The 72,089-nt window shown below is 38.4% G+C and overlaps 4 protein-coding genes and 3 long non-coding RNA genes across 7 annotated transcripts; 3 read left to right on the top strand and 4 right to left on the bottom strand.

The window, feature by feature from the left end:
* The first annotated feature begins 15,999 nt into the window (after window positions 1-15,999).
* On the top strand, window positions 16,000-19,230 carry LOC110920728 (FT-interacting protein 7). Its single transcript, XM_022164928.2, has one exon. The coding sequence runs from the start codon at window positions 16,115-16,117 to the stop codon at window positions 19,121-19,123; it is 3,009 nt and encodes a 1,002-aa protein (XP_022020620.1). The 5' UTR covers window positions 16,000-16,114; the 3' UTR covers window positions 19,124-19,230.
* A 39-nt stretch (window positions 19,231-19,269) lies between these two features.
* On the bottom strand, window positions 19,270-22,572 carry LOC110920729 (alkaline/neutral invertase A, mitochondrial). The gene is made up of 6 exons (XM_022164929.2): window positions 21,829-22,572; window positions 21,284-21,443; window positions 20,981-21,192; window positions 20,414-20,907; window positions 19,980-20,028; window positions 19,270-19,888 (listed from the first exon to the last, which is right to left on the bottom strand). The coding sequence occupies exons 1-6, from the start codon at window positions 22,432-22,434 to the stop codon at window positions 19,562-19,564; spliced, it is 1,848 nt and encodes a 615-aa protein (XP_022020621.1). The 5' UTR covers window positions 22,435-22,572; the 3' UTR covers window positions 19,270-19,561.
* Window positions 22,573-29,819: 7,247 nt separating this feature from the next.
* Window positions 29,820-30,601, top strand: LOC110923949. Its single transcript, XM_035986182.1, has 2 exons — window positions 29,820-30,513; window positions 30,573-30,601. The coding sequence occupies exons 1-2, from the start codon at window positions 29,820-29,822 to the stop codon at window positions 30,599-30,601; spliced, it is 723 nt and encodes a 240-aa protein (XP_035842075.1).
* Window positions 30,602-31,236: 635 nt separating this feature from the next.
* Window positions 31,237-32,235, bottom strand: LOC118489151. Its single transcript, XR_004886510.1, has 2 exons — window positions 32,034-32,235; window positions 31,237-31,418 (listed from the first exon to the last, which is right to left on the bottom strand). It is a non-coding gene; the product is annotated as an uncharacterized LOC118489151 (long non-coding RNA).
* Window positions 32,236-40,630: 8,395 nt separating this feature from the next.
* On the top strand, window positions 40,631-40,903 carry LOC110923950 (auxin-responsive protein SAUR21). The gene has a single exon (XM_022168003.1). It carries the CDS (start codon window positions 40,631-40,633, stop codon window positions 40,901-40,903), a length of 273 nt encoding a protein of 90 aa, XP_022023695.1.
* Window positions 40,904-45,083: 4,180 nt separating this feature from the next.
* Window positions 45,084-45,782, bottom strand: LOC110922193. Its single transcript, XR_002582950.2, has 3 exons — window positions 45,679-45,782; window positions 45,242-45,391; window positions 45,084-45,135 (listed from the first exon to the last, which is right to left on the bottom strand). It is a non-coding gene; the product is annotated as an uncharacterized LOC110922193 (long non-coding RNA).
* A 12,558-nt stretch (window positions 45,783-58,340) lies between these two features.
* LOC110921176 lies at window positions 58,341-60,225 on the bottom strand. Its single transcript, XR_002582238.2, has 3 exons — window positions 60,123-60,225; window positions 59,552-59,618; window positions 58,341-58,511 (listed from the first exon to the last, which is right to left on the bottom strand). It is a non-coding gene; the product is annotated as an uncharacterized LOC110921176 (long non-coding RNA).
* Window positions 60,226-72,089: the final 11,864 nt, after the last annotated feature.

Here is a 72,089-nt window from a genome sequence, read left to right on the forward strand (position 1 = left end):
CAACCCACAACCTTCCTTCATACCTCTACAACGTTCGGTTTCGCACCGAAACTACGACGACCCTAGTCCATACTACGTAGCTCAGTTTAATCCGGCTGACTACATACAGGAACCTTCAGGATTTGTTCCGCTAGGTCCACAAGACCATTTTTCTGAAGATCCCATGGAGGAAGATGAGGATCCAACTGAACCAGCTCGTGGTACGCCCACGCATCCGATAGAAGTATCTGATGGATCTTCATATCATGGTCCGCAGTATCAGGGCCCAGACAGCTTTATGGCCTTGTTTGACCGACATGAGTGGTACAACACACCATCTCATCAGACATCGCAACCGAGACATCCACAGGATCCCTCTGAGGATTCACGCTTTGAGGCAGTTACGCCACCACCTCCGCCACCGGCACAACCAGTAATACCTGATCCGCCGAGGCGTAGGAGGACCAATGCTCGTATGTCTACACGAGGAGGAGGGGGTAACCACTTCAGCACTCCTCGACATTCTAGTAGTAGCCACTATCCGCCACTACATGAAGAAGGACCTTCAAGTCCTATACAAGAAGCGAACTCCGCACCTACTGCACGAAATTCGCCACCATTTGGGTATGACCAACCCATACCAGCTTACACAGGTCCAACGGCTTACAACCCGTTCGAGCCATCACAAGCACAATACAACTACGGCTATGAGCGCGACCCATATGTGGTGTCGGCTAGATATAATGCGCGCTACCCTGACGGAGCACATGGAAACATGGGACCACCGGATTACTCAGCTCATGGGTATCCAATACCTCCCAGACCTCCAGTTCCGCATCAAGCGCCACAACCACGATTCTCTCCTCCTGAACAGGAAGAAATACTCCATCGACTAGATCGTGTGGAGAGAGAGTTCGAGGAAGAGAAGAAAAGCCACCGAGGATTTCTCAAGGGCTTGGCTAACCTACTAAAGGGCAAAAAGAAGAAACGTGACCACTAGCCCTTAATAGTAGTACTACTGTAATTTCTACTTTGAAATAAGTCCCTGCGTGGACAACTTATCGTATTTCAGTCCCTACGTGGACTTATATTTAGTCCTTGCATGGACACCTATCTTACATTAGTCCCTGCGTGGACTTGTCACTTATTTTTAAAACCTCTATGGAGGTATGTATTATTTGAAAGACCCGTTTAGGGCAATATGTAATTGTATTTGAAATTTTGGAATGTATGTTATGAGTTTTGTTTTAATAGATATAAAAATAAATCAAAACCATTCCTTTTATATTGATCTGCCTAATAAAGAATCTTAAGGGGGTGAAACCTAGCTTGGGGTCTTTTAAGATCAGTCAAGATGGTACGACCTAGCTAAAAAGATTCTGATTCCCTGTTAACCTCTGTACGCATGTTAACATTCAAGGCAGATGTGATTCGTTATAATCACGCACGTCATTTCTATACAATAATCCTTTAAGGATTTCAAAACCCAACTAAATGATTTATAAAATCGCGGGTTAAATCACCAATAAAGGTGATCGATACTATAAAGACATCCATTTAGCGATGCAACGCCTACGGGCCAGTATTATAAAGACATCCATTTAGCGATGCAATGCCTACGGGCCAGTATTATAAAGACATCCATTTAGCGATGCAATGCCTACGGGCCAGTATTATAAAGACATCCATTAGTGATGCAGTGCCTACGGGCCAGTATTATTAAAACATCCATTAGTGATGTAGTGCCTACGGGCCAATATTATCAAAACATCCATTAGTGATATAGTGCCTACGGGCCAACCATATTAAGACATCCATTAGAGGTGTAGTGCCTATGGGCCATAATAATTGTCTTATAAGACAAAAGGCAGTAGTAGTCTATGACTCTCTGTCAGAAAGAGATAAAAGAACTACGGTTCAACTCTCTATGCCTTTGATTCTCTGGAATCTCGGCTAATATTATAAAACATCATCGTGATTAGGCTTTATGCCGCCCATACTATTTATATAGTTGAAATAGGAGATACTCAAATCCTAATGTATAATGAAATAATAAGTTAACCAGATATGGTCTCTGTACCATGGTTGACAAATCGTCATAAAAGACAATTTTATAATAATCTCCTAAATTAAAATTTTGTTATCTTCTGTAACAGATTCAAGTTACAATGGCGGATCCCAATGGAGAGAACAGCCACACAAACGAAGATGACTACGACAATGCGTCAGTACATTTGACAGGCGCACAGCTAAAGGCTCTGATCAACAATGCTGTCCAGGCAGCTATTGATCGTCAAAATACTGAGTCTCAAGGCAGATCTGTGTCAAAACCACCCTCTAAACCAAAGACACACTCCAAACCACCCTCTGAACCCAAGAAAGATGACGACAAGCATTCGTCTACTGAGCACAGCGTTCACCGCGATAGAGAATATACTGATGCGTCCAGTGCTAAGGGTTGCACCTACAAATACTTTGTATCATGCAAGCCCCGTGAATTTACAGGGGAGAAAGGTGCGGTTGATTGTATCACCTGGCTGGACGAGATGGACACGATTGTGGACATCAGCGGGTGCGCTGAGAGGGACGTGGTTAAGTTTGTGTCCCAGTCATTCAAGGGCGAGGCCCTGGCATGGTGGAGAGCTCTGGTGCAGGCTTCAGGTAAGTCTGCCTTGTACAAAATGTCATGGGGGGAGTTTATTACCCTCATAAAGGAAAACTACTGCCCTCAACACGAGGTTGAAAAGATTGAGGCAGATTTTGTCTCACTGGTGATGACAAACCTGGATTGTCAAGCTTATCTGACAAGCTTTAACACTATGTCACGCCTGGTGCCATATCTTGTGACACCAGAACCACGAAGGATTGCCCGATTCATTGGGGGCTTAGAGCCGGCGATCAAGGCCAGCGTAAAAGCCTCTAGGCCAACGACCTTCAGGTCAGTTACTGACCTCTCCTTGTCTCTTACACTTGATGCTGTCCGTCTGAGGGCACAAAGGAGCAAGGAGGCTGAGAAGCGAAAGCGTGAGGATGATACCTCACGAAAGTCCGGTAAAAAGCACCGTGGAAACGGTGAGGGCAAGAAAGGGTCGGAGGCAAGGAAGGAGGGGCAAGCTGATGGAAGACCTTACTGCAAGGTCTGCAAGAAACCTCACTCCGGGAAGTGTAGGTTTGCGTCTGGTTCACAGTCGCAACAAAGGACTCCACCCTGTGGGCTATGCAAGTCCAAGGAGCATAAGACAGTGGAGTGCAAAAAGATAAAGGATGCAACCTGCTTTAATTGTAACGAAAAGGGGCACATAAAGAGTAATTGCCCGAAGTATGCCAAGAAGGCGGAAGAGACGAAGAAGTCGAATGCGAGAGTTTTTCGCTTGGATGCAAAGGAAGCGGTTAAGGACGACACTGTGCTTACAGGTACTTTTCTCGTAAATAATATATTTGCAAGAGTACTGTTCGATTCTGGCGCTGATAAGTCCTTTGTAGACCAGAAATTTTCCCAACTGCTAAATATGCCAATCAAAACCCTTGACGTGAAATACGAAGTAGAGTTAGCAGACGGCACAATAGAAACCGTCTCTACTGTTTTAGAAGGATGTGAAATGTCCATTAGGAACCATTCTTTTCCTTTATCTCTACTTCCTTTCAAACTTGCGGGTTTTGACATCGTGCTAGGCATGGACTGGTTATCCCATAACCAGGCCCAAATCATTTGCGGCAAGCGGCAAATAGTTTTAAAGACTCCGAGTGGTGAACCTCTTACCATTCGAGGGGATACGCATTACGGATTGCCCGAAGACGTATCTATGCTGAAAGCTTCAAGGTGTTTGAACAGAGGCTGTGTAATTTACATGGCTCAAGTGATAATTGAAGAACCAAAACCGAAGATCGAGGATCTTCCTGTCATTTCTGAATACCCCGAGGTTTTTCCTGAAGAACTACCTGGTTTGCCACCAGATAGACAAGTGGAGTTCAGAATTGACATCATTCCTGGAGCAGCTCCAATAGCAAGAGCACCTTACAGATTAGCGCCAACAGAAATGAAAGAACTGAGGACCCAGTTGGATGAACTGCTGGCGAAAGGTTTTATCAAACCTAGTTCATCCCCCTGGGGAGCTCCTGTCCTATTTGTAAAGAAGAAGGACGGATCGATGCGGTTGTGCATCGACTATAGAGAACTGAATAAAGTTACCATAAAGAACAGATATCCTTTACCAAGGATCGATGATCTGTTCGATCAGCTGCAAGGAGCAAGCTACTTCTCCAAGATCGACTTAAGGTCGGGTTATCATCAACTAAGGGTCAGAGATGAAGATGTACACAAGACTGCATTTAGGACTCGCTATGGTCATTACGAGTTCCTAGTGATGCCTTTTGGGCTCACAAATGCACCGGCTGCGTTCATGGATCTCATGAATCGCGTTTGCAAGCCGTACTTGGACAAATTCGTCATAGTCTTCATTGACGATATCCTTATATATTCCAAGAATCAAGCTGACCACGAGAATCATCTCCGTTGCATTCTCGAATTACTACAGCGTGAGAAACTCTACGCCAAATTCTCGAAATGTGAATTCTGGCTACGAGAGGTTCAGTTTTTAGGACACGTTGTGAGTGAGCGTGGTATCCAAGTGGATCCCGCTAAAGTGGAGGCAGTCATGAACTGGCAAGAGCCAAAGACGCCTACCGAAATACGTAGTTTCCTGGGGTTAGCAGGATACTACCGGAGATTTATTGAAAATTTTTCGAGGATTGCTGCGCCCTTGACTTCCTTGACCAAGAAGAAAGAAAAGTACATTTGGGGCCCGAAGCAGCAAGAGTCCTTTGAAATACTGAAGCAAAAGCTAAGCAACGCACCTGTGTTAACCTTACCGGAAGGTACAGATGAATTCGTGGTTTACTGCGATGCATCACATACAGGCATGGGTGATGCGTTTCGGCAAGAAGGGCAAGCTGAGTCCGAGATATATAGGGCCTTTTGAGGTCATTGAACGAGTCGGATCAGTTGCCTATAAACTGAACTTGCCTGAAGAGCTCAATGGAATTCACAATGTGTTCCACATCTGCAATCTCAAAAAGTGCTTCGCCGACGAATCGTTGGTGATTCCACACACAGATGTGCATATAGATGAGAGCTTAAAGTTTATAGAAAAACCCTTGTCGATTGAGGATCGACAGGTAAAGAAGCTTCGCAGAAAGCACGTACCGATTGTAAAAGTCAAATGGGATGCTCGTAGAGGTCCCGAATATACGTGGGAAGTCGAAGAAACAATGAAAGAAAAATACCCCTATTTATTTGAGTAAATCTCGGGTCGAGATTTATTTTAAGGGGGTGAGGATGTAACACCTCGAAATTTTGTGTCCAATAATGTGTTAACACGTGTCATTAGTTTACACGTGGCATCTATAATAAATAAAGGACTAATTTTGACAAACCTTGAAAGTATATAAATTCGAGAGTTATAAATGTCAACAAGGGTAAATATACTGTATAGTATCCCTAAATAATGCTTAAACCTTCAAACGAATAAATTATAGATCGTACAAATATAAAACGCGGAAGAAAGTGAGAGATTACAAACTACAGGGGTTAACTGTGTCAACATGTTTAATAATACCTCTGAGTGACCCTTTAACGTTCCCAAGATTTTGTAACGGTATTATACCCTCACTAAAATAATATATATGAATTTCGCGAAGTTTCGATATGAAACGAGAAAGTTACGATCGAATTCGTAGAAGGAGGGTTAAAAGCGTCAACAGTGAAAGTTAAGGCTTTCCAAAATAATTAATAAATAAACCGGGGACTAAATAATGCGGGTAATTAACACGAGGCCCCTATCGGTAAATAACCGAGGGCCAAGCCGCAAAGTTACCCCTTCAGAACCGAAAGGCCAGGTGAATCATTATGAAAGATTTCGTTATTAATGGCCCGATTCTGTAATGATTATAAAAGATTTGAAAAATCCTGAAAATATAACCTTAGGCGACCCGCATGAAGTTTCGACATAAGTCGAGGCGGGCCGCGAGCGTCCCCTATTACGCGTCTGATTTGTTGATCCCAGGCGACCCGCGTACAAGTAGCATGGATTGTCCATGCGGGTCGCGTACGACGCCCAGATGCAGAAACCTTGTAACTACTTGGCTTTTGGCACCTTTGAACGATCATGCACATAATTATGGGGCATGGGCACCCTACAAATGACCCATATCACTTAGGGGACATCTACCATTACCTCTGGTCAGCTGGTAGTGCTTGCAATGATCAAACAAAGCTTGGCATTGGCTATAAATAGCATGCCTTAAGCATAACAATTCACACAACTCAAAAACACTTATATCTGATCATTCAAGAGCTCTCTAGCTTTCCCTTCTGTTCTCTCATCAAGAGTTAACTTCTGTAAGTCGTTCATAACCATTTTGGTTTCACATTTCCATAGTTATAGCTCATAAACGCAACCGTCGTAACTAACGGTTGTCATTGCAATATCTTGCAAATGATTCAGTCTTATGACGAATCAAAAATGGTTATGAGTTGGTATTTATGTGGGTATTAAACCTCTAAAAGGGTTCCCCCTGATCACCACTCTAACTATGTCAAATATCGAGTCAAACGTGCGGTTAAAAAGTCAACAGAAAGCTATTTTAGCAATTTATGCATAATCTGTAATATATATATTATGGAATCTGTTTTGACAATCATAATTCATGGTAATAAGTATATAAACTTGTTTGCGCTCGTTTGAATCGATCATTTGCTATATAGAACCGGTTCGGAGCCGAAAGTCGCAAAAGTTTGACTTTTGCTTTGACTTCAGTTCTGACCCGTTTTAGTGAGGTATAAATATACCTTAGGACCCTCTTAGGACCAGGTCACATGTTGGTATAAGCCTCTGTGGTCGGTTCATGAGTTATCCGAGTCTTTTGCGCAATTCCGTCATTCGCCTAAAAGTTGACCGTAACGGCCTTTTAAAATTAAAACGAGTATTTCGGACACGTGAACGGACCAAAACCTTGTTTATTAAATTATAAGCATGTCCCTGAAGTTTCACGTCAATCCGAGCCCTAGAAGGAGAGTTATGCTAAAAGGCGCACTTTTAAGAAAGTTTTGTAATTAACGGCGCAATTAGCATAACGCTCATCTAACCCAAGTTTTCGGCACCAAAACTTTTACCCACTGTGGTAAAATAATATTTTGGGAATTTTAAAGATTTTTAATAATTTTTACCTTGCTCATAACCTGCGGTTATGGCTACGGTTCGGTTAATACCGAATATGCCCTTTTGGCCAAAACGGGAGTTCTACAAGGTCTTTTGACCCGATTCCAGTTGCTACTGGTTTTAAATAATAAATAAAGTATTTTAAGCTTTATAAGCTGTTCGGGAAACTCAGATTTCCTGTAGAACTCGAAAAATCCCTTTTAAAGTCTTTAAAATGACCGAAAAGCCCCTAAGGGGCGTAATACTAACTTAAACTCGTTACGGGCATTACGGAAGGTATCCTACTGATACCAAAATACTTTTGAGGCATATTGACTTAGGAAATAAGCGTACGACTCTTATGGTTAACCGTTTCGCCTATTCGCGCACACGGTACGGCCCACGGAACTAGTTTTCGTGCAATAGCCGATATGGGTCAAATTATATTATTTGAACCCCAAAATCCAGAGTATGAACCATAAACCCATATAAAACAAGTCTCTGAACTTGTTGGGTCCAAATCATACTCCATTCTCGGTTTTCGCTTTTTCGTGCGAATTAACCATATCTATATATCGGAATCAACCGGTCTAAGCTACGGCTAATACAAGGACCGTTAGGATTCTAAGAGGTTAATTAAAACCTTCGTTCCAGATTAGGAGCCCCAGTAAAAGCTATCGGTGACTTGATCTAAATTAAGGATTAATACTTGCAAAGGTAAATACTTTTGACTTATTTCCCCTATATGGGCTTGGGTTACGGTATATTAATACCGCTTGATTGAGCATTATATTCGTCCATCGCTTAGGTGGATAACTAAATAATATGATTGGCTCATTTAAACAGTTTTGTTGCTTATAAGCCTTTGGGGGGTTTAATGACCGTTGTCCCGGATATCCTTGGCATCATTTTACGAAATGGCCACGACCATCGACATCCCGGTGTAGGCGTACACCCGGTATAAAGTGTCGACATTAAAACTAAAAGACGTAGCCGTTGGTTTCTGTACTACGGTTTTACGCAAACGTGGTGTGTCTATAAATCTTTAACCCGGCACGACCCGGGCTACTGAACGCATAAAAGAACATGTAAAACGTTCACAAGATCATTATGAATTTTCCCAAGTTATAAAAGAGTTTGTGCCTTGTGCATTCAAATCAATTTTAATAAACATTTTCAAATGTGTCAGTTGAATGTATTTACCAGTGTAAACTGACGTATTTTCCCCAAAAAGATTAAGTGCAGGTACCTAAACGTAATTGGCTGGTATTAGCTCCCTAGCGTCGGGATAAGCCTCGCAAGCTTGATTGCAGTATCTAATGGAACAATACCTTACTTTTATTTCCGATCCACTGTGGATATTCAACTCTGTAATACATTGATATCATGATCAGAGGTTGAAATTTATATATTTATCTTATGCTTCCGCTGTGCATTATATAATTGTGTGGTTTGACTATATTGTTGCCAACATCGTCACGGTAATCCCCCACCGGGCCCACCGGTGAGACACGTGGAAATCGGGGTGTGACAGCATCCACCTTCACCGTAAAACCACCACCATAAACCCACCACAACCACTGTCACAAGCACCCCCACCGCCGTCACCTTCGACCCACCGCCTCTACCTCCACCGTATACCCCACCTCCTCCACCTCCACCGTAAACCCACCACTACCACCATCAATCTGCGACAACTGTTCGAGTAATCGATCGAATCCGGATTCAATTAACAGCTCCGACATGTTGGGTTGAATCAAGGTCCTCCGGTGGGTTGAATCAAGGTTGGTGTGGTGGGCTGAATTAATGTGGGAGTTGAATCATGAATCATCGGAGTCAGAGATCCGTTTGTCCAGTGACGTCCTCCGGTGGGGCTGGTGTGGTGGCCTGCCCGGTGGTGGATGTGGGTTTCGGGGTTTTGGTGTTCGGGTATGCCCGGTGGAGGTGAGAAGTGGCGGAGGTGAGATGGTGGTGGTGGGTGAGATGGTGGCGGAGGTGAGTGGATTTTGTATGGTGGCGGAGGTGATCCAAATTGCAGAAGTAGGTCTGCAATTGGTGTTTTGAGAAGTGACCTGTGAAGACTAGTGGGTTTTGTTAATAAGCAAGGGTATTTGGGTCATTTAACATGGACTTAACTGAAAAACTTAACAGATGTTAGTGATAAGGACCAAGCGAGTGCATTTTTGACAAGTCTTGGGACCACGCATGTAATTATTAAACCACTGGGACCAAGTCTGCAATTTTTGCAAACCACAGGGACCAACCAAGCATTTAACTCTAAACAGAATGTATAATCTTATAAAATGTGTTTTGACACCTTGTATTTGTCATAAGACCCAACTGACCTTCCGAACCCGCTTTTTCGCGCATAACTAGTTATACGACCTAGTCCGTATAATTTAGGCGTAACGAGTCTAAATACTTCAAAACAGAATGATTGGTTAAATGACCTTTATCCAAAGAGTCATTGTACTCGGATAGGCATAAACCACATTTATTCCGGTCTACGCTTAATCTAGTGAATATATTCTTAAGTAACGGGTCATGTCTAGAGGAACTAACCTTTGACCCGTATGCATTCTTACAGATAATTAATTCTGTTTATTCCAGACTATAAAACCGTCCAGATAATTGTCACACCCCTTTCTAAGGCGGGAGCACGAGGTGTGATCCTGAAAGGTTCTCATTGCATATGAATGGTAAACATACTACATGCTCGTAAAATAACTCCAAATGCCATTAACATTACATAATTAAAAACATAAGATAAGTTAAGTGTTTACATCACTAGATAACATTTTGTCTAAAAGGTTACAACTTTATTTAAAGACTAACATCAAGGTCTTGATTCTTATATCCCACACAAGATGGAACATAATAACCAATTCCCACAAAAACAGGCATCGGAGTCTTGACACGACATGACTAAAACAAAAGCGACATCCTGGAGCAAGAGTAAAACCAGGCGTACATCCACTTTAGTTACCTGAAATACATGTGAGTTTTGGAAAATCGTCAACATAATGTTGGTGTGAATTCATGCAGATTTGTGAAAAACATTTAAGCATTCGTTATGGAAAACATGGTATGTAATTTTATGAAATAAGTATAAACGTAAATATAAGGAATACGAGATCGCTAATGGTTCGCGGGGCCACTAACATATCTAACGACATAGGAAGCATCCAAACTATAGGCATTTTTACTTGTCGATCCACGCCTGTCGATTTACGACTAGAGACACAAAAGCACTGCTTGGTAAAAGAGTGGTCAAGAGTGTGACTGCCTGAAACCCATTAGATCTAACCTTTTGTTCTACGGTCTTGGTATGTAACTGATTAATGGTGCTTATGGCACCCTATACGTCACATGATCTATAGTATCATTCCTTAGTTTTTGTATTCAACATACCATAGCACATATATTTTCCCCAAATTTAGAAAACAAGTAAAAGTTTAAAAGTGGGGAAATGAACTCACATAAACGTTTGTAAATAGTTTGTAACATGTACTTCACCCCCAAAGTTATAAAATCGAAAACAGTTAAAGAAAAAGGGGGGAGCATGAACTCACAACTTTGCGTTTCCTGCGTCATAAACTTCACCGGTAGCGTCGTGACCTATACGTGTCCTATTAATGTTAGTCACTAGACTTGTATTACACAAGTACAAGTCACCATCATTTGTTTATGTATATATTTTCTGTTAAAAATTAATTTATATTTTTAACTATGCATGTTACTTACATTATTTTCCCAAAATTAAATATAAGTATTTTGTGAAATAATATTTTCAATATTATTTTTGTACAAGTATACTTAGGAAAGTATACTTGGTATTTTATGTAAATACTTGTGTATTTTGTATTTTTCACCAAAAATCATTACTTTGATTTTTATTACTTTCCGGAATTATTTTCCTTAAAAATAATGTATTTTTAAGATTTGTAAGAAATATATATATTTTGTCATGTTATAAAATATATATGGTTATTCTTGATATTCACCCGTCTTTTACATAAATCCCAATACGTGGTATAGGTTATATATTTTTCCAAAAATATATATTTAAGTCTATAAATGTCCAAGTTCAAAAATATGTTAAGGAATATATTTTTGTAAATGTATTTTCTTGTATTAGTCCGTGTGCTTCTTACGTATTCTCATGTATTTTGTATGTGTATTCTTGTATTTTTACTCCTTAGGAGTATTTAGTGTATTTTCAAATGCTAAACACTACTACATTTAATACATATAATATACACTTAGCACAAAGTTTGGTGATTAATAAATATATATATTTTTCCCTAAAAATATACATACTTAATATTCATTTTAACCTGAAGAAATCATCATTTCTTAACTTGTAATTTTACACAAAAATTAAGGAAACCTTGGTAAATATTTTTAGGTGAATTTTTAGTGAAAAAATAAGTTTCACCAAAACTTATATTTTTCTAAGTGTCAAAATTTTATAAAAATTTTGACATAGTTTCCCCTAAAAATAGAGGTTTCCCATGTTTTCAAAACATGTGTTTATTTTCTTTTCAACATCAAAAAAAATTTTCAACAACAATCATCAACAACATATACTAATTTCTTCATATGAAACATCATGGTGAACTTGTTTCTTGTTAAAAATGTGTAGTCCTTTAGATCTATACTTTACATATGGTGATCTTTCCAAAAATAAGTGTTCTTGAGTATTTTAAACAAACTTTCATAAGACTTTATTTTACTAACCAACTCATCCATGAGTTTAATGGTTTCAAAGTTTGTAAATCATGTTTCTAAAATCACTTTTATGTTTATTAGAAGATCATCATTTTTAACATCATGTTTAACCATGGATCTTTCAAGATCCATGCTTAATATCTTTAGATCTTTGAAAAACAAGCTTTATGTTATATTTTTAACAAACTTTCCATGAGTTTTAGTTTCAAAAATTAGTTCTACACATACTTTATCACTTCAAAATTACAAGTTTATGCACAAAAATTCATATTTCAAGTTCACATTATGCTTCATATGTTCACCTTCAAGTTTAATCGTGGATCCTTCAAGATCCATGCTTAAACTTGGTAGATCCAAGCTTTAACATCCTCAATCTAATCATAAACACAAGATACAACATCAACAACTTCATTACATACACTAAAATTTCATGTAATCACTTATTTTCTTCATGAATATGTTAGATCTTCTTATTTTTAGCATTAAAAGTTAAGTTGTTTAGATGGTGAATCTTGTACATAACATAAACATGACTTAAATTAGTGATCAAGAAGCTTACTACTAGCTCTAATGGCTAGGGAAGTGGCACAAAAATGAAGGTGATGAACAAGGAAGAAATCAAGAGGTTAAAAGCTTTACAAGGTGGTCCTTCAAGTTCTAGCACCATAGACCTTCCTAAATGGCCTCCATACACCTTCTAGCAAGCTTGGATTGTGAGGAAATGAAGTGAAAATGGTGATGTTAAGTGGGGGTGTTTGAGCCGAGAGTAGGGAGGAAGAAAGGGGGGAAGAAGATGAGTTTAGTGAATGATGGACAATGAGGACTACTCTTGGTCTTATAAAGGAAATATCCACCAACATGATCTTTTATTAAGATTTTATGTCATTTAGTTAGGGAACCAAGTTACATAAAGTAAATATAGTTATGTGGGACCATTAGGGCCGGTTACAACATGAGGGGGGGGGGTAAAGTGTAAATTTTAGGAAGTTGAAGGTTTAAAGTGCAAACGAGGGGGTTTGAGTATGTTTAAGTGTGTTTAGGTGTTTTTATGATTTCTAAGGTGTTCTAACATAAATACTAGTTTAATATCATAAAAACATTACTTCTAGTCAAATTTTGATGTCCCAGTTATTGTCCGGTTGTTCGGTTCGTTACGGTTCGTTAAAGTGCTGAATTGCGCAGTTTCACTAGGTATAAAGTACTTTTTATGGTAGTTTCAATTCCTGACACTTTGTAAGTTATATCAAACAATAAAACATAAATTATACATGATATTAAGATGTTTACAAGCTGATTATAACTGAATTAGTGCTGATTTATGCAGATTTCTGTATTTATAGTGCGTTTCGGGTATCTTTTAGTGCATAGTTTAGTTTCCGGAGAGTTTATATGTTAACCCTTATATCCACACTTGGGTTTCAATGTATTTTAGACGTTGGACATATTCCTAAGCCCTAATCCTATATCTGGCTGCTTTCTGCAGACATACTGACACAGTATGTCTTACCGGTGAGTTTACTAGTCTTTCTGACGCAACGCTTAAAGTAATACATAAAGGAATATTTGAAGTATAAAACGTGCATGAATTCACATATATAGCATGAAATCAGACAATGTTGACACTTAAGCACATAATTGCAGATAATAAATAATATTTAGACTGTACGAAAATTACCTGTTTTGTGCCAGTTGTCACAATAATCGGACTTGGGTCAATAATACTTTTACTTGCGGCTTTTGCTAAATTATAATCGTATTTGATTGCAAGCTAACAAAAGGTAAATACTCTTAACTTATTTTGTTTTTAAACTTGGGGTATGACGAATACGTCACTTGGAGCGGTTATTATATAAATGGGCCGCCTATGATTGCTCATAAATAAAAGAACTCGGTTTAATCCATTTTACTTGATAATTGAAACAATTGGGGGTTATTGGGACCGTGTCCGGGCGTCCCGACTCATTAACTATTATGGCCATACGTAATAACGTGCAGGGGTAGGCATACCGATTGTAAGACACATTTATTCAACTATGGTGTGTACCCTTAATCATTATAGCATTGAACATGACCGGCTCTGATCTCTGATTCCCATTGTATGACAAGTATGTAAATCTGGTGACAAGAAAGAATCCCACGAAATATTAAATGGTTACCTACGAGTTTTCTATATGTATAAAACTCTTTTAAAAAAATTGTTTTCAAAACGAGTCAGTTAATTGTATTTACCAGCGAAAGCTGACGTATTTTCAAAAGATTGAACCACAGGTACCAAACCTTATAATAGGCTGGGAATCCGGGTGGCTAGAATGAAGGCTATGGAATTTGCAACTCCTCAGCTTAAGGTCTATGATGTCTAAATCTCTTTTTATTTGATCCCGCCTGTGGGCTTGTACTCGAATACTTGTATAAACTTTTATATATATTCAAGACTTTCATGGAATAAATATTTTTACTTCAATACTTTTGCTACATTATTATTTGTGATACTGTTATCCAATCATCACGACCCATCCGGGTCCACTGGAATTCGGGCTGTGACATTTAATGATCCATTTAAGTTTGAAAATGATAAGAGACCGAATATAAAATTTGTGTTGCAACTTCTATTTCACTGTTAAACAATCAAAGATAGATGCACTTAAGTCAAAACAATGTAAGGCAAACAAAAGTGTACACTGAATAATTTATATTTTCCAAAATCAGGGTTAATATTATAAGCTACATTCATCTCATTCAAGGATCTTAATATATTTCATATTTAGTTATTATTATCAGCCAAAATATTAAAAACACATTTTTTTGATGTTTTTAAGAATATTAATATATTCTTAAAACATACTTATAATAATTAAAATGATATTAGAAAACATACCAATGCTAACATATTGAGAGATAAAATCATCTAAAATACACTGAAAGTTTAAAAGTCAATTACATATCTATTATTTTAATGATTTAAAACATATATGGTAACAACCAATAAATGTTTTTAAAAAGATTGTTGAATAATTTGAATTTAGTTAGTTATATAGAAACTAATAATTGTTGATTATAGGTTATTAAAAATTAGGATAATTAGCAATTATAAAAAATGAATATAGTCAAATTCTATTTCAAGTAACTTTATTTAAAAATAAGTTAAATATAATTTAAATTTAAAATTACTTGGAAGAATTTAATCAAAAGTTATATATAAAATTTAAATTTTAAACCACTAACATGTCTAGATACATTGAACCCACTAAAAAAGACAATCCAATTAAGGTTATTAACTCCAAATCGTTCACTTCCATATTATCATCCAAATCAAATTTTGAATTTAAAATCAAGTTATTATATATCCTCTAAATAAGGAAATAATAATTAACAACAATAATTTTGTAACAAATAGATGGACAGTATCGAACCATTACCATGATCTGAAATTCAATTGTCAAACACTAAGGATCAAACCATTAAACTCCAAGAACACATATGATATTCAACCAATTTTCAAACAAAACAATAGAAAGGTGGAGCAAAGATTCGACAACATAATGAAATAAAAAAAACAACGAAACACTTTTAAATTTCCACAAATTTATCTAGCCTAACAACAAATTACAAACACAACAATCATAATCCGATGATCAATCACAATATTAAATCCTTAAGCTAAAAAACAACATTAACACGAAAAATCAATTATCACGAAAGTATTTATTTTTTTGGGTATCCAACTATTCCATTTCCAAACGTAAGGCTTCGTCTCCTGTTTTGCGTCAAGCATATATTTTTTCATCGATGCTACCGTAAATACCCCGTATCGTCTCATCAATTTCCAACGATCCTTTAAAATGTATATTTTCTATTTAAAATATTTTCTATTTAAAAGCTTTGTATGTTATTGGATACCATTAAGAACATACAATTTTGGTCCACGGATCAAAATGCAAAATGCATGGACTTTGAAAATATTATTATGATAATTAGATTAACACAAGAATCAAATCAAAGCATAACGGTCACATTTCCAGTCATTTTCACATGACCCCTTGTACTTTATTACTTTGTAGTTTTCTTCTCTCCACCCTTCTTAAACCCTTCACACCTTTTCCCTCTCCTTCACAGTCCCTCCCCATCTCCATCTTCCTCAACCACTCCATTTCCAATTCACCAATTTATTCATTTTTTAATTCCATTCAATTCACTGAAACTTTGCAAAAATGAGTAATCGAAAGCTAATGGTGGAGATATGTAACGCCAAGAACCTGATGCCTAAAGACGGTCAAGGAACAGCGAGTGCATACGTAATCGTTGATTTCGACGGCCAGCGGAGGCGAACGAAGACGATTTCCAGAGATCTGAACCCTCAGTGGGATGAAAAGATCGAGTTTCTGGTTCATGACGTTGCGTCAATGGCAACGGAGATTCTAGAACTCAATGTTTATAACGATAATAAAAAAACCGGTAAACGAAGCACGTTTCTCGGAAAAGTTAAAATAACCGGTAGCACTTTTCCACAGTCCGGTTCAGAGGCATTGGTTTATTATCCGTTGGAGAAGAGAAGTGTTTTCTCGCAGATTAAAGGCGAAATCGGGATCAAAATTTGTTATGTAGATGAAGAACCACCGGCTGATCCAGCGGCGGAGGAGAAGAAGCCGGAGGCGGCTGAAACTCCAACAGCGGAAACAGAGGAAAAGCCGCCGGAGGAGAAAAAACCAGAGGAAGAAACAAAAGCTGAAGAGAAACCGGCGGAAGAAGAAAAAAAAGAGGAGAAAACAACAGAGGATCAGAAGAAAGAAGATGCTCCAGCGCCAGCTCCGGCGGCAGAGGCAGCGGCTCCGGCGACTCCACCACCGCCGCCTCCGGTGGAGAATGCTGCTATAGCTCAGTCACCGAAACCGAAGCAGGTGGATGAGAGTCTTCAATTGGCTAGAAAACATTCAAATCTGGATCCTGATGTGGTTTCGCTATCGAATCATCACCGTGGAAGCAGCGCATTCGATTTAGTCGATCGGATGCCGTTTCTGTATGTTCGGGTTGTGAAGGCGAAAAGGGAAGACAAGGAAACCGACGATTCGACAATTTACTACGCAAAACTGGCGATCGGAACACATAGTATCACCACCAAAGAGCAATCTGCAACCAAACCTTGGGATCAAGTATTCGCATTCGACAAAGAAGGTTTAAATTCGACATCTCTAGAAGTTTCGGTTTTCGACAGAAAGAAAAAGGTTACAGAAGACAACAAAGAGGAAGTTACAGAAGCTTGTTTAGGAACGGTGTCGTTTGAGTTAACTGAAGTGCCTAAAAGAGTGCCTCCGGATAGTCCGTTAGCTCCACAATGGTACACACTCGAAAACTCACCGGAGAATTCACCGGTGACAGATGTCATGTTAGCCGTCTGGTTAGGTACGCAGGCGGATGAGACGTTTCAGGAGGCGTGGCAATCGGATTCCGGTGGGTTGATTCCGGAGACCCGAGCCAAAGTTTATTTGTCTCCGAAGCTGTGGTATTTGAGGTTAACGGTTATACAAACCCAAGACTTGCAGCTAGGTTCGGGACCCGAGCCTAGAGTGAAAAACCCGGAGTTGTTTGTTAAGGGTCAGCTCGGGCCGCAGCTGTTTAAAACGAACCGGACAACGGTTGGGTCGTCTAGTACTAGTTCTAATCCTACGTGGAATGAGGATTTGGTTTTTGTTGCGGCTGAACCGTTTGAGCCGTTTTTGGTGATTAGTGTTGAAGATGCATCTAACGGTCAGACTGTTGGGCATGCTAAGGTGCAGGTTGCTAGCATAGACAAGCGGACAGACGATCGGTCAACGCTTGGGTCAAGGTGGTTTAATTTGGTTGGCGATGAGAGTCGTCCCTACGCAGGTAGAATTCATGTTGGAGTTTGTTTGGAGGGTGGGTATCACGTGCTTGATGAGGCGGCTCACGTGACCAGCGACGTCCGCCCCACCGCGAAGCAGCTGTCTAAACCGGCAATCGGGGTGCTTGAAGTCGGCATACGTGGGGCCACTAATTTACTGCCAGTGAAAACGAAGGATGGGACACGTGGCACGACCGATTCCTACGTGGTGGCTAAGTACGGGCCGAAATGGGTTCGGACACGAACGATACTTGATCGGTTTAATCCACGGTGGAACGAGCAGTACACGTGGGATGTGTATGATCCGTGCACGGTGCTCACTATTGGTGTGTTCGATAACGGGAGGTACAGGATCGGGGAAGATGATAAGCCTAGTAAAGATGTTCGACTCGGGAAGCTTAGGATACGACTCTCGACGCTAGACACGAATCGGGTGTACATGGGTTCGTATTCACTAATCGTGTTGCTACCAAACGGAGCCAAGAAAATGGGAGAGATTGAGATCGCGGTGAGGTTCTCTTGTTCATCATGGATTAGTCTACTCCAAGCTTACTCGACCCCGATGCTACCGCGGATGCATTATGTGCATCCTTTGGGCCCGATACAACAAGATATGTTGAGACATAATGCTATGAAGATTGTGACTGCAAGGTTGGGTCGATCGGAGCCAGCATTGGGTCAAGAAGTGGTTCAGTTTATGTTGGATTCGGATACTCACACTTGGAGCATGAGGAGAAGCAAGTCGAACTGGTTTCGGATAATTAACGGCTTGTCAAAAGCAGCCACTTTGGCAAGATGGCTCGATTCGATTTGCACCTGGGCTCACCCACCAACGACGGTCTTGGTTCATGTGCTCCTCCTGGCTATTGTCTTGTGCCCACATTTAATCCTACCGACAATCTGCTTATACGCCTTCTTGATTGTAGCATTGAGATACCGTTACCGAATGCAGGCCCCGGTTACAATGGATCCAAGGCTCTCCCAAGTTGATTCTGTAGGACCTGATGAGCTTGATGAAGAATTCGACGGGTTTCCAAGTTCAAGAACACCAGACCAAGTCCGTATCCGGTATGACCGACTACGAGCCCTAGCGGGCCGGGCTCAGACACTGCTCGGTGACGTGGCAGCTCAGGGAGAGAGGCTAGAGGCGTTATGCAACTGGAGAGACCCGAGAGCAACCGGAATATTTGTGGTGATTTGTCTGTTGGCGTCGCTAGTGTTCTACATTGTGCCGTTTAAGGCGTTTCTCCTAGGGTGGGGATTCTTCTACATGCGCCACCCCCGTTTCCGTGGCGACATGCCATCACTGCCGGTCAACTTTTTCAGGCGACTCCCACCGCTCTCAGATCAGATCCTATGAACCATGGTTATTTTGATTTAAATGTTTTGATTGTTTGTTTTAGTAGCACCTTCAGTGCACTTCTGTTGGATAAAGTGGGATTCTTAATTTATTTTTTCTTTCTGTAACCATGTTATTGGATCCAAATTAAAAAAAAAAAAAAAATAGATGACTCAGAAATTTTTAATTAACAGTAACTTACAGAGCAACAAGTACAATCGTAAACCAAATCGTGTACCAAACAAGTTAGTCGCATGTGGTTCATATTATGATTCATATTACTCGATCAACTTGATCGAACAACAAAACAATATTGCGTATAAATAATCTCAGACCCCCTCCAGAAAAAAAGAGAGTAAAAGAACAGCCGTATTTTGATTTTCTTTATACTGCTGCTATCTGTAACTTCCTGCAGTTTTGATATGGTATATTTACTGTACACAACTACCGCTGAAATCATCACACGAGAATCTGCGATTTGGCAGCCCCACGACGACATAGCTTCCTGCCAGTTTTGCTCAAACCACAAACACATATTTCTAGAAGATCGTAGTCTTCTTCCCAAAATAAAAGCGACGCTTTTTCAGGGTTTTCCAAGAGCATTTTGGATGTCAAAAATCCAGCAATTGTCCATGTTTGGTAAAGTCTAGATTGTTTCCCTATGAATCTCCCGCTTCTAGTGTCGTAATATTCAGGCCAGTGATCAGCATGTAGTCGAGTTTCGGCAACTTCGACTGCCTTTCTTGCTAATTCTGTTCTTCCCATCTTGATGCAAGCTAATGTAAACTAAAATTACACAAGTGACAAGGCACAAAAAAACATCAACTTTTTGATCAAAAATCACTTGCAAAAAACAAAAACAATGTGAAAAATTTACCTGCCATAGAAGGGTTGGCCATGAACCACCATTGTGATAAGACCATGGTCTGTAACAAACGGAAAACTTGTCATGGTTTAATAGAACATAAATCGATTAGAGGTGACGAGGTCAAAACGGGTTCAAGTTGAAACAAGTCATTTCGGTAGCACTCTCTTGTCTAACTTTTGAATTTCTCATGAGTGGTTAATTTGTTCATAATTATGACTACAATAACATGAAACTTTGAATAACAATGAACTTAGAGGTTGCGTTCTTCTTTTCAACGTAGACTTTGACCAACTTTCAACCCAAGTGATGTGTTTCCCCTTTAGCTATTTGACCCGTTTGGATATAACACAATTCAATTTGACCCATTTATAAGTAATAGGTCATTAGATCAATATAGCCCTTTACACACACTAGTTTACAGAACATAAGAAAAAGAAACTTACGTGTTCTTCGGGTCACTACCAGTGATTATGCGCCACTCTTCTAACTCCAAAGCAGGGTAGACGATCTTAAGAGGCATATGGCCCACAAGATCATCCCATTTAGATTCTATCAGATTTAACATTGAATTGCTTTGTTTCGGAGTGCTCAAAGAAGAAACAATCGACCATACATTACCGAGCGTAAAAAACCTGAAATCCATATGTGCGGGCTGAAGATTTCCAATCATATAACCTCCTCCTTCCGGAATCCAATCCATTAACCAATGAGGAATCTGTTCTGGGTAAATGTTGAATTTGTTTGTTGCCTCTGTTGAATACTCTTCGGTTTTATATCGATAAATTTCGTTAATTTTCTTCATATCAATCCAATAATATTCCCTGATATGAAAAGATAACGCACTAAGTCTATTGTTGATTGTCCTCACTAAATTCTTGGAGCCTTCGTCGAATGCAAGCATCTCACGAGCACACCTTAAAGCCGAGTAAAATAACGACTGCAAATTGAAATATAGATAAGTCAAAATTGAAAAGTCAACCGTTAAAAAAATTAGTCAAAAAAGAACTCACTTGGATTTCCAAAGGGTGGCCATGGATACCCATTCTTCTATCAATCATACACGAGCCATCGGTGACTAAAAGAGAAGGGAACATATCGAACCCATCAGATAAGCACAAGTTTAAAATAAGTTTAATGCCCGTTTGAACATCGACCCTTTCTTGCATTGCGAAATCACCAGTGATCTTGGTATAAGCTCTCAACATGATAATCCACCATAATCCTGCATTGAAATCAATATGCAAACAAATGAACAAAAGCTACAAGAATCATAATCATCAGCATACTTCATGAGTGAAAAAAATTGACTTTACCAGAGTCAACTGGTGCAACACGGCCTATAGCCGATTCTCCAAAATCTGGGTCTAAAACCTCTTCTACTTTTGTATCATCAAGGGGCACGGTTCTTATTTTGAAACTTGCAGGCATTAGCCCCTGTCCTGGACTGTAGCAGTCAACGGTTTTCTCCCAACTCTTCAAAAACAACAAAGGAACATCAATTAAATCAAAAAATCGTTATATGATTTCGACAATTTCACAAAGGGCTTTCCTGAACATACCCCCTCCAGTTTTGACGTACCCCTTTCAAGTTGTTAAATCACTAATATTCCCCCGTTTCACACTAAAAACAAAAAAAGATCCCTTAATTTGACGTTTTCAAGGGGGTACAATAAACTTATAGGGGCGGGGTACGTTTAGCCAAACCCATTCATAAATGTGACAATTAGATCTCAACTATTTTCTTAACTTAATTAGTGATCATAATCCAATCCCGAAACCGATAAGGCAATAACATACATAACTTCACCCTAAAAGTAAATCAAAACTCAATCTTGATACCAATGATTAACAACATTACCTGCAACTGCAAAGTATGCAGAAGAAAATTCCTAACAATCTCCCCTTCCCCCTTCAACAAAAACGCCAAAGCCGACGGCACAAAATCTCGAATAAAAACTTGATCATAATTCAACGGCATCTTATCTCCGGGATCATTCGCCGCCAGAGTCCCCACAGGACTCCCACAGTAAGTCACCACCGCCTCCCTCAACAACCGCCACGCCTCTTTCTCCGCCACTGTTTCCACCCTACCAACACCCTCCTCACAAGATTCAATTTTTTCACTTCCTACAATACCCTTTAACCTTAATTCTTCCCCTACAGTTTTACCCAAATCACCACCACCTTGTACGTATATACTTTCGAAATTCTTTTCATTCACACGGGACTCTAAAGTCGTTGAATAATCGGCAACGTAATTGGGTTTGTTGTAACTATAGTATGTGACCGGAAAACTTCTAAATCGGCCCCAATTTTGACAGGGTTTATGGGTTTGATTGATTGCACATCGAAGACCTAAAATTCGAGACGCAGAGATGTGGAGATTGCGATTTTGATTTGGATTTGGGGATTTGGTGAAACCCAATACGGTTCTTTGAATTAAGAGTCTGAAACCAAACTTCATGTTGTAAATCTTGACGGGGTTCGTGAGAAAGATGATTTTTGAGAGAAACAGAGATGGAGAAATTGCAAGTAGGCAGGCGATTGGTTTACGTCTTGAGGGAAGAGAAAGCAGTCTTTGGGATCTTTTCTATTTTGGGATGGGGAAATTATTTATCTATACAGTTTTTTTTTTTTTTTTCTTTTTCTAAATATGCATACTTTTGACAATATAATATTATATAATATAAAAATTTGGTATGTGTAATAATATATGAAAGGGATCGAATAAGAAAGACAATTTCAAAATCACTTGTTGAAAGTGCAAAAACAGGTATACAAATAGGGTTAACGAGAAAACTCATTTTATTGAGTATATTCGTGTTAAATATTGATTATGATTGATTAGTATTAACAATGATATTATTAGTTGTGGATAAAAGGTGAAAAAAATGTTGTTACTTAGTCATATAAACACACTTGAAACATTCACCTTTCACGCCACTTAGGTGTGCTGTGGAGTGAAAAGTAGGCGATTGGCTTACGTCTTAGGGGAAAAGAATACCGTCTTTTGGGAATTTTTACACTTTCGGAGGATGGGGAAAATCAATTATCTATACAATAGAAAAAGGTATATACTTTTGACGATATAATAAAAGAGATGGTATGGAGTAATGATATGAAAGGGATCGAATAAGAACCATAGAATAAGTGTGTTAAGACAATTTCAAAATCACTTGTTGAAAGTTAAAATGTTTGCTCAATTGTTCTTTGGTTTGAGCAAGGGGTCTAACCTTGGAAAACAAACTTCTTTATTAATTTCTTCAAACAAGTTATAAGTTGGTGAATTTGGGTGATCAAATTTGGCAAGTGACTTAAGTTGGTTAAGTTTTTTAATTATGTTATAACTATATTTAATAATGTCTTGGACATACACCAAGTGAGGCTTAGTCTATATAAACAACGTTAGGGTTTGACAATCTAGTAGAGAGAAAAACCGAAACTGAGTTATGATTTAAGAGTTTGTAATAAGTTTTTGGAGCAATATTTTCTTATTAATATATTGAAGGGTTACTGTTGATGTTCTTGTGTTTGCGAGTTATGGCTATTGAATTGAAATATGTTGTTGAACAAGTAGAGAAAAGCATGGTTTGGGAAGGTGGGGACAAGTATGAATGGAAGCTCTCACAGTAGTGGCGGATCAAGCCTAAAACTTTTAGGGTATTCAATTTTTTTTTTTTTTTGGATCAGGGTTATCCTTTGTATAAAAAAGAACAAAAAATTACAGGACGTAGACGGAGTTGAAGGGTAGCCCATGCTACCGCTGCTTGTACACTACCTCCGCCCCTGTCCCACAATATGGGAATTTAATATACTTTTTCATTGGATTATGAATTAAGAACCTGTGACTTTGTTGCCTTTGGATAACAATGAATGTATGAGGTGTGCTAGGAAAGTGTATTGAAGACACTACTTCCCCTTACCTTACCTCCTTGTTAATCTTCCTGGTTTTTAAGAAGTAAGATCTAAAGCATTAAGTGAATAACCGAACTCATATATTAGTTAGTGGACAAAGGCATGTGAGAAAGAACAAATACAAGCGAGAAATCAAACGTGGCGCGGACCATCTAAACACCATAACCACTATCACATGAAGATGAAGATAGCAATGATATGAAATGCATATGGAACTAAATAAAGCGATAACAAATAGGGTGACAATGATCTTGAAAGAAAGAAAGATCATGTTTCGAGGTGTGCTACTTTTTGGCTGGATAATTGATGTGCACGTATAAAAAGGAAAATGTGAAGAGATAATTAGTTAAGTGAAAATGGAAGGATATTATCATACGTTTTTAATCCGTAGGTCAAGGATTTCTAAAAAGGATGGTATAGTTATGATACAAAAGAACAGAATACGCTTGATTGTTCGGTAGAATAAAATACGGGCTCAATTGTCAATTGTCGTAAGTAGAAATCGGTATAATAGGCACATTAGTCCATGCAGCTAGTGCCAAGGACTTGGCTAGCAGCGTAATTGTGTAAGGGAGTGAGTTGTCCGATTCATATCTATCTTAGTGGTGGTGCAATCTCTTTTCTCCTTTCATTGAATCACAATGTACGTGGACTACAACCGTAAGAAAGTCGTGAGAGTCTTTGAGCCGTAGCTTCCAGATCATCCTATCCTGGCGCTCAAGTCACTACCTATAAAAAGTATGTATAGGAGAGAGAGAGAGTTAGAAAAGGAGAAAAACATCACTGGTGAGTAAGTCCATTTTATAAGAGTATGTTCTGTTGGGCTATATAACCTAATGGACAAAATATGTTGGATTGACTCCAATACGAGGTCACCTCTAGAGACTCAAAGGTGATCCATCGTTTTGTCATATTAGTCAAAAAAAAAGCCTCCATTTTGTTTCGATGGACCACTAAGCATTTGAACCACAAGCTAATGTCATAAAGCCACCTCTTCACGTGTATTCCATCATAATTAATTTTTGATATCTTTGTGGTACGTGTCAAACTTACAACCCCACCTTATAAAAAGATCGTAATACTTTTTGTCAAAGGTCATGTATACACTTTGTGTCTTTTGTTTTTCCGTTCCTCGTCATTGACATTTTCTCAATGAGTAAGGGGAGTGGGGGTAGGGACTTTCGTTCCCGTGATAAAAAAAGTATCACGCGTGATACATTGATGGAAGCCACCACCGTCACTGTTTGTTCATCACTCGTGCATTTCATCACTTGTGGAGAATATCACGCGTGAAAAATGGAATATTGTGAGGGGGTGTGAGGGTTTATTTTTTGGTGTTGTGAGTGATGCACATTGCCACTAAAAAGGTTAAGTGATGGAAAAATGGTTGATGACATGGCGGAACTTGATTGGGTGTTGTGAGTGATGAGTGATGACCACCCCCACCCCCTAATAGGAAAAAAAGGTCGATGTTATTTAGAGGAACGAGCTTTGAAATAATTGGCTTTGAGTACGATTCCTTATCAAGCTAAGTGAGTTGGGCTAAGCCAACATTAATTCAAACTCCAACTTATAACAATATGAGTCAAGTTGGCTTGGCTCATAGTCTTACTCAGCATGGCTCGATAAGTTTGCTTTCTTTTTAACTTTTATGATGATTTTGTATATTTTTATACTAGTCTCAAATGATAAGTTAAAAACAATGTTCAATTTTACAAGTGTCAAATATAATAAGTTAAAAACAATGTACAATAGGGGAACGGGGCGCCCCGTTGTCGGCCAACCATCACGCGTTGATTGGCGTGGCACACCACTGCCGGTGGATGTTATCACGCGTGGTGAAAGATAAGCGTGATGATGAGCATGCGTGTTTGTGTGGTGAGTTGTTTTTCAATGGAGATGAGTGTGTGGTGAGTGATCCACTAAAATCAATCACTAGTGATAGAATAAAACTTGATGACATGGCGGATACAATTATACACGTCTCAATTAAAATAGTATCAAACTACAAATAAACAAGGAAAATTAAGTATGAAAATTTATTCGGGTTGAAACCCAATGAGCGAACCACCATTAACTCGAACTCGCTCAAATAAGCTCGAGCTGGATTACGAGCAAGTTCCAAGCCACGGGTTATTCAAAGAACCATGACTGATTGTTTGCACATATGACATATGGATCCAGATTGCAAGTTAGTCCAAGTGAAAGTTGTGTGTACCGTACACTACCGTCCACCTTGATTTTTATATAGGAAAAAAGTTGGATTATGTTTGGAATTTAGTTTCTTCATCAAGGTTGCCACTAAGTACACAGTTTTATTGTCGATGTTGTACTAAAACTATGCTGAGATTGTCTGAATAAAAAATTCTTTAGATAACACATATAATACTACAATTATTCATAATCATTGTCTACTCCGTTTGAAAGCAACTGCAGAACCAATAGATGTTGTCCTTGGAAGGACAAAAGGTGCAAGATTCTCAATCCCTTGGATCATATGCCGATACAGATCGCCCTTGTACGATTTGTATAGAGTTTGACGACTTGATGTACTTGAACTTCCTTGAAATTTCCGCCTTTTGGAATTGTCTGTTAATTAGAGAACTATTTATACCAACGTCGGGTTTATATGAACCCTCAACTCCTTGAGGTTCCCTTCAAAGTCCTAGCTTCTGCCCTCACATAGTTCCGAATTAGCGGTTTATATTCATTGATTATGGGCTTACAAAAATTTCCCAAAATAATCTATACTAAGTTGGCTATAGGGAGATACTCTTCATCTTCAGGAGTAATCGATGTACCCAAAGGTCATTTCTCCGTATATGTTGGCGAAAACATGAAGAGATTTATAATCCCGTTATCATATCTTAAACATCCTTTGTTTCAAACCTTGCTAAACATGGCAGAAGAGGAGTTCGGGTATGCTCATCCAATGGGAGGCCTCACGTTCCCATGCAAAGAAGAGACTTTCGTTGAACTCATTGACACTATTGTTGGGCTAAATTAACCTTGTTCCCATAACTGACCTACGGCAATTGAAGTTAGAAATGCAAGGATGACGCGACAATTGGCGGAGCAATTGAAGTTAGAGATGCAAGGATGACGCGACAATTGACGGAACAATTGACGGAGCATTAAGGCATATTAACATCTAATATGTAACAAATGAAATAGATAGATTTAGTATACATGAAGCGGTCCTGGTTAATGTGTTTTTGACATTCACTTACTCATATTAATCACATTAATATGCTTAAATCATTCGCTAGCAAAAATAATTAAAACATTTCATATCTAATACAAGTGAATAAATCAATTATCACTACAAGAAAATCTCCTATAGAGTTTTCATGACATAATTATCCAATATGTTGGAGGAAAGTGTGTGTGGATCGAGTTTCAGAACACTATGACGAATATGAGAGTCATGATTCTGAAAGTGAGGGTGATGCTTTTGAGTCAAGGCAACAAAATAACGAAATAAATGGCGGAGACCCTTTTGCGTTAGCTAAGATTACTGAGGGATTGGGGAAAGAAACTGAGTTTGTTGAAGGTGTTAAAGAATCAGCAAAAGATATTTAACATGGGGAGTTTATCATGGAGAATGAGAGTGAAAACGTTATCAAATCCTTCGGGTTTTAATGGTGTAATCGTTCATGATTTTGTTGGTGGTTTGGGTATAGGAAGCTTGCCGAGCCTATAAATCGTGGTCTTCTATACAAATGGAGGTGGAGGTATGTCAATAGCCCGAATACTTTGTGGGTTCGCGTGTTAAATAATATTTTATAGGGTAAAGCTAGACAAAATGGGAATGTTTAATGGGTTTAAAGGAAAAGGGGTTGTGGTTGGATGATACTCCATTCTGTTTGTGTTTTTCGAGATTGTTAAATTTGGAAGTTCAAAAGGATGCTTTGTTAATTGATCAAATAAATTCTTCGGGATTCATTTGGGAGTGGTGACATGGGCCTAGGGGTGGCGTAGAGGCACAACAACTAGCGGAGCCATTAAGCGTTTTGGATGTTTTCTTTTGAGTCATTTAGAAGACAAATGGGAGTGGAATCTGGCTTGTGATGAAGAATATTATGTTGTAGGCGTTAGAAGATGTATTAACCGTCTTGCTCTTCAGGATGGTTTGCTTGCTATGAGGTAGAATAGATTGGTGCCATGGAAAGTGAACATTCATGTGTGGTGTGTGTTGATGGATCATGTTATGTTTCTACTAGATACATTCTGAGTATAAAAGGAGGTTGATATTTCGTCTAAGGGATGGCAATGGGCACACTTTTTATTAAATTAGTATTTAGTTATCGTATTGGCTTTAAACTAAACGGTTGAACTTAAAAAAATGGTTTCAAATTTGTTTTGGGCCAAAACAGTTTTGGCCCCGACCCTAATCGATTTGGATGGGTTCAGGGGTTTCTCCGATGAAACCAATTGGATGGGTTCAGGGGTTTCTCCGATGAAACCAACTCTTAATCCAAGCCGGTTTGGGCCAAGGCTGTTTAAGCCCACATAAAAGAATCGGGTCAGGTTTTAAACCTGACCAATTTGGGCCCAAACGAAGATTTGTACACCATTGCTCGCTTCCCTCCATTCTTGCATTGACCACCGATCCAAAAGCCTAAACATCCCCAACCTGCGTCTTTTTTCTCCTTCAATTCTTTTCTTTTCTTGATGACCCAGCCCAAAATACAACTAAGCCCACATTTAATTAAACCCAATATGTTTACTTTGCTGATAATAGTTTACAATTGAGCCCATCATGCATTTAACTAGTTAGTAGCTTAGTTACCAATAAATTTGATTTGCTTTTTATTTTCTTATTATATGACCCAACCTGACTTGACCCGAACCGAACCAAACTGGTTAATTTTATTTTATTTTGTAATAGACAACCGAGCAAAAAATTCCGACTCAGACTGGTTAATTTTATTTTTTTGTAATAGACAACCGAGCAAAAAACTCCGACTCCGTGAAAAAGAATTACGGTCCACCACTGATCCCTCATTTTATTTCTACCAGTTTACCTGAAATCGTGATTACACTTCTGCAATATCTCGTTGGCGTTTTTAAACTAACCCTAAATGCCTGTAAATTTAACCGGACTACATTAATCATTAATTCGAATCTACCCTAAACACAATCATCAATACCACACAGAAAACAAAACTCAAAATTTATGATGATTGTTTATTACTAGGATTTCAGAAATAAACTTAAGAATTAAAAAACGAAATAAGAATATAAACCTCGTAATCTTCAAGTTTCCAATTTTAATCTTTTAAGTTGCAACTTGAAATTGTAAATGTAGAAACGTCTTATAAAGAGCGAGCGAGAAAGGGGGAGTGTTAGATAATATATTGTTAGATATTTTAGTGTAATCGGGGATTGACTTGGTGATCAAAGCGAATAATAATACACATCAAGCAAATTAGGAGGAGTGGGAGTGCACGCTTGTTTGAGTTATTATTATTATTATTCGAAGTGTACGGGGCGGAGCCCGTACTCTACGGGGTTCCAAGGGGGCAGCGCCCCTGGGAGCAGGGTCCAAGGGGCGGCAGCCCCTGGCGGGGTCCAAGGGGCAGAGCCCCTGGCTGGGGTCGCAAATTTTATTTTCTGAATTTTGCCACATTTTCGAAATGTTTGAAACAAAGGCAGTTAAATGGCAGTTTTGTCCTAAAATAGAGTTAACTGCCATTGGGCAGTTACACCCCAAAAACCCAATTTCGTATTCAGTTTTTTATCACAATTTTTTGGTTCATCAATTTACACAAACAACATACACTAGTTCAATTTCTCGAAATCAGAGTTGTATCCGATTGAATTATTCGGGTGAACCACCGAAATAATTTGATCTGAGAGTGATTACACGCCTCTCTGATCATCCGGAAATCCGAAAATTCCCCAACAAAGATCAAATTAGTTTCTGTGAAGATGGCAAGCGGATCGATGAAGGATATGACAATCAAGGAGAACAAACCGGAGAAGTTCGAAGGGGTGGACTTTCGAAGATGGCAGAAGAAGATGCATTTTCTTCTGACTTCGTTGAAGGTTGTGCACGTGTTGACTACTCCAATCCCGGATATACAAGAGGAGGGAAATCTGGAGCAAATCAGGAAGAGGTCGAAGTGGGAGAATGACAATTATATATGTCTTGGCCACATCCTGAACGGTATGTTTGATCCCTTATTTGATGTTTATCAAAATGTTGAAACTGCAAAGTTACTGTGGGACACGTTGGAAGCCAAATACATGGCAGAAGATTCTTCTAGTAAGAAGTTTCTTGTCAGTAATTTCAATAATTACAGAATGGTTGATGAACGGCCTGTGATGGAACAATATCATGAATTGCTACGAATTCCGGGGCAGTTTGCCCAACATGATATGAAGATGGATGAATCCATCTCTGTTTCGAGTATCATTGACAAGTTACCTCCTTCCTGGAGAGATGTTAAACATAATCTGAAACATCAGAAAGGAGAGTTAACTTTGGTTGAACTTGGAAGCCACTTCAGAATTGAAGAAGGCTTGAGAGCACAGGAAAATGTGTTGGTCAACGATAATAAGAAACAGACTGGATCAAGTTCTGTGAACATGGTTGAAACGGGTGAATCGTCCAAAGGAAACAGTAAGTTCAAAGGGAAACGCAAGTTTCAAGGAAATAACAATTCGGGTTCAAACAAAAAGCTGAATTACCCTTGCTGGAAATGTGGTAAGGTTGGTCACTTTAAGAAGGACTGTAAGATGATGAAGAAAAACAAGAAGTCTGGTTCAAAGGACAAGCAAGAGGCTGGTTCTAGCGGGTCCAAGGACCCGGGCAAGCAAGGTCAGAATTTAGTACAATTTAATAATTCGGTTCAGAATTATGTGTCACTAATTTCTGAGGCATTTTATGTGCAGGATGATGACATTGCTTGGTGGGTTGATTCGGGTGCAACAAGTCATGTATGCAAGGATCTTCGTTGGTTTACAGACTTTCAACCAATCGAAGACGGGTCTATCATAAAGATGGGGAACGTTGCAACTGAACCAATCAAGGTAATAGGAACTGTGAATCTTGTTTTTACTTCTGGAAAATGTTTACTTTTGAACAATATTTTGTATGTTCCCGGAATTCGAAAGAATCTGTTAAGTGGCATTGTGTTGAATAATTGTGGGTACAAACAAGTATTGGAAAGTGACAAGTATATCTTGTCAAGACATGGTACCTTTGTTGGTTTCGGTTATCTATGTAATGGTATGTTTATGTTGAATGTTGATGTCTCGTTCATGAATGAATCTGTTTGTGTTGCTGTAAAGCCCCAAACTTGGGAACCCAACTCGTTGGTAGTACGATAAGCAAACATAGTTCTAGACCAAAATGTCATCAATACGCAGCGGAAAAATTTAAATAAAGTACGAACAAACGTCAAAGTACTAAAACGACTAGAGTGTGTTAAATGTTCAAAACACGGGAAATGCCAAATCATTAAAAGATGCCGGGTAACCGCTGCCAATACCAAAGAGCCGCCAACATTCAAACCTTCTTCTTACCTGAAATACATGCTAAAAACATCAACTACGCTGAGTGAGTTCTATAGTAATTAACTTGGGGATTTATCCCAAACAAAAAAAAAATAGTTTTGTAAACCTCGTTGTAAAACAAGGCTTTCAAACATTCAACACCAACAAATCATCACCAACATCGAAACATCAGTAGACCTCATTAAAACGTCTTTGAACTCATCATTCGACTTCATTGAAAATTATCATTAAAATCTCTTTTAAGAAAATAAATAAAGATTGTGTGCTTAACATTATTTGCCCATACGAGCTTCGTCACCCTCAATTTTGCCCTCGTCAGGGCCGTCTCCCACATAATTACCCCGAAGGGTTTCGTCTCCCACATAATTACCCTGAAGGGTTTCGTCTCCCACATCATGGTTTGTCGTATCACAAAGACAACGACAAACAAAAAAAATATAACATAAACACACAACAATCTAAAAAAAATACATCTTTACACACGTAAGCACATAATCGTCCGTCAATTATTAAATATATAATATATATGCAATTGTACCATCTTTAGCAATCAAAACAGTCAAGCATGTACCTCAACCCAAAATGCTTAAAAAGAACACACAAAAATTGGGCGATAGAACTCACCTTAATAAAGTGCTTTTATCTCAAGAAACGAACGAACTGTAAGAACGACCAACCTTAGAACGAGCCCAAGAACCTACATAAGAGCATGTGGTTGACTTGAGCTACTTAATCGACTTGAAGCTTGGCTAAAAAAATTAGTCGGGTTTTACGCCACAACAACCCAATCGAGTCCCACCCAAATGGGTTTGTATGCATACATTTTCTCTTCTCAATCATTGTCAGGTTTCTAGACTTAAAAATATATATAAAGACCTTTATAATATAGCATGGATCATGCATGAGTGTGATCATAACATCAGCAAACAATGCATGTATGTTATCCTTTTCTTTCTATCTTTTTTTATGTACTCATGAATCCAAAGTCAAATCATGTTCAAATTATTTATGGCATCACAAACCCCAATCAACACCTTCAACATCACTGTCATCTTAATCGACCAACCCTATCCACCCATGTACTGCATTACATTATAATTCCCATGCAGCCCTCAAATAAACTTGTACCTGAAAGGCGAGTGAGTTCCTCAACCGGACTTCTTGAACGCGTTAGAACAAAGCTCTCAACTCCCTAATAGACAAATATCACAACCTATTAAGATTGCTAACGAGTTCAGGTTTGTTTCATTGTATCGGAACCCGCGAACGATCAACACCGAATGATTATCACTAAATCGTTGATCATGGTTGCAGTCAAAACAACCCTAACAAATTTAAGCACACGTCGCGGGTCGCCGTACCCGTGAAACGAAACCACTAAACTCTTTACACATAACCAAATCATGAGCCGAAAATCTTACCTGGTGAGATCGGAGATGTGTAGTCGGTGAACCGAGACTTACGTGTACACCACAACGAGCCTAATCAAGATGAACTTAGGTTAATCACCATCCCCAATTCAAACTAAACCAAGAAACTAAGTTTTGGCGTAGACATACCTAGGATCTATTGGCGTTCGTCCTTCCGTTTCATGTGCGGTTGTAGGGTTTTCAATAGGTTGATGATGAGTATGAGTAGTTTTGCGTAGATGCAGTTTTAAAAGAAGGTTTACACCCACAATTTTGCACTTTGATCCTTTAAATTTGTCCCATGTGCACTTGTTCCATACCACTTTCATAAATTACCCCATGCACCTCATAGTTGTTTGACATCCACATCTTTATGAATACATCATATACACACTGTACACGTAAGTAAGGGTTTGGGGCGTTATAGTTGCTTTAACTAGTAATGTTAATGATGTACCTTCAACTAGTAATGCAAACTGCATAGCTTCAACTAGTAGTAGAAACAACTTGACTGAATCGGAATTATGGCATGCTAGACTAGGACATGTACATTATAAAAGAGTTAAAGAAATGTCTAAAATGAGCTTAATTCCGCCTATTAACATAAACAATGATAAATGCCATGTTTGCAAGTTGAATAAGATAACCAAAAAGCCTTTCATGCAACATGTTTGTAGGGAAACTAAAGTGTTAGATTTGATACATAGTGATCTATGTGATTTTCATGTTACACCATCTCTAGGTAATAAAAAAATGTAGTAACATTTATAGATGATGCTACTAGATTTTGTTACGTTTATTTGTTGCATGCGAAGGATGAAGCTCTTGAAAAGTTTAAGATTTATAAACAAGAAGTAGAGCTTCATCGGAGTGGGTTGATCAAAACCCTACATACGGACAGAGGTGGTGAGTACTTTGATCCGGTGTATTTCCAATCTACTGGAATAATACACCATACCACAGCTCCCTACACACCGGAACAAAATGGTGTGGCAGAAAGGAAAAATAGGACATTAAAGGAAATGGTTAATACCATGTTGTCCTATTCGGGCCTAAGTGAAGGCTTTTGGGGGTGAGGCTATGTTGACAGCATGCTATTTGCTAAATAGGGTTCCAAATAAAAAGAACAAGAACACCCCTTTTGAGATTTGGTAAAAGAACCACATGAGCTGCATAAGCTGAGAGTTTGGGGTTGTAGAGCCATGGTGAGGCTCACTGATCCTAAAATAAGGAAGATAGAGGAAAGAGGTATAGACTGCATTTTCATTGGGTATGCGGAGCATTCATTTGCTCACAGGTTCTATGTTATAGAACCAAATGACTACGTGTCAGTGCATACGGTTATTGAGGCAAGAACTGCAGAGTATCATGAGAATAGATTCTCTTCAATGCCTAGGCCTAGAGACATGGTTCCAAGCTCTAGTAACTCTCACGTGGTTGATCAAGTGATTGATACTCCACCGGAACTTAGGAGGAGTGGTAGAGCAAGAAAAGCTAAATCATTTGGTGATGATTTTCAGCTATATTTGGTTGAAGCGCCCCTGGGAGCAGGGTCCAAGGGGCGGCAGCCCCTGGCTGGGGTCGAAAATTTTATTTTCTGAATTTTGCCACATTTTTGAAATGTTTGAAACAATGGCAGTTAAGTGGCAGTTTTGTCCTAAAATAGAGTTAACTGCCATTGGGCAGTTACACCCCAAAAACCCAATTTCGTATTCAGTTTTTTATCACAATTTTCTGGTTCATCAATTTACACAAATAACATACACTAGTTCAATTTCTCGAAATCAGAGTTGTATCCGATTGAATTATTCGGGTGAACCACCGAAATAATTTGATCTGGGAGTGATTCCACGCCTCTCTGATCATCCGGCAATCCGAAAATTCCCCAACATATATGGTTTATTATATGTAATTATTCTCATGTTGTATTTACAGTATTCTTTAGGTACTCAACTGAAAATATCTTTAGAATAATGTGATACACGGACGCCTTCCATGGTTGAGGTGTCACTCCATGAACGCTTGAGGGTGATATTTTGATAAAATGAGTTGGTCAACTAATTTCCCCAAAAATAGAATGTCTTCTGTGACACATTCATAATATATTACTATATGTCGTCCTGAAAGGCAAATAAACATTAATGTCTTATATGTCATTCTTGCATTACCAACAAGTACACATTTTTGTATTGGGATCTAGTTTCCTCGTCTAGGTTGCGAATAATTACACTTTTTGTCAGTGTTGTAGTAAAGCTAGGTTGAGTTTGTCTTTTTCTGAAATAGCAGAATATCTATCTATATGTTAACTATATCTTTAGAATAACTAGTAATAACACCCGTGCGTGTTGCGGCACGTGTATATTGCAAAAATCGAATAGATTAAATCAAGCTTTATGCGATGCGTTAATCATATGAAAACGCATGTTTCGACGTATTTGATTGAACTCAGTGTAACCTATATAAGCATTGCGATTGAATAAAAAAGGCAAAGTAAATCAAATTTATACCGTATAATCATAACATATTATATGTGACCCGATTCATACATAGAACGTAACATGTATAAAAGAAAAACTGGCATATTTTAAGAAAAAAAAAGAAACCACAATTTGACTTTAATCGATTCAAAACAAAAGTTTACAAAAAGTACATAGAATAAGCACGAAAACGTATTATATTTGATCTAACTCGTTTCCTAAAAAAAGTTTTTGTCAAAACATATACCAATTCGAATTTATATGAAAACGTATTATATTTGATCTGACTCGTTTTCTAAAAAAGTTTATGTCAAAATGTATATTAATTCGAATTTATATCGACACTTCATAAAAAAATATGCATATAAAACGGTTTATTTTGAACAAAAACATATATGTTTGACCTTACTGTTTCCAGAAAAAAAATTTACGACATGTAAATAAAAGTATGCATGTAAAAAAAATATTTTTAAAGTAAATGAAAATAGGGGTAAAGAAAAGAAATCAATAATCAATGATTGAATATAATTAAAAGTAATGGGTGTTGGCATGTTTATATAATAGAATAATGGATCGATATCGATTGTATTTTCTCATATCTTTGCAGCACACAATGGTGAAATTCTGATATTTTAATTAAGTAGTCAAATATTCGTTAGCATTATCAATGTTTGATTATTATATATGTTAAAAGCACTACTCAAAGAATATGGGAATTTTCTTGAAGACTTTTATTTTTCGTTAAAAAAGGTTGTAGTTAATTGTTGGTTTATTAGATAAGTTTATCTAGTTAGTTTATATTATTATTATTTAAATATTGTTTGAGTAGGGTTAAGATTAGAATGGTTCTAGTATAAATAGATGGCTAGGGTAATTGTAATTTGTGTGCTTTTATTGGTACATAATCAAAGTGTCCAACTAGTTTGTTCATATCACGTTTGTATGTTTGATCAAGGGTCTGATTTTCTAATACACCGAGAACCCAAAACATTGTAACACTAGTACACTAACTTGATTCTTCATAGGAAAGACGTTGGTTGGTGTTGGAATCTTGTTTATTCGTCTTGGTTGCCAATAAGTACACATTTTTGTGGATGTTGTAGTATACCTAGATTTAGCTTAGCTAAGATAACAAAAGATCCATCTAGTTACTAATTATATCTTAGAGTAATATGTGATTCGGATAGATTCATAATATATCCATATGTCCTCCAAAACATATCTAGTACTTCTAACAGACAAGCTAATTGTGCCTTGATTCATATACATCCTTGAGAATGTTTTCCAACCTTTATCCTCTTTCAAGAAACAAACGGCTTTAAATAGTGCAGCGATTGATCATCTCTAAACCCAATCAAGAGAGTAGTGCTTCCATCATTATTTATCCACTACATTATGTTAACTTAGCCATCTAGTTAAAAGATGGTTAATTGAACATTTCATCATATGACAACCAAGAAATATGGTTAATTGAACATTTCATCATATGACAACCAAGAAATCATAACACTGTTTTAATTTGACCCCCAAATCAATACAGCATATATGCATGCTTCTTATATAATATATAATTTTACTAGCACATATAATACCACTAATTACTAAGATAAATTTGAGTTAAATATATGTTATAATATTAGTTTAGTAACGTATATATATATTTTTATAATCCCAATTGGTCATAAGGAATATTCAAAGATAACATATATGGTATTGCAATTTATTCGATTCCTAAATTTCTTTGGGATGACCAAAGGTGTAGGATTCTTGAATCCTTGGATCATGTGGCCGTATAGATGCTTGACGATATGGAATAGGATATATTATAGAGCTTCACGACTTGATGTACTTGAATTTCCTTGAAATTTCCGTCTTGTGGAATTGTCTGTTAATTAGAGAACTATTTATACCAATGTTGGGTTTAAATGACTCCTCAACTCCTCGATCTCGTTGTTAATTTTCACTAATTAATTATGGACCTACACAAATTTTCAAGAATCATGTATAAGCACGCTATAGGGAGACACATATCATCTTCGGTAGTTATTGATGTACCTAAAGGTCATTTCTGCGTATATGTGGGTGAACACAGAATGAAGAGATTTACAGTCCCGTTATCATATCTTAAACATCCTTTGTTTCAAACCTTATTGAACTTGGCAGAAGAGGAGTTTGGTTATACTCATCCAACGGGAGGCCTCACGTTTCCATGCAAAGAAGAGACTTTTATGGAAATCATTGACAATATACGGTTAGAAGTAGTGTGTTAACTGAAAATCAGTTAGGAACATTTTGTTTATTTTATATACCTTTTCACGTTAATGCCTGGGCCTATTAACAATTAATATATGAGTTCAAGTGTAAATGAAGAATACTCATTTGTTCAAGTTTCAAGTGCGATAATATCTCTTTTCTTTTGAATTACTGATTTTGCTAATATCAATAATGTGAAATTACATTACTGGAACCTCTAATATCAAGATTACTATATGAAATCCTCTTGCTAGGGTGAATTAAACAATAAAGATTGATGCTAGGGTGAATTAAACTATAAAGATTGATATTACTTTTCTTAAATTATATATTGGTAACGATTATGTTAGAAATAAACCTTAGTTACACGTGGAATTAATGTCCTAATAAGCGGGTGATACTAATAATTTGAGTATTTATAACGTTCAAATATACGGCCAACGAGTACTATACAAGCTTCGTCACCTAGGTAAACCCATTGGCGAAGGCCACCCCAAGCCCAGCGAATATAGACAACGCTTATGACCCAGTCCACCCATTATTTCAGAGGAAACCCACTGCCCTAAGGCCCACTATGGTAAAACCCCTGGCCCGCCTGGAGCAAATTGCACCAAGTAGGACTCGAACGCATGACCTCTACATCAGATGGTCATGGGATAACCAAAGAAATGTATAATAAAAAAATTAAGTTTCCATCGCTGGAACCAGTAAATCGACAAATCAGGCACACGTACACTAGTTAACTGCGGGGGTGGTAAATCTAGTTCGAGCTATGATAAATTGTAAGCAGTCTTACTTGTTGAGGACCAGATACATTTGTTTTGCTTTTCTTAATCATCTAGGGTACAAGTTCTAAATATTACGAGTACCATATCTTAACTTTAGGAGTTGTTTGTTTACCTTTTAATGGTTCCATTAAGAGGCAAGTCTCTGAATCGGTCAGAGGGCGCTTGGTTCACCGGCCAAAACACCACCTTTTAAAACATGATTTGCCTTTGTGCATCTATCCGTTATTTAAAGACATATATCTTGATAGCTATATTCGTTGACCCTTCAGCCATTATTCAGCGGACACCACATGGACCAGCAAGCAGCTTGACTTTTCATACGGTTCTTTACCCATAACGAGCTAAGGGTTGCAATTGGTAGACTAAATAATGCGAGACGTAGCTTGGAGAGAAAGTGAGAAAGGGGGACGATGTGTGGAGAGTCAGCTTGTAGATTTCTTAGAATGTGCACATTTTCATTCACCCTTCATGTGTAGCCTTCTTTCAATTTACATTGATATTTTTCATTTTTATTTTGTAAGTTTTGGTTTTATACTTTATTTGAATTATGTTATTTGTTATGATTTGGAACATGATTTATCTTTTCTTATAACTTATGTTATTTGTTTTACGTTTGAATTTTGAAGTTTGAACTTATTACGATTTTTGTCCTCCGGTTTCAAGACCGGTTAAACCAATAAAAGGGCAGTTAAGTACACATTTATTTTACGATTTAGACATTATCTAAGTGAAAGTGTTGTGTATAAAGTGGACTTCCTTTATTTTACATAGAAGTTGGTTTGTAATGGATCTTGTTTCTTCATCTAGGTTGCCTACAAGTACATATTTTTCATTTTTATTGATGTTGTAGTAAAAAAGGATGAGTCTGTATTAATTAAACTCCATCAAATTATCAACTATACCTAGAGAATATTTGTGATTTGTATATTGAGGGATCATAATAGATTAGTAGTGTATGCCAACGAGCCTTTTGTACCCGATCAACGCCAACTTGTCTTGTTTTCAAATTTTCCCAAATTTCTTTTGCAGTCTTGCAACTTGCAATACGACATCTTCTGGTATTGCTTGAAATAGATAAGTAATTGCCGACTTATCTTTCTTAACAACCATGTATTCTCTGTCGGTTCAATCGTTTCCCAAAGTCCATTCGCTTACAAAACCGTTTTGATGTGAATTGCCCAAACCATATAGTTTGTTGGTTTCAAGATCGGACATTGGAATTGGGAAAGAGAACTTCCTTCCTTTTGAATTACTATCCGTGGAGTTGGTCCGGTTGTTCCTAACATAATTTCTGACCAGACAATCTTCAACTTTCAATAAACTTTACTTTCCTTGGTTTAACTAAACCTTTAATCCTTAATCCACGATTTCCCGAAACGCGTACTAACCAAACAATCTAATTCGCACAAAACACCGGAATCAAAACCTTAGATTCCTAACCCCTGGTTCGATAAACTTGAACCGAAAATAAAACTGAACTTGCGAATTGAAGAGAATAATAAAACCTGGTTGCGAAAACCTTGTGATTCGATGCGCCTACAGCCTGATACTCTGATACCAATTGTTGCCCAAAATGATCTTTGATCTCTCGAACGTAAATGATAAAACTAAACTTTCATATAACTGAATTCGAATACAATGAGTGAATTTACAATGAATGAATCTATCCATATTTATAGTGTTCAAAGGGCGCGAGTGTAAAGACGTGTCCTTTCACGAACGGATGCGTCTCTTGAATCTTGTGGCTGTGAATAAACATGAAGAGATGTGTCTATTGAATCCAAAAGTCGCGTGTTTCTTTGCTTCCTGGTGTCGCCGAAAGCAGGCATGTCCCTTTGGACATGTGATTAGGATAGGAGAAGTAGTTTCAAACTTCCGTCTTGTCACAACTAGTCCCCGAACTTTATAACTACCTCTAGAACTACTTTATATTAAATACTAATCAACCCTTGTACTTGGATGTGAAGGATTAGAGATTTCAGAATATTCAGAGATAACATATGTGGTATTGAAATTATTCGATTCCTAAATTTCTTTGGGAGGACCGAAGGTGTAGGATTCTTGAATCCTTGGATCATATGGCCGTATAGATGCTTGACGATATGAAATAGGAAATATTATAGAGCTTGACGACTTGATGTACTTGAATTTTCTTGAAATTTCTCTCTTGCGGAATTATCTGTTAATTAGAGAACTATTTATACCAATGTTGGGTTTAAATGAATCCTCCACCCCTCGATCTCGTGGTTAATTTTCACTAATTAATTATGGACCTACACAAATTTTCAAGAATCATGTATACTAAGCTCGCTATAGGGAGATACATATCATCTTCGGTAGTTATTGATGTACCCAAAGGTCATTTCTGTGTATATGTGGGTGAAAACAGAATGAAGAGATTTACAGTCCCGTTATCATATCTTAAACATCCTTTGTTTCAAACCTTGTTGAACATGGCAGAAGAGGAGTTTGGTTATACTCATCCAAGGGGAGGCCTCACGTTTCCATGCAAAGAAAAGACTTTTATTGAAATCATTGACAATATACGGTTAGAAGGAGTGTGTTAACTGAAAATCAGTTAGGAACATTTTGTTTATTTTATATACCTTTTCATGGTAATACCTGGGCCTTTTAACAGTTAATGTATGAGTTCAAGTGTAAATGAAGAATACTCATTTGTTCAAGTTTCAAATACGATAATATCTCTTTTCTTTTGAATTACTGATTTTGCTAATATCAATAATATTAAATTACATTACTGGAACCTATAATATCAAGATTACTATATGAAATCCTCTTGTTAGGGTGAATTTAATGATAAAGAATTAAATGATAAAGGTTGATATTACTTTTCTTAAATCATTGGTAACGATTATGTTAGAAATAAACCCTCGTCACACGTGGAATTAATTATGTTCTAATAAGCACGTGATACTAATAATTTGAGTGTTTGTAACGTCTGGATCATTTTTTAACGGCGAATGAATGCAATATATACCAGCCCGGTCACCCAGAGAAACCTATTGGCGAAAGGCCGACCACGACCTGCGAACGTAGACAACACTATGACCTGGCCCGCCTACCAATTCCAGAGGAAACCCACCGCCCTAAGGCCCACTATGTCCGAGCAAATTGCACCAAGTGGGACTCAAACCCATAACCTCCACATAGGAAGGTCATGGGATAACTGAAAAATGTATAATAATAAACATAAGTTTCCATCGCTGGAAACCAATAAATCGACAAATCAAGCACACGTACGCTAATCAACTGAGGGACGGTACGTAAATCTAGCTTGAGCTATGATAAATTGTAGGTTGTCATACTTGTTTTGAGGACCATATACATTTCTTTTGCTTTTATTGGTTCTAAATATTTCTCAGTACTATATCTTAACTTTAATTTTAAAACATGATTTGCCTGTGTGCATCTATCCGTTATTTAAAGACATATATCTTCACAGTTGTAAATTTAGTTCTTATACTTTATTTGAATTATGTAATTTGTTATGATTTGGAACAGAATTTATCTTTACTTTTGTTCTTTGGTTTACTTTTTAATTTTAAAATTTGAACTTATTACGATTTTTGTCCTCCGGTTTCAAGACCAGTTGAACCAGTAAAAGGACAGTTAAGTACACTATATGATTTAGCAAGTGTCCAATTGAAAATGTTGTGTATAAAGTGGATTGTGTTTATTTTACATAGATGTTGGTTTGTGATGGAATTATCTAGTTTCTTCATCTAATTATCAATTATACCTAGAGAGTAATTTGTGGTTTGGATATTGAGGGATCATAATAGATTAATAGAATGTCTTATGTGACACATTCATAATATATTATATGTCGTCCTGAAAGGGAAATAAACATTAATGTCTTATATGTCATTCTTGTATTACCAATAAGTACACATTTTTGTTTTGGGATCTAGTTTCCTCGTCTAGGTTGCGAATAATTACACTTTTTGTCGATGTTGTAGTAAACCTAGGCCGAGTTCGTCTAGGCTTCTTATATAATATATCCTTGGATCATGTGGCCATATAGATGCTTGACGATATGGAATAGGATATATTATAGAGCATGACGACTTGATGTACTTGAATTTCCTTGAAATTTCTATCTTGTGGAATTGTCTATTAATTAGAGAACTATTTATACCAATGTTGGGTTTGAATGAATCCTCAGCTCCTCGATCTCGTGGTTAATTTTCACTAATTAATTATGGACCTACACAAGTTTTCCAGAATCATGTACACTAAGCTCGCTATAGGGAGATACATATCATCTTCGGTAGTTATTGATGTACCCAAAGGTCATTTCTGCTTATATGTGGGTGAAAACAGAATGAAGAGATTTACAGTCCCGTTATCATATCTTAAACATCCTTTGTTTCAAACCTTGTTGAACATGGCAGAAGAGGAGTTTGGTTATACTCATCCAAGGGGAGGCCTCACGTTTCTATGCAAAGAAGAGACTTTTATTGAAATCATTGACAATATACGCTTAGAAGGAGTGTGTTAACTGAAAATCAGTTAGGAACATTTTGTTTAATTTATATACCTTTTCATGGTAATACATGGGCCTATTAACAGTTAATATATGAGTTCAAGTGTAAATGAAGAATACTCATTTGTTCAAGTTTCAAGTGCGATAATATTTCTTTTCTTTTGAATTACTGATTTTGCTAATATCAATAATGTGAAATTACATTACTGGAACCTCTAATATCAAGATTACTATATGAAATCCTCTTGTTAGGGTGAATTTAATGATAAAGAATTAAATGATAACTAGGGGTATTCGAGCGTTCGCGCGCTGCGCGACATTAAATGTTAGTTTCAGTTGGTTGTAAGTGCGACATTAAATGTTAGTTTCAGTTGGTTGTAAGTGCAACATTAAATGTTAGTTTCTGTTAGTTGTCTGTGTGGGATTTCATTATATTAGTAGCCGAAGATCATTAAGTTATCATGTTGTTTTAACGGAAGCAACCATCAAAAAAGGGGTATGCCTAGCATACATATCAGTGTCATTAACATTTACTCATTAGGTACACTTTTTAGAAGGATGATGTTTTACGCCGCTTGACTGCTATCCCACCCGTAGTTGTTGTTAACTGGATTTTAGTCCGTGAGGCTTACCGTGGAATTCCAATTGCTGCTTGGCTGGGTTTCTAGTGTTTGCTTTTAGGGCTGGCGTGGTTGGATGCGGCTTCTTTATTGTATCAGCGATACTGGAGGAATTTGGTTCAACGTTCTCAGTGGCTGCAAATGAAACTTTGTTAACAACCCGTTTCAATGTGAGCGTCCTCTTGTCATGTTGTAGTTGGATGCTCATGTATGCTTCCTTGCCCATAACTGCGTACAGGGTTTTCATGGAGTCTTCATCTGCGGCTAGTTCTTCGAATGTAGAGTTGCTTGCCTGCACGGGCAAAAATCACTGGTTGGATTCTTCCTTAGTTATCGGTCACGGTAGTGATGTTTACATATGTGTTAGTGTATTCCATATTGGTTTGGATTGAAGATTTAAATGCGATGTCACTTGCATGATATTCACTTTTTCTTGTGTGCCATCTCGTGTACAGAATTAGTGGCTTAACTTCAGAGACTCCAGGGTGTTCCATTATGAGACACGCCACACTGAAGTACACAAATTTCAATTAGTGATGATAAACATTTTCCTTAAGTGTATTTGAACTGTACACATGAAACCCACATTTCATGCAAAAAAAAGATAGAAAACGCCACATAATTCTCGATGAACTGATGCAAAGAAAACACAACCCACAACCCCACCAAACCAATTAGCCAAACAATAAAAGCATACTAAACAACAATTGCAAGAACAATTCAACCAGAAACTACCTAAGATGTAATCAAAATCACGTTGCACAGTGCACACGAAAACATATTAAGCGAGGAAGGTGTTCACGTTTCGGTTACCAAGTTTTGCCTCTCGACTGAACAGCAAACAAACTCTTTTGAGTCAGATTAGTCAAGCGAACCAAGTAAACTATGAAGACATGGTTAAACTCAGAAGTTTGACGATTAAATTTTTTTTTTTCTCTTTGCTAGTTTCTATTAGCTTTTAAAAAATGGAAATTGTTGAAGAAATTGTACATTCACTACATTAAATATGCAATCCGACCCACTACCAAGAAAATGTGGCCTGCAATATCGACTGTGACCTACAAAATCGAAGTTGCAACTGACCTGTTAACAACAAAATACCAATCAGTTTACACAGACCATGCTCCATAAACGACCCTTCTCCAACCGACGAACAACCAGGACCTGCAAATTTCAAATAAGTTATCACCTCCACTAACGCTTTATTTTAGGCACTATTTAACCACTCAATAGAACGAATAGAGAAACAAATTAAGCGACTAACTATTACGTACTTTCAATTGATCAATGGGCTGAGAGTTCATCAACGGCAGGGCTGTTCGGCTGATATCGAGTTGCTGCCCAAATAAAGAAAACTTTCGGAACTGAAACTCTCAATATCAAGTTTTGGGTTTTCCTCGCCATCACCTATAATATCCCATTACCCAGAAAGTGATATTTTTTTCCTACAATGCCATAACAATTATAATTAAATATACGTTAATAATTTAAAAAAAAGTGAGATAAATAGTATGGAACGCACCTATAATCAAAGAAGAACAATCACAAATCCTATGTTATGGTGATGTTGGTAGCGGTGGTTGCATGAAGATAGGTAATGGATATAGTGGTGGTTGATGGTAGTTTCCGGAACATCGGTTTCATCACCATTGCCGCCCCAATGGCTATTACCCTAAATCATCGGTTCCGGACGAAAGTTGAAGAACTGGCCAAACCTTAGGAACGAAATTGGCATTTTTAATCTACCATTTATAAGTAAACAGTTGGACAATGCATACCTGCCAATACCCGTAATTGAGGAAGTGAAGGAATTAAATCGTCAATAGAGCTTGATAACGCTTCTTGTGGTTTGTTGTTTGATTAATACCAACCAAAGACTCCAATAAAGATGAAAGGTTTTCCAGCAACATATGAATTAACCTTTGAATCTGATAAAAAAAAATACAAACAATTTAGTGCAGCCTCACTTTCTTATGCTAACTGTCACATCAAATACAATATATGCAAAAAAAAAAAAAAAAAAAAAAACCTGATGTGAAATATAAAAAAACATATATTTGTTTCAAAATTTGAAATAATGAGATGTGTCATGTTAGCAATGTTTTCTAACATTCAACCTGTTGGGTCAAAATTGCCAGGTCTATGTGATACTAAAATGATAAATAAGATGTGCCATGTTAGCAATTTTTTAACATTCAGCAAAAGATAGTTGCACCTGTAATGTTTCTTCTGCTGCAAGATCATCTCATTGAAGTATGTCTTTAGTCATTCTAGAACATACAGCCTCCACAACAGTGCACATGCTTCGTTTGTATGTTAGCAGTCGCAATAACAGCTCCCAAATTATGCGCACTTTCTCAACGATAAAAGCCACCTATACAATTTATATAAGAGGACACTTTGGGAATTTCATATATAAACAAAGATGAACTGATTCTTAATTTCTTACCTGATCCATACTCAATTTTGCAGATTCGTATCGTTTTAGTTGCCCTTTCACAACGGAGCAGCCGGTGGGAGGAAATCCGCGTCTTCGTGCGACACCACTACGATCATCACCGGGCAAGTGTGTAACCGGGGCGAGGAGGCCGGCCGGAGGCCATGGTCGGCTCCTCCTCCATCACTCTCTCTAGATATTTCCCCCATCTATCTCTCTTCCGTGTGTGGCCTAACACTCACCTTCTAGCTGGCTTTATATGCAAATTACCAAAATGCCCTCATTACTGTTCATTGCGTTTGAATTTTAATATGTACGAGTAGTAGAAAACAGTTCTTATAAACCTCAAAGCGAACCTATAACAAATAAACAAACAATGAGGTGATCATCATAACTGGAAAAAAAAATTACCAAGTAAAAACAAACCTGAAGAGTAAATCCCCCACCAAAAAACCTGATCATCTGAAGTAAAAGACATATCTCAGACAAATCTAAAGTAAAATTGAAGTAAAAAAATGGAAGAAATTGAACACGGACTCATACGGTTCTTAGCGAGTTCCGAGCAGATGTGAATATGCAATAAAGACGGCTTGAAGTGGCCACCATATATCCCGCGGCCACTACAAAAACATACACATTCTAAGCTAAAAGCAAATGTAATGACAATCTTATTTGAAACAACTGAGGCTCAGACCAGTTTTACCATGAGAGGAAGGGGGTTAGACTGCCATGGCTGCAAAGGAGGTTGCAAGTGGAGAACTTAAAATACATCTCAAATCTCACACCTGCCATCCATCAATTCTGCCATGCCAATTTGCGGAAATCCCATTTTCTAACTCGAATTTACCTCAAACCAAATTCGGTCATCATAGCCCTACAGTACCGGTAATAAACAAAGTAGAGACACACAACACATTCCACCCATCAAAGTCGGTTGGAGTCTCAGCATAGGAAACCCTAGCCATCATCGACCCCTAATAACAGAAACTGAAAAATAGACACAGTCAACAATTGCCGCCACCATATGAGCGCATGAACGGACGCCGTTAACAACCAATGTCTCAGGTTTGAAACCCTAACAATTATTGAGTGGCGACAGAGAAAACCCCCAAAAACCAGAAGGCATGTGATGATCTAGGGTTCAAACGCACGATGTGCCCCAAAATCGGGATGCTATGCCATAATCGGGGGTTCCGACTAACGCCAACGCACACCGCCGGCGACGACCACTTTCTACTCTCTGCCTAGCCATAATCGAGGGTTCCAACAGACAACCGGCTTCTCCCTGTTCCGACTAACGCCAAAGTGGTCATCGCCGGCTGTCTGTCGAATCGATGAAAAGTGGAACTTTGGGTCGGTTGCTGATGGTGACGCCGGCGCGGCGGTGGAGCGGTTGAAAAGCACATCCGTCTCTCTCTCTACAACGGGGAAATGAAGATGGCACACAACTTGTTCCACTATTCATTAGGCTTATCACGTGGCCCAGCAGGTTACTATTCACAAGCTTATGTTTTTAATAGATATATAATGGTTGATATTACTTTTCTTAAATCATTGGTAACGGTTATGTTAGAAATAAACCCTCGTCACACGTGGAATTAATTATGTCCTAATAAGCAGGTGATACTAATAATTTTAGTGTTTGTAACGTCTGGATCATTTTTTTAACTGCGAGTGAATGCTATATATACAAGCCCGGTCACCCAGAGAAACCTATTGGCGAAAGGCCAACCACGACCTGCGAACGTAGACAACACTATGACCTGGCCCGCCTACCAATTCCAGAGGAAATCCACCGCCCTAAGGCCCACTATGGCCGAGCAAATTGTACCAAGTGGGACTCAAACCCATAACCTCCACATTGGAAGGTCATGGGATAACTGAAAAATGTATAATAATAATAATAATAATAATAATAATAATAATAATAATAATAATAATAATAATAATAATAATAATAATAATAATAATAATAATAATAATAATAATAATAATAATAATAATAATAATAATAATAATAATAATAATAAGCATAAGTTTCCATGGCTGGAAACCAATAAATCGACAAATCAGGCACACGTACGGTAATCAAATGAGGGGCGGTAAATCTAGCTCGAGCTATGATAAATTGTAAGTTGTCATACTTGTTAAGGAACATATACATTTGTTTTACTTTTCTTGGTTCTAAATACATTTGTTTTACTTGTTGAGGAACATATACATATGAAGGCTTGCTCTGAAAAAAAAAAATATTTGGAGTAAACAGTTTTACTATATTTGTTTATTCTTGGTTAGGAGAATATTTTGTATATTACTCTTAGATTACTCTTATTTATTTATTATTGTAAACACCAAAAAAAAAAAAAAATTTCTTAGTACTATATCTTAACTTTAATTTTAAAACATGATTTGCCTTTGTGCATCTATCCGTTATTTAAAGCCATATATCTTCACAGTTGTATGTGTTAACCCTTCAGCCATTATTCAGCGGACACCACAAGGACCAGCAAGCACCTTGACTTTTCATATGGTTCTTTGCCCATAACGAGCTACGGGTTGCAATTGGTAGACTAAATAATGTGAGACCTAACTTGGAGAGAAAGCGCAAGAAAGGGGGACGGTGTGTGGAGAGTCAGCTTGTAGATTTCTTTTAATGTGCAATAGTATTGCTTGCTTTTATTAATCTAATGTGACCTTTTTATTCACCTTTCATGTGTAGCTTTCTTTCAGTTTGCATTAATATATTTTTTTTATTTTGTAAATTTAGGTCTTATACTTTATTTGAATTATGTAATTTGTTATGATTTGGAACATAATTTATCTTTACTTTTGTTATTTGGTGTACTTTTTAATTTTAAAGTTTGAACTTATTACAATTTTTGTCCTCCGGATTCAAGACCAGTTGAACCAATAAAAGGACAGTTAAGTACACTATACGATTTAGCAAGTGTCCAAGTGAAAATGTTGTATATAAAGTGGACTACCTTTATTTTACATAGATGTTGGTTTGTGATGGAATTATCTAGTTTCTTCATCTAATTATCAATTATACCTAGAGAACTAGTTTCTTCATCTAATTATCAATTATACCTAGAGAATAATTTGTGGTTTGGATATTGAGGGATCATAATAGATTAATAGAATGTCTTCTGTGACACATTCATAATATATTATATGTCGTCCTGAAAGGGAAATAAACATTAATGTCTTATATGTCATTCTTGTATTACCGATAAGTACAATTTTTTTATTGGGATCTAGTTTCCTCGTCTAGGTTGCGAATAATTACACTTTTTGTCGATGTTGTAGTAAAGCTAGGCTGAGTTCGTCTAGGCTTCTTATATAATATATAATAATTTAACTAAGCACATATAGTACCACTAATTACTAAGATAAATTTGAGTTAAATATATATATTACAATATTAGTTTAGTAACGTGTATATATATTTTAATAATCCCAATTGGTCATAAGGAATATTTTTAACATATATTGTATTGCAATTATTCGATTCCTAAATTTCTTTGGTAGGACCAAAGGTGTAGGATTCTTGAATCCTTGGATCATGTGGCCGTATAGATGCTTGCTGATATGGAATAGGATATATTATAGAGCTTGACGACTTGATGTACTTGAATTTCCTTGAAATTTCCGTCTTGTGGAATTGTCTGTTAATTAGAGAACTATTTATACCAACATTGGGTTTGAATGAATCCTCAACTCCTCGATCTCGTGGTTAATTTTCACTAATTAATTATGGACCTACACAAGTTTTCCAGAATCATGTACACTAAGCTCGCTATAGGGAGATACATATCATCTTCGGTAGTTATTGATGTACCCAAAGGTCATTTCTGCGTATATGTGGGTGAAAACAGGATGAAGAGATTTACAGTCCCGTTATCATATCTTAAACATCCTTTGTTTCAAACCTTGTTGAACTTGGCAGAAGAGGAGTTTGGTTATACTCATCCAACGGGAGGCCTCACGTTTCCATGCAAAGAAGAGACTTTTATTGAAATCATTGACAATATACGTTTAGAAGGAGTGTGTTAACTAAAAATCAGTTAGGAACATTTTGTTTATTTTAAAAACCTTTTCATGGTAATACCTGAGCCTATTAACAGTTATATATGAGTTCAAGTGTAAATGAAGAATACTCATTTGTTCAAGTTTCAAATACGATAATATCTCTTTTCTTTTGAATTACTGATTTTGCTAATATCAATAATATTAAATTACATTACTTAAATTATATATTGGTAACGATTATCTTAGAAATAAACCTGCGTTACACATGGAATTAATGATGTCCTAATAAGCCGGTGATACTAATAATTTGAGTGTTTATAACATTCAAATCATTTTTTTAATGGCCAACGAATACTATACAAGCTTCGTCACCCAGGTAAATCCATTGGCGAAAGGCCACCACAAGCCCAACGAACATAGACAGCGCTTATGACCCAATCCACCCATCATTTCAGATGAAATCCACCGCCCTAAGACCCACTATGATAAAACCCCCTGGCCCATCTAGAGCAAATGCCACCAAGTGGGACTCTAACTCCTGATCTCCACATTGAAAGGTCATGGGATAACCGAAGAAATGTATAACTCAAATTTGGCTGTAAGACCCAGTCTTCACCAAATGAGTTGACTTGAGTCGGAAGACTTTGCGGATAGTTTTTTTTAGTTACTCAAATTAGTCAAAATGAGTCCCTTTTGTAAACTTTACAAAAAGGTTCAAATTGGCAAGCCATACCTTAACCATTAATTAATTGATTAACGTCTAAAGTTGTAATGGGCCGAACCAAACTACCTCTTTTTTTTTTTTAATTGGAATGATACGTAGATAAGTGAAAGTGAATAAAAAAATAACGTTAAACCGTTAGAAAAAGAAGTAGCACTTAGGTTTCTAGCATCAATTTAGTAGATACCGACTCAAATCAAATCCGAACTTTTGAATCCGGTTATGCAAAAAAATAAAAAAAAAATAAAAAAACGAAAACAAGAAGCTTTAATTGAATCACAAAAGGGAGCACTTCTAAAATTTTGTTCCAAACAAAACAAGATTCTAAAATTTTTAACTACGCCAATTACAAACTTTTTAGTTTATAATTGCCGGTCTCAAGCCCGGATAAAGAATGAGAGTTTTGTTACTAAATATGTTGAAAATGATAATTTTGCAAAAGGGCCACCAATTCGTAGTTCGATTAGGGCCCCCGAAAACGTAGAAACGGCACTGAGTTCATCAATAATGACAATGACACAATATAATATGCAAATTTGAAAAAATATAAACTTTTTGTAATATGCAAAAAAAAAAAAAAAATCCCAGGTTCACGGGCCGTGTCAACCCACAAATACTCGTGAGTCGTGTCTTATTCACCATCATTTGTATAACAAAGATAGAGAGGTTTTAGAAAAAATAAAAAATAAAGGGCTTTACAGTTTCACGAAAAAAAATAATTACCATGTTTTGTGGTGATATATTGAATAAATGCTAATAATCTTTTTAAGTCGATGGTAGAAATATAATTAGAACATAACAAAGTTAAATAATTACATAGCCAACCAAGAAAGCTACAATACTTTAAAACTGTTAACAAAATGAAATGAACTTTATACATTCAACAAATATTAAATACTCGTAACATGTTTCATCTTAAACTATCAATTAATAATATGTTCTAATCTCATCTAATCGACTTGTGTAGTCTAAAATCCCAAATTTAGTTGTAACATTATATATGGGAAAGTTGAATTTAAAATGTGTTAGTCATGAATTATGAGAATCAATGAAGTGATAAAATGCGACTCTATTCTAAAAGAGGAAAGACAATCTCTAAAACACATGTCGTGCCATCCATACGAGAAACCCTTTCTGATCCAAAATCGAATCCGAAAAACTCTAGGTAACTTAATCGAGGTGATCCATAATCGACTGTACACATACTCGAGTGTGCTAATAATAAGCAAACAAAAATACCGGCTTCATGCCACATGTAACAATTAAGTCATTGTTTTATTTTAAAATTAAAAGATAGGGGTTATAATATTATCATTGCATTCTATCTCAAAAAGCGGGTGTATATTGCAAACGTCTCTAACAAACTCCAGTAGTGTGGTTGATCGATATCTCGTCGGGCTTTGTTGATTTCTCTATCCCGATTCGAATCTTCGGTATAATCAATATCAACGTACGTTTCTTGATAGTTTTGAGCATCAATCATTCAATGTAGTGTGATTAATTTTTTAATTCCATATGCAGTTTCTTGTTGAAAACATGGCCGGCGGTAGATCCCGATGGACCCATTTCCACTAACCTAATTTCCATTTGGTATTTCAGGAAGAGTTGTCGTTCCTCCTCAGAGCCGCCGTCGGCGGCGACTGCACTGATGAAGTCAAGTTGGGGATTAAGAGAGAATTACTCTGTTATGGGAGGCGATTGGAGCAACATGACGAACGCACCTATTCACGTTTAATAGTTGCATTGGCATTACATGCCTTCAACTCAAACCACGACGTCTCACTCACTAAATGGATGGTGGCGGAGTTATTCCGTGAGAGAGCCGATGATTTTGGGAGACGTACGGCGGAACTACGGTATCCCTCTATGGGTCTAATTATTTGACTGGTGTTACACGCTGTGAACCCTAACTACAGAATACCTCTGTCAACAGCGACGGAGTTGTTCCGGGAGAGGGGCATATCTTTGGAGGAACTGACCGTCTGGGTGTTGGAGGGTTTGTAGTTAAAAGGCACGGGTTAAAGGTAATCTCGCCGCCCTGTTTGGTGGTTTACAGTGGTAAATAAAGGGTTTGGTTGTTGCCGGTTTTGGGGTCACCGGTGAATTAAAAATTAGTCATGTTTTGTTGTTATTATTATTATTATTATTATTATTATTATTATTATTATTATTATTTTACATATTGTATTTTGTTTTACATATATCTAATCTAAATCAGTAATTATTCATGTTTTTTCAGGCTTGGGGCGATGGATTGTTCATTCTACCATCAATATATAGTTGCTCGTTATTCTTCTTCATTTGGTACATCAATCATTGTTGCTGATACTCAGTATATACATTCTTTCTGACTTTTTTTTTGTTTTTTCGTTTTTAAAATCGTTGGATTGTTAGATTTTATGCATTTGTAAAACATATATGTCCTTTATTGCTTTTGGGGATATAATTTGACCATCTATAGATTTTGCTTGCTGATTGATTCTCGTGTTTTTTAGTAATAATGTTATTATATGTTATGGTTTTTTTTATTTGAATTTGGGAAATTTGAGAAGCCTAATGAGTTTAAGAGTAGGCTATCGGGTTTGCATAACTTGGGTTTAAGAGTAGGCTATCGGGTTTGAATAAATGTTTTTGAATTTAGTAAACCTAGTGTCACGGAGTTAGCCCTTCAACTCGCGTGCAGCCTTAGAACACGATCTAAGTAAGCCTGGTCGACTTACTGTCGTTGGGTCTTGGTTATGAAAGTTGCCAAGGCAACGGTGGATCGCAAGGAAATGGCTTGTAATACTTGAACACAAATATACAATAGAAAAGCTTTGTATTATGCATAGAGAACTTACAAGAGTGTTGATGTTTACAAGTATTTGGGGGTGTCTCAAATGAGACCCCATCATGCCTATTTATACTACATTGGCCACTATCGAGAGTGTTCTATATCTAGTGTTCTATATCTAGAACACTCCTTACAAAATATCATGTCTAAATATCTAAGATATTTGTTACATATCATAATATTTGCTGAAAATCTAGATCCTTCCATTGCATATTTTTATGGTTATTTTGTCTAGCCATCTCTAGCGGATTCTAGAGTCTTCTTTGATGGAAGTTTATGTGTTTTGTGCCCCTTATGTTGCTGGAAGAGTACGGTGTCACACCCCGATTTCCACGTGTTTCACCGGTGGGCCCGGTGGGGATTACCGTGACGTATTTGGCAACAATATAATCAAACCACACAATATTTAAATGCACAGCGGAAGCATAAAGATAGATTATATTTCAACCATCGATTGTAATATCCAAGTATCACGAATAGTCGAAATAAATCCACAGGGGATCAAAATAAAAATAGAAATATTGTTCAACAGATATTGGTATCCCAAGCTTGCGAGACTCCAACGATGCTAAGGAGTGGCCAGCCTATTTCGTACAGAACCTGCATTTAATCTTTTGGGGAAAATACATCAGTTTACACTGGTAAATACATTTAACCGACACTTTTGTAAAAGGTTTAGTAAGAATTGATTTGAATGCACAAGGCACAAACTCTTTATAACTTGGGATAATTTATCAATTAAATCTTGTAAAAGAATTATATGTTCACTATGCGTTCGGTCGCCCGGGTCGTGCCGGGTTTAAGGTTAATAGACACGCCACAAAGCATAAAGCCGTGGCGGGAAAACCAACGGTTATACCTTTAATAATAATATAGACATATTGTCGGGTGTACGCCTACACCCGCGTGTCAAGGTCGTGGCCATTTCGTAAAATGATGCCAAGGATATCCGGGACATGGTCATTAAGCTCCCAAAGGCGTAAAGCCAACAAAACCAATTTTTAAACGGGTCACATTGATAATACCCAACTACTAATGAGTTGGGGTCAATTGCCCGACCAAGCGGTATTTTAAATACCGTAACCCAAGCCCGTATAACGGAAAATAAGTTAAAAGTATTTACCTGAGCAAGTAATAACCTCAATAAACAAATGCAAGTATCTTTTACTGGTCTCCTATTCTGGAACGAAGATTTATAACAACCTATTAGAATCCTAACGAGTCCTTAATTTAGCCTTAGCTTAGACCGGTCAGTTTCAAGGATAATTACGGTTTAATCGCGTGAAAGGCGAAAACCGGGAATGGAATGTGGTTTGGATCCAACAAGTTTGAAGACTTGTTTTATATGGATATAATAACCACACTCTGGATTTTGAAGTAAAAATGATAAGGTTGACCCGTTTCGGCTAGTTTATGTAAACTAGTTACATAAACCGAACCGTGCGTGCAAAAGGCGTAACGGGTAACCGTAAGAGTCCTACACAGGTTTCCTAAGTTAATATGCTCTAAAGAGGTTGTGGTATCAGTAGGATACCTTCCATAATGCCCGTAACGAGTTTAATCCCAATATACGCCCCGTAGGGGTATTTCGGCCTTTTTAAAGATTATAAAAGAGGTTTCCGAGTTCTACAGGAAATCTGAGTTTTCCGAACAGTTTATAAAGTCCAAAATACTTTATTTATTATTTAACATCAGTAGCAACTGGAATCGGGTCAAAATACCATGTAGAACTCAAGTTATGTCCGAAAAATGTATATTCGGTAATTACCGATTCGATGCCATAACCGCAGGTTATGAGCAGGTTAAGAATAATTAAAAATCTTTAAAAATTCCAAAATATTATTTTACATCAGTGTGTAAAAGGTTTGGTGTCGAAATTTGGGTTTAGATAGGCTTTACGCTAAATGCGCCGCTTAATTACTAAAGTTTCCGTAATTGCGCTATTTAGCATAACTCCTATTCTAGACCTCGGATTGACGTGAGATTTTAGGGACATGCTTAGAAATCAGTAACTAAGGTTATTGTCCTTTCACATATCCAAAATTCTCGTTTTAAAGTAAAAAGGGCGTTATGGTCAACTTTTAAGCATTTAACGAAAATGTGCAAAAGACTCGGACAAACAACGAACCGGTCACAGAGGGTTATACCATCATGTAACCTGGTCCTAAGAGAGTCCTAAGGCATATCTAAATCATACCATAACGGGTCAGAACTGAAGTCAAAGCAAAAGTCAAAGTTTTGCGACTTTCGGTTTCGAACCGGGTCAAGAATAGTAAATGGTCAGACCAAACAGGCTTAGACTAGTTAATATACTTATTATCATGTTATATGAGTGTTAAAATAGGTTACACGCCATCTACATTACTGATTATGCATAAAATCACAAATTAGCATCCTGTTGACTTTTTCTAAGCAAGTTTGACTTGACATTCGGACTAGTTAGAGTGGGAATCAGAGGGTGCCCTTTTAGGGGTTTAATGCCCACATAATTACCAACATATAACTACCTTTACTTCGATTAATCACTGGAACATTTGTGATTTATCGTTAAGTCAATCGTTAATTACGACGGATTGACTTTTAAGCTAAATCTAAGCAAAACTTAACCAAGAAAGGGTGGAGCATACTTACAAGAGTCCTATGCACGACTTGTGAAGCTTAGAGAGAATGCTTGAGCCTTAGAAATGATCAGAAAGCAGAATGAAGGTGTGAAGAACTAGGTTGCAACTCATGGCCCTTTTATAGTGTTCTAAATCCTCCAAGATGGTGACAACTAAGTCTATGGGGTGATCCAGATCATTTACAAGTGTTTCCTAGTGTCTAGGAAGGGTTAGGGGTCGCCCATGTTGCTGAAAATATCTTGGTAAGCCGGTTAAACTGTTATAACAGCCAACAACCAACTTTCTGTCGCTGGGCGTTCCTTACGGACCGTAAGGCAGGGCCTTTGCGGTCCGTAAGCCTTTGACAGAGAAAATGTTTTACCCTTTCGCACCTTACGGACCGTAAGGCAGGACCCTTGCGGTCCGTAAGCCCTTGCCAGGAGCAAAAAAAATAACCTTTTATGCATTTGAACAGACAACTTGATATGAATGATTTCTGGCCATGAATTACCAGTAAAATGCCTTTCACCCATGCTTGTCCAGTTGTCTACCCCATCATGTAACATAATTGAATTTGAAGAATGATAGGATTCATGAATGAAGATTTAACGTGCATTATTTTCATAGGATCCATTCTTGCAATTTGGCATTCATCATTTTTAGTAATCACCGGATTAAGGTATTTTAGATGTTTGTTAATCATGTTAGGGTCTTGGGATTTATAATGAAGTCGTTCAGAGGTATAAATTAACATGTCGACATGTTCAAAAATCCTACCACACATCTTTAATTAGATTCGGGTTTACAATACTTTTGTCGTAAGTGACACGTGTCGTTTATTTATTGAACACAAAATTTCGAGGTGTTACATACGGGCTATTCTGGAACCTTCCAGGCAGCTCCAGATGCGACTAGATGGTCCCAGAAAGCTTTGGATTGAAGAAATTTTGGGCTGAATTTGTGCGAAATCCTCCCCTACCCAAATTCGCAACGTCCTCATTGTGATGCCTCAATGTATAACAACCCTACTAAAACCTTTAACGTGACCCTAAACGTCCTAAAATATACCCTGTATATGAGAAACGAACCCTAAATACCTTCATATTTATAAAAATCAAATAAAAACAAAAATATGTGTCGCTCGCGGCCGCGACCTAGTCCCCTGGGTCTGTCGCGGGGGGCGACAGAGTGACACCAGGCGAGCCCTCTGGCTGCTATATGGCCAGTTACGTGTGGAGCCTACCCCTTGATTCATCAAGCCTATAGCCGCCTTTATGGCTCTCGGGGGCCGCGAAAGAGGTAGAGGTGGCTCTCGCAGGGAGCGAGAGACCCCTCGACCAGCCTATAAATATAGGCTTCAGCCTCATTCAGTCGCCGTTCAATTCATTTCTTTCCTCTGAAACACTAAAGCTATTATACTCGGGATATTATACCCCTATCAGCGAAGCTCTGCCTCGTTGTAAGTATTATAACCCTAGTTGTTACCCTACACGATCGATCTAGGGCTCCGTAACGCATGTCAAGGCTCTGACTGACTCAGTCGTTGGAGTTCTGTCTCGTGTTACACCTGATTGATCTAGGACTCCGTAATGCATGTCAAGGCTCTGCCTGACTCAGTCATTGGAGTTCTGTCTCGAGTTGTACGGTCAATGTGATTTGGGTTATTTTACTAACACGTGTGCATTGTTTAATTTTAATAGATAATAACCAGGAGAATCACCAAGAAGCTATAGTAATATCACCTAAGTCAACAATGTAAGTACATTCTCTTTTATAAACACTTTTTGTGAGTCACATTGTTTTACTAAAAGCTCAAATGTTTTCAAATACAATTACAGTGATTAAGTCTTTGTAATTCTACAATTGCTGCCAGTATTATGGGGTTTGTATACATTACTTGATAACCTTCACAACTGGGCATGGGTATCCAATGTGTGATATGACCATAGTCACAGATTCGTCGAGTGACACGTACTGAACGAGTAATTGTGTAGATATAAACATTGTAATCGCCCTTAATTCTGTAATGTGTAACAACTGATGCTTTACAAAATGGAATGTACTTGCAAGTATTTCTTGCTGATAAAATGTTTTTAAAACGCGTTTCAGATAACTTAATGTGCAGCCAATAGAAGCCAGCTGAAGAGCACTAAAGGCTTAAAGTCGTGGCTATAAAAAGTTACCAAATGTAAGACCCGTCTCATTAAAACACAATATAATATATTAAGTACACATTAAAATGTAAATGCGACATTAAAAAAAAATTATATGGTTAACATCCATATTAGTTTAAAACAATAGAAATATAGCACCAAGTGTTTTCATGTTTAACTAAACAAAATGATATTCTTGCGGAAGCTTCAAAAGTCTTGTGTTCGGTTCTTGGAAATTACTTGATGTTCATCCGGGAGGTCACTATGATCACCTAAGTTCAAAACCAACATAAAAGTTAGTTTTGATGATCAAATAACAAGTTTAAACAAGTTCAGAATGCAAAATTTAATAATAATAAAAATTTGCCAGCTATGCACTCTGTCGCGGCCCGCGACAGATTTAGCCTCAGTCCTTCGCGGGCTGCCACAGCCTCTGGCGGGGCGCGACAGACTTTAAGATCTCCGTCGCAGGGCGCGACGGCCACTTTTCGACAAAAAAGTTGTTTTGTTGAGCTGCACTTTGCCCAGCTCAATCTTTAACCAATATTCCAACTTAAAAATCCTGTAACTTTCGTTCTACAAGTCCGTTTTTCGTGATTCTTTTTCCTACATGTCCGTAATTTAAATACAGACCCGTTTATCATCATTATTTGCGTAAAAATCTTGTTTATAGACCGGTCACCTATAAATCCCTTTTTTATTTATTCGACCCGTTTGGTTATATGACAAACTTCACATAGTTCATTCCTATTGGTATCTAAACAAAGTTACCCATTTCCCCAGGCCTGTCAACATTGGCGTTTCACTACCATTCCCAAGATTTACGCACGCAATATGTCGCGCTTGTTATTAACAATTTCAATCATGAACATTATTACTATATCAACAAATTATGATTCTAAACTTTTGACCCAATATCATGGGTTCTTTTAAGACAAACTTATCCTTTTGGCGTGCCCGTTCCCGGCTAATGCTCTCATAATTCATATTCAACGAGTGACATTCAAGTCACTTCAATATTACCAAATTCGACATTGTTTTGACCCGTTTGGTTTTCAAGTGAACTTCGTCACTTCATTGACTTACCAAACATACTTTAACCGTTTATTTTGACCCGTTCAGTTTATCGAGTGAACTTCGTCACTTCACTGACTTACTAAACATATTATAATCATACATTTTGACCCGTTTGGTTCTTGAGCAAACTTTGTCACTTCTGTGACATACCAAACTCATATATCACACGATAATTCCATTAACATTTCTAAGAACAATATTTATGCATAATGTAATGAAACTAAAAGTTACGTACCTTCAAAGCTTATCCTTCAAGCGCGCGTCCGCTCCTACTTGATCGCTTGAAGATTCACCCGCTTTGCCTATAGAGTTCAACCAACACCGTGTTTAGAACTCTTATTATCACATATTACACGCGATTTATCAAATTCGTTGATTACGTGTTTCTTTCAAAATTTCAACTTATGAACATTCGTTTAGGCATTTTAACAAACACCTTACGGGCAAGATTTTTATACTACTTTTATCAAGTCCATTACTAACTTTTAACCAAGTTTATGTTATCAAAATCAAACCCTTTGTCTAGTATTCATGAACAATATCACTATCTTGCATCATAACATCAATTTTCTCGCAATTTAACATACTAAATCATGTGTTCATCACAAAGATATAAAAACCCACTTACACATATATGGGTGGTTATCAAATTCCTATTTTTCAATCTTTATTCATCAATTTTTTGACTAGGGTTTGTTCCTAGACATGGATTCATCACAATATAACTCATTCTTAACATTCATTCCAGAATTTGATTTTGAGTGTTAATCATAAAATCATAACTTCACCAAATATGAAAATTATACCTTGTGATCCCCTCACTTGAATGATCACTAATTTCAGCTTGGTTTTTTATTTAGACTTGATTTCCTTGTTGAATTTGATTGTATCTTGTGATTTAGGGTTCAAAGGAAGAGCCCCTTTCTTGGCTCAGTGAAAGTGTCGACCAAAACACACACCAACCTATAAGTATTTTCACTTTCAAACTTGGCCATTTTGGTCCCTCAAGGTATTTTCAAGTTTTATAAAATACTAACATTTCAAGTTTCTTTATTATTCACTAGATATTTTTAACTAGGTTAATTAATCCTAGTCACGTTATTCTTTGGTTAAACCAACATATATATATATACACACACACACACACACGTGTGTGTGTGTGTGTAAATAAATATCAGTTTCTAATATTTTCGGGGTGTTACACCAAATAAGAAACGAAGTTTATATTTTTAATAATTAGGGTTTATCCCTATAAATGTATTGTCGAATGAAACTCGGGTTTTATCCCAATTATTATTATAAAAGTTTGGTGTTTAACTCTGATAAAAATATTTCCTAACTACGGTCCTGATGTATTCCGCTGCCAATTTAATAAACACCGATACCACCCGCTCAAAGTATCCTGCGGCACCCGCCTCCGGGGCAGGGGGTCGTGGGCTACGACAGATGGTGGTATCAGAGCTACAGCCACTGGTTTAAGCCAAAGAAGTGTTATGCTGACACTAAAATTCTGTGTTAGGAAATAATCTATGTGATTATGCATAAAATGTATATTATTGTTTTGTGTTATTTGACTGTTTGTTAGTTTACAGTATGAGTGAGCAAGGTACATCGGACGCTTATCGTCACTTAGCTAGTTCACCAAAAGATGAAGGAACATCATCTGTTAGGATCTGAGGCTCTCATGATTGTGTTTGTTTCTATGAACTTAATAGATCAATGAATATGTAACAATGTAAAGTGCAGCGGAAATGGATACAAACTGTATAAACACAATCAAGGAAGAAAATAGTTTGATAAACAAGTGCTTTTCATTGAGTTGAATGATTGAAAATACAAAGCAAATGATTACAGCATGTTTACAGAAACTAAGCTCCCCCTCAGCCAGATACCCCAAGGTTGGTTGCACAAGATGAAAGGATTAGACTGGAGAAGAAGAATCTACTCAGTCAATCAAATGTAACAGTACAGGGTACTGTTACATTTATAGGCAGTCCAAACCACTGAAGCATATTGGCTGACGTCACCATGATAGTGACATCTAACGACCTAACAACCAATAAACATTGTTCTATACAAACTACTGATATACAACATCTGATAATCAGTATAATACAAACTTGAGATAACTACTGCTTCACGTTCCACTGTTGTAGCCTGAGCACTGATGTTGAACTTCAGTGCTTTCTTCAAAGGTGATCAGTCTTTGAGTGGGCAGTGCTTGAGTCTTCAGCAGTACTTAGAAAACAACAGTAGATAGAGCAACAGTGTTTGTCTTCAGCAGTCTTTTAGAGTATCATCAGTGTTTAGTTCATCAGTTGTTGTAGTGAGCAGCACTTAAGATTCATCACTGTTAGAATACCACTGTCAAGGGGAAAGCAAAGAGTAAACTGCTGCTTATTGATAGTTGTGACAACCCTCTCAAAACCAGGTATCCGTACGACTTAATTAATTATTAATTGATGCCAAATTACTGTGCTTTACTGAGTTTGCTGATAAACTGCTACTTGATTGTTGGTACTTGTACATATCTGCATCATACTTTGATATTCCTGTCACTACACTACTTAATTGCTGAACCTTAGTGACAAACATGATGCACAAAAGCACAGTAGCACTAAACGGAAACACAGTGAACATGCTGATATAGCCAGCATCAGGCAAACGCTGCCTCTAAAGGCCTGAATGAGCCAGAATTATTTTACTACACCCATAGTGTGTGTAGGGATACAAGGGTTGTATGATTACGTCTCTAGGAATAAGATATAGAGATTTGGATGTGCCTAAAACATACTTTAAGCACGAAACACAGCACTTTTATCAACACACTAGCTTCTAGCTAATTAATAAAGTGCCAAAATATGGGGAATTATTCCCGACACTTTGCAGAATAAATTGTGTCGCTAAAAATATTATTTATGACGCTTAACGGATATCTTAAGCACTTTAACGGATTACTATCCGACCGAACAACCGGACAATACCCGGAACATAAAAATATTGCCAAAATTAATATTAGTACTTTTCTGAGCCAGTTAGGGTCCCTGATTACCCTAACACCCGCTTTTGATGCACTGAAACAACTAACGAGGTTAGTACCTTAAAGTAACGCACTTAACCAAACTGAACCGTAACTGAACGATTGAAAACGAACCGAGCACCATTACATCCTAAAGGAATCGGCCAACTAGTGGGACCCGGGGAGTACACCTTTATTATTTTATATTGGATTGCACGAGGATCGAGACGACTTTCTCTATAAATACCTCACTACCTCTCACACACACCAACACACACTTCACCTCACCACCACTCCCTCTCCCTCTCCCTCCTCTCGGCCGAGATCACCACCACCCCCACATCCGTTTTTCGGTTCAAGTCTTGACATTCCAAGGGTATACAAGTGTCGGTGGTTACGTACAACGGAGCTCGGAACAAACGGAACGCGAAGGACCTCTACCGTTTGCTATTATCCACTCAGTTTTCGCCATAGATCTTCCCTAGCCCCGAGCTAGAGGTATAACGTTTAAAACTCATTGTTAATCGTGTCTAAAGTGGTTAAAAGGATTTTTGATGGTTGAATGTCGGTAACCCGCTAAATGAAACTTTAAAGTCTTCAAAAACGTGTATTTCGTTGGATAAAAGCACATAACGCGTGTAAAAGTCGTAGTACTTGAATATGTTGATTAATATGGCCCGATCTACGATGTGGTGGCTCTCATCATCGTTTAACCCGACTTTGTCCGGATCGCGTATCTTGACATACACTTGTTTCTTGTGTACAAGGGTTAAAAGGTGAAACTCCACCACACGGGAAACATGAACTTGTGTAAAAATGTTTTGACATGAAAAATAGTATTTAAAACAAGCCGATCTACGTATGTACAAGTGGTATATTCGTAGGACCGGGTGTTGAGAAAATCATGTTTTTATAAAAATAGATAAAGTGTTAACAAATATGATTTTTATAAACTACAAGTATAGAAACACTTGTAGAATGAAAGATCCGACAAAATAACAATGTTCACAAAAATTGTCGGGAAGTTGTAAGAAGTGATTTGTCCCAAAAACGAGGTTTTTGCAAGACTAAGTTATGTTATATATAGATCCACTAAAAATAACGAGATCTACACCGGAGATTTTGTAAAAACTACAAGTTCATGAAACAACGCGGTTTTACATACTAGTCTTCTATTTTGAGTGTTGAAAATTGATTCGGTTGATTTGATAAATTGTTGAGATGATTTTGTAAAAGAAAATGATACGCTTGAAAGCGTGGCCACCTCCAGTTACAGGGGAAACTCTGGCGAAATTTTCTAAAAATCCAACACTTAGAATTATTTACAAGTGTTAGACTACTTTAACATGTTTTCAAAAATATATTTCGCCACAACTTTATTTATAAATAATCGGAGGTGGGATTTTCACAAAACTAAAAGTGATAAATATTTATTCGGTAAATATATTTTGTCACCTCACTGTTTATGATTATTTTGTGAAGATATATAAATATTATTTTTAGAGTAAAAATAATATTTACTAACCTTGTCAAGCCCGAAATAATACAAACGCTTGTACGTCAAGAATATAAGTTACAACGGTGATTATCATTACCACTTAATCGTTAAAACGTAACTTACACTTTATTCGGAAATATTCATAAGCATGTGTTGTCAATATATTATTTTGGGAAAATATTATGAGAAAAGGAAATATATTATTTTTGAGAAAAATGAATATATTTTGAAATAAGAAATAAAATATATTAAGTGGGACTTAATAAAATGATATAAATACACATGTATTTAAATCCCCCATCCTTGGGAAGGAGAATGCGTATCAAACATATATACGGAACGGTTGTCTAACTGTTTCCCAAAAAAATATAATCTATGAAGCTAAAGCACGGCCATCCGTCTAATAGAATTAGCACATGTAGGTCGTTGCACAGCACTTGGATATTGGATTGCTTGATTTTGTGACGCGCTCACTGTGAGTTCATGTCCCCCTTTTCTCTTAACTGTTTTCAGTTTTATAAACTGCGGGGGTGAAATACATGTTACAATGATTATGGATATGTTATACATGGTATGGTTAGCATAAGGAGGGTTGTTACTTAGATCATGTGAATGGGTAGGCGGAAACTTGAGGTCATTAATCCTCAGGGTAGGACCGAGGGGCAGGAGCGGTAGATCTATTTGGGTGTAGCGAGCCCAGTCCCAGGTCCAGCAGAACGGACCTTGGGATGACTTTGTTCCCGACGCATAAATTTGCTAGGTTTGAGCCTTCCTACTTGCATTTACACATATCAATGGCCTTGCAAACCATTGGTGATCTCTTTTTTTCCTTATTTGCTACATACCAGGGTTTTTGACAAAGATAAAGGTTTATTTACTCATTTTCGCATGAACTCGCTCAACATTATTGTTGATTTTTCAACTTACATGTATTTCAGGGAATTAAGGATCTGGCACGGTTTAGCAGGATTTCCCGCTGCATTTAGATTCAGAGTCATCCGGGTTCAAGGCTCATGGCTCTTTCCTGGACAAGCCATGGCCCCTGAACCATGTTTATTTTGTTTGCCTTATGGTAGTAGTTGTACTGTTTAAGACAAGTAATGGTTGTTGGGTGTTTACCCATTTAGACAATGTTTGACAATTTTATTTTCAATGGATGACTTTGCATGATTTTAAATTCATATAGCTTGTTATGGTTAAGCTATGGTATTAAGAAGTCACACCAAATTAACCACGCTTCCGCAAAGCCAGGGTGTGACAGCTTGGTATCAGAGCTCTGATCATAGCGAACTAGGGTTCATTTTGAGTCTAGACTATGATCACTAGGGCTCTCACGAAAATGTTTTTCTGCATACCACTTAAGTCCAGATCCAAAACTTTTTATAAACAAATGTTGAGCATATTTTATTATTTTAGGCTCAGTCTGGGAGGCTGAGGCTCGGTCTGGGAGGTCGAGGCTCGATCCAATCGATCGAGGTAGTTGTCTAGTGGGACTAGGGAGTCAGTCTGGGAGGCTGGGAAAAGTTGGCTAGTGGGACTAGGAAGGACAGTCTGGGAGGCTGGGAGGCTAGTGGGACTAGGAAGGACAGTCTGGGAGGCTGGGAGGCTAGTGGGACTAGGAGGAATATGTGATTATTATGTGGTAACTTGTGTGATTACCTGATTTACTGATATTTGTACATACTTGTGATTGTATTACAGACTCATGGATACCTCAGATACAGGAGATTCGGACACTACTGGACCCCGACCCATGGAGTCAGACGAGAGTATGTCATCAGAGCACGAGGTGCACACCTCGGATTATACCAGTACAGACGACGACGACTTCCAGCCGTTCGCACTACCTGACGGCGTCGATGAGCCCATCGTTGGTGGTCCTGCTGCGGATCTTCCTCTCGCTGTGATTCCCGCCCCGATTCCTCTTGCATCCTACCCAGCTTATGAGCTTATGCTTGATGCCGAGGCTGGTGACGATATTGATCTTTTCGATGATGAGCTATACGAGGACGAGGATCCTGACCCAGCTCTTTTGGCCGCTGGCGGTCTTTTGATGATCGCCGATGCTCCTGCCGGAGACTCGCCTGTTCATTCTCCAGCTCCAGACTCCTTTGAGTCTGTGGCATCTGCTCCATCACATGTGGCGAGCACGCAGCTTTTCGTTCATGACTCGGATCCTGACCAGGCGTCATCTGCCGCCCCTATGCCGAGCTTTGTTTTTGAGCATGACGATATCGAGGATTCTGACCCTGTATTTCCTCCTGGATTCGATCCAGACCGTGATATTGAGTTCGTTCATATGGACCAGCCTGTAGAGGACCCCGTTGACCCTGCCGACCCTTTTGATCCTATCGATCCGGACTTTGACTTCGATATGGCGTTTGACGATCCCGAGCCTGCAGTAGCTCCAGAGCAGGCCGCTGCTTTCGATCCCGCACATGAGCATGGTTTGGCACATGCTGATGTTCCTGTTGATCCTATTTTGGCGGGTCAGCCACTTGGCGATGTTCCTGTTGATGATATTCCTTTGTTAGATGCTGACCATGTTGTTGATCCTCTTGTTGACCCTCTGATCGCTGACATTCCAGTTGACCCTCATGTCGATCATATTGATCCTGTCGTTGCTCACGTTGATCCTGTTGTTGCTCACGTTGATCCTGTTTTAGCTCCTGTTGATCCCTTACCTATTGAGCCCGAGCATGCTCTGTTTGCAGAGCACATGGATCCCCCTGACGAGGAGGCTCAGCACGGTTGGATACCGGCTGACGAGGATGTTCCGCCGCTTCCTCCTCACCGCACTGATGCTCACCATCCTGAGTTCTCGTTTCAGATTCCTTCTGTCATACCTCCAGCGGGGCCTGGAGAGGGCTCTTCCGCCCATCCATTTGGCCATGTACCGATGCCATTACCTGTCATGCCTCAGATAGCACCCATCCCATCTTCTGTTGCACCTATCGATCTTACCAGCACGCCATTACTTTGGTCCTCTTCCTCACCCATGCCACCCACAGATCCATACCACCCATTTCATTGGGCCATACTATTGAGGATCTTTTGATGTCATTTGTACACCAGCATGATTCCCATTCTCAGCGTTTGCAGGAGCTCGAGAGAGCTCAGATGCCTCCTTATCCATATCTTGGTCCGTCATCCTCATCTGCTCAGCCATTTCGGTCTTTTCCTCCTGACATTGTTGCTCGACTTTCGATCCTAGAGCAGCAGATTGCATCCGTGATCCGCACCCAGCAGGCCTTGGAGGAGGATTGGCTTCTCTTTCGCCGCCTACATTATCCTCCACCACCACCACCATTCTAGAGATCATCGACGTTACCAGGGTAGACACCGGTGAGACAGCCGCGATTGTTATGCACAGCTTTTGAAGACCATTTGACTACACAGATTTTTGTTGATACATGTGATGTATTGATTGTATGTAACACTGATATGATGTATTTTGTACAGGGGTGATGTAACCCCTATGTGATTGATGGATGTACTAACACACTTACTATGCTTATGGTCTTGATATATATGCAATCGCCGCATTCTCATCATATCTGATTTACTTGATTGATTATTTTTATATTTGGACATGGGATGTTGGACATGGGATGTTGTGTGTGATATATTGATAACATGAGATGTTATATGCTATTACTATTACTATATACGTATGATTTCTATGGCCTAATCGACGTACGCATCTTTAGAAAATGGCACCAAGACGTCAACCGCAGCCGATGCCCACGACTCAAGAAGAACTGCAAGGAATCATTGCTGCCGCGATTGCTCAGTATGCTGCATCGCAGGGAGGACCCAGCTGGAGTAGCTCCAATGGCAATGGCAACCAGAATCCCACTCATGGTAACCCTAAGTCTTTACGACGTACCATGGTCTAATCGGATTCCTGTAACAATTGCTAATACAGTTCCTATGTTGAAACGAATGTGCAGGGTGCACCTTCAAGCAGTTTCTGGACTGTAAGCCCACAAACTTCGACGGCACGGGCGGTGCTGTTGCCTTCGTTCGTTGGGCAGAGAAGACTGATTCCACCATTCGTATGAGCAAATGTGCGATCGACCAGCAGGTCACTTACATTTCAGGGCTGTTTCTAGATGGAGCCCTATCTTGGTGGAACCTTCAAGTGCAAACTCTAGGCGAAGCTGCCGCCTACGCCCTGTCTTGGGCCGAATTGAAAGAGCTTATGCGAAGGAAGTACTGCTCTCGCGCGGAGATTCAAAAGCTTGAAACTGAGTTTTGGCACTTAAAGATGGAAGGGTCGAAGATAGCGGAATATGTTCAGAGATTCCACGATCTGTCTCACGTGGTACCTTATATGGTAACACCCGAGTTTAAAAGAGTTGAGCGCTTCATCTGGGGATTGGCTCCTCAGATAATCAGTATGGTGACTTCTTCCAAACCCGCAACCATCACAGAAGCCATCGATCTGAGTGTGGCTTTAACTGAAGAAGCGATTCGGTTAAACAAGTTCGATGAGATTGAACCCAAGAGAAAGGAGACTCATGTGGAGTCATCTAGTGGTAATAAGAGGAAGTTTTCAAGTTTCAAGCAAAGCACCGGGACGGTGGTCAAGAAGGGAGAAGCGAATGCACCAGCTCAAGATTCAGTTGGTGGTGGAAAGAAGAGCAGGGGATACATGGGTGCACAGCCCAAGTGCAACTCATGTCAAAAACATCACTCCGGTCGTTGTGGATTGAAAGTTTGTGAAGCATGTGGAAAGGTTGGCCACCTGAAGGAGACTTGTTGGGCAAATGCTGGCCGGGGAGGTCAGGGAGGAAATGGAAATAGAAATACCCGTGGTGGTAATGGGAACCGCCCACAAGGAAATCAAGGAGGAAATGGAAACCGTGCTAACCAAGCAGGCACCGTGAACCGAAACCAGGGAAACCACCAGGCTGGGAACAATGGTGGAAACGGGCAGAGGCCCGGGTGTTTTAATTGTGGAGATCAAGGGCACTTCAAGAGGAACTGCCCGGAATTGACCCAAGCTCGTGGAAGAGTTTTCAACATGGAGGCCAGGGAAGCGCGCCAGGATCCCAATGTTGTTACTGGTACGTTCCCTGTAAACCAACGCTATGCGTCTGTTTTGTTTGATACTGGTGCCGATTATAGCTTCGTATCGCTAGAATTTAAGAACATGCTTGGTTTAGCCGCTAGTAAGTTAGATATTCCTTATTCGATCGAGCTAGCAAATGGGAAGTTAGTAGAAGCCAATGAAGTGATTAGAGGTTGCGTAATCGAGTTAGGAGAGCGTGAGTTTGCTCTCGATCTACTACCAGTCCAGTTGGGAAGCTTCGACGTGGTAGTAGGGATGGATTGGTTAGCAAGTAACAAAGCAGAGATTGTTTGTCGCGAGAAGATTGTCCGTATTCCGACCGACGATGGTAAGACCATTGTTGTTCATGGAGAGAAGCGTGAGACGCCGTTGCGGATTATTAGCTGTCTGAAAGCAAGAAAGTGTTTGAAGAAAGGGTGTGTTGCTTTTCTAGCACACATCGTGGATAAAAAGGCTGCTGAGCCGAAGATCGAAGACATCCCTGTCGTAAGGGAGTATCCGGAAGTCTTTCCAGAAGACTTGCCTGGCTTGCCGCCTCAGAGGCAAGTGGAATTTCGCATCGACTTAGTTCCAGGCGCCGCGCCTGTGGCTAAGGCACCTTATAGACTTGCCCCGTCTGAGATGCAAGAGCTATCAACACAACTTCAAGAGTTGTTAGATAAGGGTTTTATCCGACCAAGCTTCTCGCCTTGGGGAGCTCCAGTTTTGTTTGTCAAGAAGAAGGATGGTAGTTTCCGTATGTGCATTGACTACAGAGAATTGAACAAGCTGACGATCAAGAACAGGTATCCTTTGCCAAGGATTGATGATCTGTTTGACCAACTTCAAGGTTCAAGTTTCTACTCAAAGATCGATCTTCGATCTGGATATCATCAGCTCCGGATACAGGAGGAGAGTATCCCGAAGACAGCCTTCAGAACTCGTTATGGGCACTACGAGTTCCTTGTCATGCCGTTTGGTTTAACAAACGCACCTGCAGTGTTCATGGATTTGATGAACCGAGTTTGTAAGCCGTACCTGGATAAGTTCGTGATTGTGTTCATCGACGACATCTTGATCTACTCAAAGACGAAGGCAGAACACGAGCAACACCTCAGAGCTATCTTAGAGCTACTGAAGAAGGAGCAGTTGTATGCCAAATTTTCTAAGTGTGAGTTTTGGCTGAGAGACGTGCAATTCCTTGGGCACGTGGTAAATGAAAGTGGAATTCATGTGGATCCAACCAAGATCGAGGCGATCAAGAACTGGGAAGCGCCAAAGACGCCAACCGAGATCCGGCAATTCTTGGGTTTGGCTGGTTATTATCGAAGATTTATTGAGGATTTTTCAAAGATCGCTCAGCCATTGACGCTCCTCACGCAAAAGGATAAAAAGTTTGATTGGGGAATCAAACAGGATGAAGCATTTCAGTTGTTGAAGGATAAGCTTTGCAACGCGCCAATCTTAGCTCTACCGGAAGGTACCGACGATTTTGTGGTATACTGCGACGCTTCGCGTCAAGGATTGGGTTGCGTGTTGATGCAACGTCAAAAGGTTATCGCCTACGCATCACGCCAACTGAAGGTACATGAAAAGAACTATACCACGCATGATTTGGAGCTAGGCGCAGTGGTTTTTGCTTTGAAGATTTGGAGACACTACCTTTACGGTACGAAGTGTACGATCTTTACAGATCACAAAAGCCTCCAACATATATTCAACCAGAAGGAGTTGAATATGAGGCAAAGGCGATGGGTTGAGTTGCTGAACGATTACGACTGCGAGATCAAGTATCATCCAGGGAAGGCGAATGTGGTCGCCGATGCCCTAAGTCGCAAGGAGAGAATCAAGCCCATAAGGGTTAGGGCTATGGAAATGATTATCCAAACCGATCTTTCCTCACGCATTCGAGCAGCGCAAAAAGAAGCTCTCAAGGAGGGAAACCTTGAGAAAGAATATCTCCGTGGGATGGAGAAGATATTGGTTCCAAACAGGGAAGGAACGTTATGTTTTGAGAAAAGGATTTGGGTTCCTTTGTTTGGTGATCTAAGAGAGGTTATTTTTGATGAAGCTCACAAGTCACGGTACTCTATCCACCCGGGAGCGGATAAGATGTACCAAGATCTTAAGGATTATTATTGGTGGCCTAGGATGAAAGGCGATGTTGCTATTTATGTGAGCCAATGTTTGACTTGCGCTAAGGTTAAGGCAGAATACCAGAAGCCTTCGGGACTTCTGCAACAACCGAAAATTCCCCAATGGAAGTGGGAAGAAATATCCATGGATTTTATTACGAAGTTGCCAAGAACGCCTAAGGGCCATGACACTATCTGGGTGATAGTGGATCGCTTGACGAAATCAGCACACTTCTTGCCTATCCGCGAAAAGGATCATACAAGCAAATTGGCTGAAATTTACATGAGAGAAATTGTCACTCGCCATGGAGTACCTCTCTCGATTATTTCTGATAGAGATGGAAGGTTCGTATCAAGGATATGGCAATCCTTCCAGGAAGCTTTTGGCTCGAAGCTGAATATGAGCACCGCTTTTCACCCGCAGACCGACGGCCAAAGTGAGCGGACGATTCAGACATTGGAAGACATGCTGAGAGCATGTGTGATGGATTTAGGCGGTAGCTGGGATAAGCATTTACCCCTGGTTGAGTTTTCATACAACAACAGCTACCACACCAGTATTGGTGCCGCGCCATTCGAAGCTTTATATGGGCGCAAGTGCAGGTCGCCGCTCTGTTGGTCTGACGCAGGTGATAGACAATTGGTAGGTCCCGATGTAGTTCAGGAAACTACAGACAAGATCGCGCAAATCCGAGATCGCATTAGCGCGGCTCGTGATCGCCAGAAGACCTATGCAGATCTGAAAAGGAAACCTCAAGAGTTTGAGGTTGGGGATATGGTTTTGTTGAAGGTATCACCCTGGAAGGGTGTAGCACGCTTTGGGAAGCGTGGGAAGTTGAATCCACGCTACATTGGTCCTTTCAAGGTTTTGAAGAAAATTGGAACAGTAGCATACAAGTTGGATCTACCTGCCGAGCTGAATAACGTTCACGATACATTTCATGTATCCAATCTTAAGAGGAGTCCAACTCAAGTTAACGTTGCCATTCCTACCGACGAGATTCATATTGATGACACGCTCCACTTCATTGAAGAACCAGTTGAGGTCACGGATTGGAAAGTTAA

Source organism: Helianthus annuus, chromosome 17 (genome assembly GCF_002127325.2).
Source record: "Helianthus annuus cultivar XRQ/B chromosome 17, HanXRQr2.0-SUNRISE, whole genome shotgun sequence".
Taxonomy (NCBI): Eukaryota; Viridiplantae; Streptophyta; class Magnoliopsida; order Asterales; family Asteraceae; genus Helianthus; species Helianthus annuus.

Excerpts from the sequence above, each read along its gene's own strand:
- LOC110920728 (XM_022164928.2), top strand. The coding sequence starts at position 16,115 with ATGAGTAATCGAAAGCTAATGGTGGAGATATGTAACGCCAAGAACCTG.
- LOC110920729 (XM_022164929.2), bottom strand. The coding sequence starts at position 22,434 with ATGAAGTTTGGTTTCAGACTCTTAATTCAAAGAACCGTATTGGGTTTC. Across the intron at positions 21,193-21,283 it reads TGTTGCACCAGTTGACTCTG|GATTATGGTGGATTATCATG; the intron begins GTAAAGTCAATT and ends ATTTCAATGCAG. Across the intron at positions 20,029-20,413 it reads GGTAGTGACCCGAAGAACAC|ACCATGGTCTTATCACAATG; the intron begins GTAAGTTTCTTT and ends CGTTTGTTACAG.
- LOC110923949 (XM_035986182.1), top strand. The coding sequence starts at position 29,820 with ATGGCAAGCGGATCGATGAAGGATATGACAATCAAGGAGAACAAACCG. Across the intron at positions 30,514-30,572 it reads TGAATCGTCCAAAGGAAACA|CTGAATTACCCTTGCTGGAA; the intron begins GTAAGTTCAAAG and ends TCAAACAAAAAG.
- LOC110923950 (XM_022168003.1), top strand. The coding sequence starts at position 40,631 with ATGTATACTAAGCTCGCTATAGGGAGATACATATCATCTTCGGTAGTT.